Source organism: Hevea brasiliensis, chromosome 13 (assembly GCF_030052815.1).
Source record: "Hevea brasiliensis isolate MT/VB/25A 57/8 chromosome 13, ASM3005281v1, whole genome shotgun sequence".
In the NCBI taxonomy this organism is placed as follows: Eukaryota; Viridiplantae; Streptophyta; class Magnoliopsida; order Malpighiales; family Euphorbiaceae; genus Hevea; species Hevea brasiliensis.
Genome location: NC_079505.1, coordinates 49,773,169 through 49,845,257, shown reverse-complemented (window position 1 = coordinate 49,845,257; position 72,089 = coordinate 49,773,169). Strand labels below are relative to the sequence as shown.

Below are 72,089 nucleotides of genomic sequence, written 5' to 3'. Positions count from 1 at the left end.
TGTCTGATCAGTCTTTTGATGTGGTAGTTGATCGGGCCAGACGGATTGAGATTAGCTATGCTGTGGATGACAGCGGAAGAGCAAAGAAAAACAGAGCAGAGGGTTCTTCAGGTGTTCCCCATATGGGTACTATAGATAGTGGTGGCCAAACTAATTACAAAGGAAGAAGCAGGAATAAAAGGAGTGGTTTTAGACACAAATTCGAGGATTCAGACCAGGGTACAGATCCAGTAGTGGTCACAGTTCAGGGTATAGCAGTTCTGGGTCAGGGTCAGGGTTAGGATCTTCCTTGGCATCTTGTGCATAGTGTGGAAGAGGACATTCAGGACCTTGTATGATGGGTTCAGGAGTATGCTTCAGGTGTGGCCAACCAGGTCACTTTGCTAGGGAATGCCCCGTGTTCAGTGAGCCACAGATGGGGTCACAAGGTTCTGCTGCAAATGTTCCTCGACAGTTGTATCCTGGTGCTTCCAAAGATGGCAGCAATCGATGGCCAACTGGGCCGAGGACATGGGGGACGTGGATTTGGAGGCAGATCAGGAGGTAGAAGTCAGTATCAGGGTTCTGCCACTCAGGGTAGGGGTCAAGCTCGGGTTTTCACCCTGACCCACCAGGATGCTCAGGCTTCCAATGCAGTCATGGCAGGTATTCTTCTGGTCTGTTCCTATGAGGCTCGTGTTTTAATAGATCCGGGTGCTACGCACTCATTTGTCTCCCCTGTGTTTGCCATGAGATTGGGTAGAAACCCTACTACTTTAGAATGTCCTTTGTCTGTAGCTACCCCGCTTAGTGGCAACGTAGATGTAGATATGATTTTTTCGGGTAGCCCAGTAGTAGTGGATGGAAAGATCCTCCCAGCAGACTTGGTTCCTCTACCAGTGATAGATTTCGATGTAATTCTCGGAATGGATTGGTTGGCAACTCATTATGCCACTTTAGACTGCAGGAATAAAAAGGTGTATTTCCACGTACCTGGTGTGGAAGAGTTTAGCTTTGACGGGGATAGGAGCATGGCTCCATATAATTTGGTATCAGCAATTAGTGCTAGAAAAATGTTGAGGCGTGGATGTCAAGGGTATTTGGCATTGGTGAGAGATACATCTGTAGAAGGTGTCAGCATGGAAAATGTTCCTGTTGTCAGAGAATTCATGGATGTCTTCCCAGAGGAGCTTCCAGGGTTGCCACCAGGAAGGGAAATAGAGTTTTGCATTGATGTTGTGCCGGGTACGAACCCCATATCAATGCCGCCTTACAGGATGACACCAGCAGAATTGAAAGAGTTAAAGGAGCAACTACAGGAGCTTTTGGACAAGGGTTTTATACGTCCGAGCACTTCACCCTGGGGTGCTCCTGTTCTATTTGTGAGAAAGAAGGATGGGTCATTGAGGTTGTGTATTGACTATAGACAGCTAAACAAGGTGACTATGAAGAACAAGTATCCACTTCCTCGGATCGATGATCTGTTTGATCAGCTCCAAGGGGCTAGATTCTTTTCCAAGATAGACCTGCGATCAGGCTACCATCAGTTGAGAATCAGGAATGAGGACGTGTCCAAAACAGCATTCAGGACAAGATATGGTCATTATGAGTTCTTGGTGATGTCTTTTAGACTCACTAATGCACCAGCAGCCTTCATGGACTTGATGAACAGGGTGTTCAAGCCGTTTTTGGACCGTTTTGTCATCGTATTCATAGATGACATTTTGGTATACTCTCGGACCGAGGAAGAACATGTGTGGCACTTGAGAATGGTGTTGCAGACTTTGAGGGAGCACCAGCTATATGCCAAATTTTCAAAGTGTGAATTGTGGCTAGAAAGCATCTCATTCTTGGGACACGTGGTTTCTAATGAAGGTATTCAAGTGGATCCGAAGAAAATTGAAGCTGTAATGGATTGGCTTAGGCCTACAACAGTCACTGAGGTGCGAAGTTTTCTGGGCCTAGCTGGCTACTATAGGCGTTTTGTGCAGGATTTTTCCAGGATAGCAGCTCCCCTAACTAAGTTAACTCAGAAAAATGTTCCATTCATTCGGACAGATGACTGTGAGAAGAGTTTCTAGAAACTTAAGGAGTGTCTAACCACCGCCCCTGTGTTGACACTACCGATGAGTGGTGAAGGATACACCGTGTATTGTGACGCCTTCAGAGTTGGCTTAGGGTGTGTTTTGATGCAGAATGAAAAAGTAGTGGCTTATGCTTCAAGGCAGCTGAAGAGGCATGAGCAGAACTATCCCACTCATGATTTGGAAATGGCGGCTGTAGTCTTTGCACTAAAAATCTAGAGACACTACCTGTATGGTGAAGTGTGCAAGATATACATCGACCATAAGAGTTTGAAGTACATCTTCCAACAGAGGGATTTAAACTTGAGACAGAGGAGATGGATGGAGCTTCTAAAGGACTATGATTGCACCATTCAGTATCACCCTGGGAAGGCCAATGTAGTAGCAGATGCTTTGAGCAGAAAATCTTCTGGTAGCTTGGCGCACATTTCAGCAGAGAAGAGACCGTTGATTCGGGAAGTACATGAGTTGATGGATCAAGGTTTAATCCTAGATCTTTCAGATGAGGGGGTATTATTGGCTCATTTTTCAGTGAGACCAGACTTGTGAGACAGAGTTAGAGTTTCCCAGCACAGAGACCAACAATTGATGAAGATCATAGAAAGAGTACAGCAAGGTGAAGGTGGAGAGTTTGGATTTGCCAATGATGGCGCCCTTATGCAAGGTTCTAGAATATGTGTACCCGATGTAGACAACCTCAGAAATGAAATCATGCAAGAGGCACACTATACCCTGTACAGTGTCCACCCAGGTTCCACCAAGATGTACCATGATGTGAAAGATAGATATTGGTGGAATGGCATGAAGAGAGATATAGCAGACTTTGTGTCCAAGTGCTTGACTTGTCAGAAGGTGAAGTTTGAACAGCAGAGACCGTCAGGGAAGCTACAAGAGCTCCCTATCCCAGAATGGAAGTGGGAAATGATTACTATAGATTTTGTGACTGGGTTGCCTCGTACCACGTGAGGATATGATTCAATATGGGTAATTGTAGACCGCCTAACCAAATCAGCTCACTTCTTGCCTGTGAAGACTACATATTCTGTTGCACAGTACGCACAACTCTATATTCGAGAAATAGTCAAATTGCATGGAGTTCCGGCTTCCATAATATCTGACAGAGGGCCCCAGTTCACTTTTAGGTTTTGGAGAAAGTTGCAGGAGGCACTTGGCACACGCTGAATTTCAAGATGCTTTCCACCCTCATGCACGGGACAATGCGAAAGGAAAATCCAAACACTTGAAGACATGCTTCGCATGAGTTTTTTGGATTTTGGAGGTCAATGGGATGATCATCTAGCTTTGGTGGAGTTTGCCTACAATATGCTACCATTCCAAAGATAGGATGGCACCCTATGAGGCACTATATGGAAGAAAGTGTAGGTCTCCTCTGTGTTGGACGGAAATGGGAGAAGCGAAGGTGCATGATGTAGACCTAGTGCAGTACACTTCAGAGATAGTTCCTTTAATCAGGGAACAATTGAAAACAGCTTTCAGTAGGCAGAAGAGTTATGCAGACCCCAGAAGGAGGGATGTAGAGTTTGCAGTAGGCGACTATGTATTCCTGAAGATTTCTCCAATAAAGGGAGTCATGAGATTTGGAAAGAAGGTCAAGTTGGCACCTCGGTATATTGGACCTTTTGAGGTTACTGATAGTGCAACACCCCTATGTTTGCTAGTGCGTACTACTGTTCCGGTGACCAGTGTTGTCCGGATAGCTAGAATGCCTAGAACTACATTTCGATATGAGTGAGGAGACATAAAATAATGAAATACAAGAAAATAAAATATAAGAAAAATAAAGGAAAAATAATAGTAAAGAAATGCAATCAAGTTAAACGAGCCGAGAACCCTAGCGATGGGTGACCGCACCGGGAAGTCACGGCGTGGACCGTTGACTAGCCCTGGACCGCGGGAAACCCTGGAAAATATTTTTAGGACTCCAATAAATATTTATTGAAGTATAAATATCATTAGAAATATCAAAGAAAAATTAAATAATTAGTACAAAGAAAAGTGAGAAATCGAAAAACGGACAAAACCCGGTGTTACCGAAAAATCGGGAATACAACCCGAACAGGGGCATTGTGATCATTTGACACCCCGAGTTGTCTTTTGACCTAAATGTCCATTAAAAATAAATAATATTACACTTGGAAAATATAATGAAAAATTAATTTAGGGGTACCTTATGTAAATAGCCAAAAGTGGAGAGTAAATGGAGTAATTAACACATTTAACATATAAAATGATTTAATTAATGTGAGTGGACCACTAAGAATTATAAAATGTATTAAGTGGGCAGATTGCTCCACTAAAACATCATCTTCAACCTTTGAAGACCATCCATGCCGAAATGAGAAGCTTGAAATCCTCCATGGTCGTTTTGCTTTAAGCTTCATCAACCTCTTCATTTCACCTCCAAACACCTAGGTTGCTTCATTAAAATTTGTCCCCACATCACAAGGAAGAGTTTGATAACAATTTCAAGAAGTTTTGGTGAAGATTTAAGAAGTCTCATCCATAGGTAAGTTTGAGTTTTTGAATATTGCTTTGTTAAAGTTTGTAAGCATGTTATGGGTGTTTGAATTATGAAGAAATTTTTAAGGTTTGATGTTGAATGGGAATGTGTAATTTTGGCAGCCATGGAAATACCTTGAAGGCAGGCTATTTGTGCTTGTAAATGGTGAATTAAATGATTGATTAAATGTATATTGTGTACGAAATTGTTTAGGTGATGTATACTTAGTATATGTAAATGTAAAATGAAATTTAAAGCTTGGAAAGTAATGGAATGTAAGTGTACCATTGTGGCAGTTTGCTAACCCTTGAAGAATGCTGGAATTCATGCTTGGGTTATGGAATAATTATGTTAAAATGTGTTGGTTGTTATGGCAGTTTGAATGTATGTATAGTAGTGTGAAGGTTGGACATGTGAATGAGCTTGGTTATGGAGTTAAATTGTTGTAAATTTGAGTTGGGAAAATTCTGCACTTGTTGGTGCACATTGAATGTAATTGTAAGCTGCCAAAATGACCTATAATGTGTTATGAATTATGTTTAGGTCATGATACAACCAGAATTGGCTTGAAGGTTGAGTTTGGTAAGTGTTAAAAGTGATGTTTGATATGTATGCAAGAATTGCAATAAGGCAGTTTCAGTTTTATGCCTATAACTTTAAGTGTGTGGCTCCAATTGGTATGAGACCAAATGGAGGTGAAACATGGCACAAAATGTGCCAACTTTCATGAAGGAAGCTTACCAAAATTCTGTTTGCATGGTAGCTTGAAAAATGACCAAATCCGGATTAAGTGCAATTGAGGCCTGAAAATTGACCATTTGGGCAGCAGTTAGTGTTTAGGCCATAACTCACTCAAAACAGGTCCAATTGACCTGAAATTTTAACCATTAGTAGTTAAGACCCATATCTACAAGTCTTATGAAGACACCAAAGCCCAGAAATGACCATAATCAAGTCAAACAGCTTGCACAAGTTCGGGTCCAAAAACTGGCCGAACCAAAGTTGACCAAAATTGACCTAAAATGACCAAATTTGATGCCATTTGACTAGCAATAGTAAAATGACCATAACTTGGTCTACATAACTCAGAATGACCTAAAATTTTGTCCCGCATTCCATAAGACATAGATCTACAAGTTTGTAGTTTTGACTGAAACCCGAAAACCGAGGAAACTAGGTCGTCCGGCTAGGTCAAACTAGTATCCCGGAATCCAGCAAGTTGCAATAAAATGCACTAAACAAGGAAATGAAATTGGTAACATGTACCAACCCTAAAAGACTATCGAATGTGACATATTAGTAACACTAAAACCTAATTTACCTAGAACGCATCGAGGGTCGATATATTAGGTTGATTAAGCAAATAATAGCTTTCAGTGAATTACTTATCAAGCATTATCGATAGAGACAGTTTAATTTAATACTGAAACACTTCAAATTGTGTTTCTCAGCTAGTAAAGACTCAGGGAAAGGGAAGGAAACACTGAGTCCAGACCAGGAGACAATTATCAGAGGTTTGTGCACAACAACTATTTCTTTTGAATTTTTCAATTGACATGAATTATGACTATTTGTACATTATTGTTTTAAATTGTGGAAATGTGTTTGAATGGATATTTATTGCTTGAAAAGCATTGTAAATGCTTTGAAATTGTGAGAAATTGTTTGAATGATATTGATGGATACTTATTGATTGAAAAGCATTAGAAATGGTTTGAAACAACAACTATCATGTATATTGATTGTATTCCTCGCTAGTTTGTCTAGTGGGACGAATTGAATTCCCTCTCTGGCTGAAGTGTTGAGGTGTGTGCCTGTTGAGAACGAATTGGATGAGTACTCATATTTTTGCTAGCTAGCTATGTTATTCCTCATTAGTCATTGACTTTTGGGATGAATTGAATACCTCATTAGCCATCGGCTTTTGGGACGAATTGAACTTTGGAACATGATTAAGCTGTGAGTGGTTTATTGATATGTATTGTGAAATTATGAAATGGAGTTTAAATGCTTATTGACATTCACTGTCTTTTAAATTTAACTATGTTTTGATTACTGAGATTTAATGTGATATTGTGTTAAATTCCTTATGACATTTATTGTCTTGAATTTAACTATGGTTTTAAGTATCCACTATTTATATGATTTATGAATTGTGATTTAAAGTTGTATTTGGTAAATGTTGTGCACCACTGAGACATTGTCTCAGCGATAGCTTTTTATTGTTGTCGCAGGTAGACAGACGGACAGGGCAGCAGATTAGGCTGCTAGTACATCCAGCGAGGAATTATCGGGTATAACGAGTATACCTCATTTTGAATTTTGTACTGTAATGTATGACCACTGTATGTACATAATATTTTTGGTTTTGAGCAGTTGTAAATTAAAATTGTACATTGAAGTTGTAAAGTAAATTATGAGTTATTTTGACTTGTAAAAAAAAATTGTATTATATTTCTTGTATCTCAGTTTTTGAAAAATTACTGTGGATTTGAGTTGAGAAATATGTTGTGTTGAGAAATATATTGGAGTTGAGATTTGAAAATATATTGAAGTGTTTTTTACAGGTTTTCTGAAGAACTGTTTTATCCAAAATACAGATGGCACTCTGCCAAAATTTTTACAGAAAATTTCTAATGGTCCAAATGAGTTAGCCGTTTCACTTCAGTTCACAAAAGTTTTTAACACCTGTAAATAGTGCTCACCACTGTAAAAGAAGCAAGAAATGTTTTTAAAATCCCTTGTAGTGTATTTAATAGGTTATCAGTAGACCGAGTTGGTAATTCATTAGGTATACTACGGGATCATGTTATGCCTTATAGAGGGGTAGGGTGTGACATGTTTTAGTGGTATCAGAGCAAGGTTTTTAAATTCTGTTTTCATATGTTACTTGAATATTCTTTCTTCATAGTACAACTAATATCATTGTTTGATACATACAGTACATTACATTATAAATATGCACTAACGGGAGGAAATCTCCTTGTGTTATTTGTTCAGGAGATCTAAAATCCTCGCATTGACTATGGAAGAGGGTGATCGTTCAGTCGATCAATCTATCGAGGCTAAGGTGCAAGGGGATGCCCCAGGCCTACATAATATCAGTGGTTCAAGAGCACCACTTCCACAAGACCGCACTTCTCGCTCGGGCCAAAGAGATGGTCGCAATGTTCCAACAAATGGCTGGTAATATGCCTACTCAAGTCCCAATACAGACACCAGTGGTACAACCACAGTCTCCTACTAGGCAGTATGACAAATTGATGAAGTATGGGGCTACAGAGTTTAAGGGGACAGTAGATCCTCTAGAAGCTGAACAATGGTTTGAGAGGATGGATAGGGTATTCAAGAAATTGCATTGCACAGAAGAGCTCAGATTTGAATACTCAGTATCTTTGTTACAGGGGGATGCTTATGACTGGTAAAAAACCATTCCCCACAGTCTGGTAGAACCTGTAGTGTTAACATGGAATGACTTTCTCAGGGAATTCAGGCAAAAATATGTCCCTGATGCTTATGTAGACCAGAAGCTACAAGAGTTCCTAAGTCTGAAACAGGGGAGCAGATCAGTGGCTGAGTATGAAAGAGAATTTTCCCGCCTGAGCCATTATGCAGTAAGTTTACTTGCTACCAACAGGGAGAGATGCAAGAGGTTTGAAACTGGCTGAAGCCCAGTATCATATTACAAGTAGTCGGGTTCAAACATACTAACTTCTCTGAACTTGTTTCTCAAGCCCTAGAGTTGGAAAGAATTGAGTTTGAAGCTGCTCCTGAGAAAAAGAAATCAGAGAAGACAGAGAAAGAGGGAAAATTTGTAGAACGGAGTTCTAGTGGTCCTACTGGAAAGAGGAAGAACTATGGGGGACATGGCAGAGGTGGCAAGAAGTCTGGTAGGGGAAGATATTCAGGACAGAAGCCTCTTCTATCTGGTCAGCAGAGTACCAGATGTTCTTACCCTCCCCGCCAATGTGAAACTTGTGGAAGAAATCATGGTGGGATATGCTACAAGGCTATTGGAGCCTGTTATAACTGTGGAGGCACAGGACACTTTGCCAAGGACTGCACCAGTAGTCGCAGAGTTGGACTACCTCCTACTACTGCAGAAGGGTCGATTCAGCCCCGTCACCGAGTTCACAACCACCCAAAGCAGAGGTAGAGGCAGGGGTAGAGGTAGCCCAAAGAAAGTGCCAAGGCACAGTGAAACATTCAGAGCAAGATAGTGCTCTAGTCAGAATCTATGCAATGAGACAGAGGGAAGAGGCAGAGACATTTGATGTTGTGGCTGGTACCTTCTCAACTTTTAATCAAGATGTATTTGTTTGATCCGGGTTCTACCCATTCTTATGTGAGTGCTAGCATCATTGATTGCATTGCTGTTCCATGTACAAAAATGGACTTTGAGGTGCTAGTAACAAGTCCGCTAGGACAGAGGTCGTGGTTAATAGAATGTATAGAGATTGTCCTTTGGTGATCCAAGGACACACTTTTCTGTCGATTTCATTGAAATGCCCTTCGTAATTATGATATCATCTTGGGCATGGATTGGTTAGCCTGCATCATGCCATGATTGACTGTAGGTCAAGATAGTCACTTTTGGTCTCCTCGATGCTGATGTGGTAATACATGGGGAGAGGCGCTATTGCCATCAAACATCATTTCGCTACACTAGCCGTAAAAATGATCGAAAGGGGTGTGAAGCATACTTGGCACATGTGGTAGACACCCAAGTGGGAGTCCAAAGATTGAAGGACATCCCTACAGTATATGACTTTCCAGATGTGTTTCCTGATGAATTGCCAGGATTACCTCCGGAAAGAGAAGTACAGTTTGAAATTAATGTTATGCCTGGTGTGGATCCAATCTCCATAACGCCATACAGAATGGCACCAGCAGAGTTGAAGGAGTTGAAGATACAGTTGCAAGAATTACTTGAAAAGGGCTTCATCCGCCCTAGTGTGTCACCTTGGGGAGCACTAGTGTTGTTTGTTAAGAAGAATGATGGTACTCTCCGCTTATGTATAGACTACCGGCAGTTGAATAAGGTGACGATAAAGAATAGATATCCATTGCTTCGCATTGATGATCTGTTTGATCAATTGAAGGGTGCAGCTGTATTCTCCAAAATTGATTTGCGATCTGGTTATTATCAGTTGAAGGTGCAAGAGCAGAGTATTCCAAAAACTACTTTCAGAACTCGGTATGGCCACTATGAGTTTCTAGTAATGCCATTCGGGTTAACAAATGCTCCAGCTGCTTTTATGGACTGATGAACACTATCTTCAGACCATATCTCAATCAATTTGTGGTGGTGTTTATTGATGACATTTTGATATACTCGAGGAATGCAGAAGAGCATGACAGACATCTGCGGATTGTACTGCAGACTTTAAGGGAGAAATAGCTATATGCCAAATTGTCGAAATGTGAATTTTGGCTGAAAGAAATCTCCTTTTTGGGACATGTTATGTCAGCTGAAGGGATCAAGGTAGATTCCAGCAAGGTAGAAGCTATCCTTAATTGGAAGCCGCCCAGGAACATCACAGAAATTCGCAGTTTTCTGGGTTTAGCTGGATATTACCATCGGTTTGTGAAGGGGTTTTCTATGTTATCTTCTCCACTGACCAAACTGCTTCGGAAAGATGTAAAATTTCAGTGGACAGATAAATGCCAGCAAAGTTTTGATGAGTTGAAGAGGTGTTTGACTGAAGCTCCAGTCCTCACTTTACCTACTCCGGGTAAAGAATATACAGTTTATAGTGATGCTTCTCACAATGGGTTAGGCTGTGTACTTATGCAAGATCGGAATGTCATTGCTTATGCATCACGCCAGCTAAAACCGCATGAGAGGAACTACCCAACACATGATCTAGAGTTAGCAGCTATTGTTTTTGCTCTGAAGATCTGGAGACACTAATGCTACATTTACACAGATCACAAGAGCTTGAAGTATTTGGGCACCCATAAGGAATTGAATTTAAGGCATAGGAGATGGTTAGAACTCATTAAAGACTATGATTGCTTAATAGACTATCAGCCAGGGAAAGCAAATGTGGTGGCTGACGCCTTAAGTCGCAAGACTATGGAAAATCTCATAGTTTCTCCTTTATCCATGGTATATGAATTGAAAGCACAGCATGCCAGTTTAGAGATTGATGATGAGGGACAGACAGTAGTTGCATGGCATGTACAGCCAGTGTTGATTGATCGATCGTAATGGTCGCTTAGAGTGATGAAAAATATCAGAAGCTACTGAAAGAAGTCCAGCAGGGCAAGAAACCTGAATTTTCTGTGAGAGAGGATGGTTTATTGCTACATAAGGGCAGAATGTGCGTTCCTAGTGATGTGGAATTGAGACAGATCATTATGAAGGAAGCACATGAGTCTCCATTTGCTATGCACCCACGTGGAACTAAAATGTATAGAGGGCTGAAAGAGCATTACTGGTGGATGGGTATGAAGAGGGATATAGCTGAATTTGTTTCCAAATGCCTAACTTGTTAACAAGTAAAGGCAGAACATCAAGTTCCAGCTGGTTTGTTACATCCTTTGTCAGTACCAGAGTGGAAATGGGAACGCATAACTATGGATTTTGTTACAGGACTTCCAAGGACACAGAGTAGTCATGATGCAGTATGGGTTATAGTTGATAGATTGACCAAGTCTGCTCACTTTTTGCCAGTTCGGATGGACTATAGCCTGGAAAGATTGGCCAAATTATACATATATGAGATTGTAAAACTGCATGGAGTGCCAGTATCAATTGTGTTTGACAGAGATCCTATGTTCACTTCTAGATTCTGGGGTAGTCTTCAGAGAGCCCTAGGAACTAGATTGAACTTCAGCACAGCATTCCACCCACAGACAGATGGCCAGTCTGAGAGGCTTATTCAGATATTGGAGGATATGCTACGGGCTTGTGTGATTGAGTTTGAAGGTAGTTGGGATACACACTTGCCTTTGATTGAGTTTCCTTATAACAACAGCTATCAATCAAGCATTGGAATGCCTCCATATGAAGCTTTGTATGGCAAGAAGTGCAGAACTCCCTTATGTTGGGATGAAATAGGTGAAAGGAAGATGATTGGGCCAGAAATTGTTCAGCAGACAGAGGAAAAGATCAGATTAATCAGAGATAGACTCAAGGCTGCATCAGACCGTCAGAAGTCCTATGTTGATCTGAAGAGAAGGGATATTGAATATGCAGTGGGTGATAAGGTATTCCTCAAAGTTTCTCCTTGGAAGAGAACTGTGAGATTTGGCAGAAAGGGGAAATTGAGTCCTCGTTTCATCGGACCATATGAGGTTCTGGAAAGAGTGGGTCCTTTGGCATATCGGTTGGCATTACCTCCAGAGTTAGCAAGGATACACAATGTCTTCCATGTGTCCATGTTAAGGAGGTACAGATCTGACCCATCTCATGTACTATCAGTTGAAGAGATTGAGGTAAATCCAGACCTCTCATATGAGGAAGAACCCATAAAAATTCTGGCTTATGAGGTGAAGCAGCTGAGGAATAAACAGATACACCTGGTTAAATTGCTGTGGAACCATCATTCAGGTCAAGAAGCTACTTGGGAACGTGAAGAGGATATGAGGAGACAGCACCCACAGCTGTTCAAAGACTAATGCCAAGTAAAATTTCGAGACGAAATTTATTTAAGGGGGGGAGAATTGTAACACCCCTATGTTCGATAGTGCGTACTACTGTTCCGGTGACCAGTGTTGTCCGGACAGCTAGAATGCCTAGAACTACACTTCGATATGAGTGAGGAGACATAAAATAATGAAATAAAAGAAAAGAAAATACAAGAAAAACAAAGGAAAAATAATAGTAAAGAAATGCAATCAAGTTAAACGAGCCGAGAACCCTAGCGATGGGTGACCGCACCGGAAAGTCACGGCATGGACCGTTGACTAGTCCTGGACTGCGGGGAACCCTGGAAAATATTTTTAGGACTCCAATAAATATTTATTGAAGTATAAATATTATTAGAAATATCAAAGAAAAATTAAATAATTAGTACAAAGAAAAGTGAGAAATCGAAAAACGGACAAAACCTGGTGTTACCGAAAAATCGGGAATACAACCCGAACAGGGGCATTGTGGTCATTTGACACCCCGAGTTGTCTTTTGACCTAAATTTCCATTAAAAATAAATAATATTACACTTGAAAAATATAATGAAAAATTAATTTAGGGGTACCTAATGTAAATAGCCAAAAGTGGAGAGTAAATGGAGTAATTAACACATTTAACATATAAAATGGTTTAATTAATGTGAGTGGACCACTAAGAATTATAAAATGTATTAAGTGGGCAGATTGCTCCACTAAAACATCATCTTCAACCTTTGAAGACCATCCATGCCGAAATGAGAAGCTTGAAATCCTCCATGGCCGTTTTGCTTTAAGCTTCATCAACCTCTTCATTTCACCTCCAAACACCTAGGTTGCTTCATTAAAATTTGTCCCCACATCACAAGGAAGAGTTTGATAACAATTTCAAGAAGTTTTGGTGAAGATTTAAGAAGTCTCATCCATAGGTAAGTTTGAGTTTTTGAATATTGCTTTGTTAAAGTTTGTAAGCATGTTATGGGTGTTTGAATTATGAAGAAATTTTTAAGGTTTGATGTTGAATGGGAATGTGTAATTTTGGCAGCCATGGAAATACCTTGAAGGCAGGTTATTTGTGCTTGTAAATGGTGAATTAAATGATTGATTAAATGTATATTGTGTAGGAAATTGTTTAGGTGATGTATACTTAGTATATGTAAATGTAAAATGAAATTTAAAGCTTGGAAAGTAATGGAATGTAAGTGTACCATTGTGGCAGTTTTCTAACCCTTGAAGAATGTTGGAATTCATGCTTGGGTTATGGAATAATGATGTTAAAATGTGTTGGTTGTTATGGCAGTTTGAATGTATGTATAGTGGTGTGAAGATTGGACATGTGAATGAGCTTGGTTATGGAGTTAAATTGTTGTAAATTTGAGTTGGGCAAATTCTGCACTTGTTGGTGCACATTGAATGTAATTTCAAGCTGCCAAAATGACCTATAATGTGTTATGACTTATGTTTAGGTCATGATACAACCAGAATTGGCTTGAAGGTTGAGTTTGGTAAGTGTTAAAAGTGATGTTTGATATGTATGCAAGAATTGTAATAAGGTAGTTTCAGTTTTAGGCCTATAACTTTAAGTGTGTGGCTTCAATTGGTATGAGACCAATTGGAGGTGAAACTAGGCACAAAATGTGCCAACTTTCATGAAGGAAGCTTGCCAAAATTCTGTTTGCAAGGTATCTTGAAAAATGACCAAATCCGGATTAAGTGCAATTGAGGCTTGAAAATTGACCATTTGGGCAGCAGTTAGTGTTTAGGCCATAACTCACTCAAAACAGGTCCAATTGACCTGAAATTTTAACCATGAGTAGTTAAGACCCATATCTAAAAGTCTTATGAAGACACCAAAGCCCAGAAATGACCATAAGCAAGTCAAACAGCTTGCACAAGTTCGGGTCCAAAAACTGGCCGAACCAAAGTTGACCAAAATTGACCTAAAATGACCAAATTTGATGCCATTTGACCAGCAATAGTAAAATGACCATAACTTGGTCTACAAAACTCAGAATGACCTGAAATTTTGCCTCGCGTTCCATAAGACATAGATCTACAAGTTTTTAGTTTTGACCGAAACCCGAAAACCGAGGGAACTAGGTCGTCCGGCTAGGTCAAACTAGTATCCCTAATCCAAAGAAGTTGCAATAAAATGCACTAAACAAGGAAATGAAATTGGTAACATGTACCAACCCTAAAAGACTATCGAATGTGACATATTAGTAACACTGAAACCTAATTTACCTAGAACGCATCGAGGGTCGATATATTAGGTTGATTAAGCAAATAATAGCTTTTAGTGAATTACTTATCAAGCATTATCGATAGAGACAGTTTAATTTAGTACTGAAACACTTCAAATTGTGTTTCTCAGTTAGTAAAGACTCAGGGAAAGGGAAGGAAACACTGAGTCCAGACCAGGAGACAATTATCAGAGGTTTGTGCACAACAACTATTTCTTTTGAATTTTTCAATTGAAATGAATTATGACTATTTGTACATTATTGTTTTAAATTGTGGAAATGTGTTTGAATGGATATTTATTGTTTGAAAAGCATTGTAAATGGTTTGAAATTGTGAGAAATTGTTTGAATGATATTGTTGGATACTTATTGATTGAAAAGCATTAGAAATGGTTTGAAACCACAGCTATCATGTATATTGATTGTATTCCTCGCGCTTGTCTAGTGGGACGAATTGAATTCCCTCTCTGGCTGAAGTGTTGAGGTGTGTGCCTGTTGAGGACGAATTGGATGAGTACTCATATTTTTGCTAGCTAGCTATGTTATTCCTCATTAGTCATTGACTTTTGGGACGAATTGAATACCTCATTAGCCATCGGCTTTTGGGACGAATTGAACTTTAGAACATGATTAAGCTGTGAGTGGTTTATTGATATGTATTGTGAAATTGTGAAATGGAGTTTAAATGCTTATTGACATTCACTATCTTTTAAATTTAACTATGTTTTGATTACTGAGATTTAATGTGATATTGTGTTAAATTCCTGATGACAGTTATTGTCTTGAATTTAACTATAGTTTTAAGCATCCACTATTTATATGATTTATGAATTGTGATTTAAAGTTGTATTTGGTAAATGTTGTGCACCACTGAGACATTGTCTCAGCGATAGCTTTTTATTGCTGTCGTAGGTAGACAGACGGACAGGGCAGCAGATTAGGCTGCTAGTACATCCAGCGAGGGATTATCGGGTATAACGAGTATACCTCATTTTGCATTTTGTACTGTAATGTATGACCACTGTATGTACATAGTGTTTTTGGTTTTGAGCAGTTGTAAATTAAAATTGTACATTGAAGTTGTAAAGTAAATTATGAGTTATTTTGACTTGTAAAAAAAAAATTATATTATATTTCTTGTATCTCAGTCTTTGAAAAATTACTGTGGATTTGAGTTGAGAAATATGTTGTGTTGAGAAATATGTTGGAGTTGAGATTTGGAAATATATTGAAGTGCTTTCTGAGTTTTCAAGAACTGTTTTATCCAAAATACAGATAGCACTCTGCCAAAATTTTTACAGAAAATTTCTAATGGTCCAAATGAGTTAGCCGTTTAACTTCAGTTCACAAAAGTTTTTAACACCTGTAAATAGTGCTCACCACTATAAAAGAAGCAAGAAAAGTTTTTAAAATCCCTTGTAGTGTATTTAATGGGTTATCAGTAGACCGAGTTGGTAATTCATTAGGTATACTATGGGATCATGTTATGCCTTATAGAGGGGTAGGGTGTGACAGATAAAGTTGGAACAGTTGCCTACCGGTTGGAGCTACCACCCAACCTTTCTCATGTTCATCCTGTGTTTCACATCTCTATGCTCAGGAAATACATTCCAGATCCTTCTCATGTACTACAGCTGGATGTAATAGAGCTAAAAGAAAACTTAACGTTTGAGGAGCAACCTGTAGCCATAGTGGACTACCAAGTGAGACAGCTAAGATCAAAACAGATCCCTATGGTTAAGGTTTTGTGGAGGAGCCAGTCAGTGGAAGAGTGCACCTGGGAGTCAGAACGGGACATGCGTAGCAAGTACCCTTATCTGTTCAATGTGTAATCCTGTACTTTATTCTGCCTTGTGTAAAATTCGAGGACAAATTTTCTGTAAGAGGGAAAGAATGTAACACCCATAATTTTTAAATTTATTTTATTTGAATTTTAGGAAATTATTTGAAATTTTTCGGATTTTAGAAATCGGGTTCGATTTCCGAAAATATAAACTTTGATGATTTTTAAAAATTAATTTAAAGACCACGTGGCATAACTAAAAATATATTTGAAGTCTACAAATTTTTCTGAGTTTTCTGGAATTTTTTCAGAATTTTTGGACTTGGTTTTCGGTCCCAAGGCAGAGTAAAAATTTAAAATTTTGTATTTCGAATCGAACCAGTCAAATCTAACCGAACCGGATCGAACCTGTCGAATCGGACCGGCCCCTTCTTCTTCTTCTCTTTTTCTTCCGCTTGTCCCGACCTTCCTCTCCTTCTCTCCCGTTTTCTCTCTCCTCCCTCCTCCCCTTGCCGCGTCGCCGCCTCCCCTGCCACCCCAGCCTGCAAGCGCCCGTCCCCAGCCGCCCCAGCTCGCCGGCCGCCGCCCGTAGCGCCGGCAAACTTCGCACGAAGCGACGCGACGCGGGCCGTAACCCTTCGTCTTCCCGGCCAAAATTCGGCCGATCCGGCCACCAATCGGACCGGGCCTTGTGTCTAAATCCATCTACTCGTCGAGAGCTTTCTGTAGACACCAAGAACGCCGAGATCCATCGAGCGGATTGTCCAATTTTTGCCCAGGAAGTTTTAGCCCATTTTGACTTTTGGGCTAGATTTCTCGCAAACCGTGAACCCCACGAGAAAACCGAGAGTACCAGAGCGCTCCACTCGTCGAGAGCTTCGCGGCGATATAAATTTCAAATTTTTCTGATATAGTTTTTCGATGGGTCCCACGGAACTTCGTAGTATTTTTTTGAGCATTAAATGAGCTTAGAAAATTTTGTAAAATTTATGTACTAACCCCCGTGTTGTGGGCTTCGTGTAGGTATCTTCAATTCGCGAAAATTCAACAGTTGTCCGAGTCTGTGAATTTTCGGCCAGACAGACCGATTATCGGAAAAGTCTCCGAATTGGATCAAGGTTTTGGCTACCCCACCATTGTCAGACGTCCCGAGCACGTCCCCGAAGTCAGAATCGGCAAAGGTAAACCCGAACCTTGCTTTTTCGTAATTTTCTAATGCTTAAATAGGATTAAAAATCCATAAAATATTCGTGGTAGCTTAGAAAATTATGATTCTTTTTGCAATAGCCTAGTAATATTGCTAAGGACCGCGGGGCAAAGTTTTAGAATTTTTAGAGCTTATTTGGACAATTTTTGCAAAAATAATCAATTATAAGGACTAAATTGAAAGTTTACATATTGTGATGGATGACTGATTTGATGGGCCCAGGAGGGGCTGTGTGATATGATTAAGTTGTGGATATATGGGTTGTGAATATAGAAGTGTGTTTTGAGCCCTTTTGCAGGTTGGGTAGGTCTTAAGTATAGGGGAGACTCTGTCGGATTTTCGGCACGACTTAGGACGTATTTGGTCTTTTCTTAAGTTTTTATTGAGTCAATTTATTAAATGATTGTAATAAAATTGTCAGGTGAGCCGGGACAGCCTTCTTCCTCCGCCCAGCTGCCACAGTGACCGCTGTCAAGTTTGTGAGTAAAATATTAATTTTAATTGTAATTTCGATATTATTATATGTTTAAGCATGCCCATGCATCACTTATATATATGTATCTATGTAGTTAAACTCTAGGCACGTTTTATGTTGCATTCATAACTGTTGAAGTGCCATGGATATTGTTGTGGTAATTTGGAGCAGTGTGCGTGCATTGGCGTGCGTGTGATGTGGTGTGGACTATGGATAGGACGGGTAGACACGGCTTGAAATCTTCGCTGGGACCCGGTCCTTCGGGGTAGACACGGCTTGAGTTCTTCACTGGGACCCCAATTTAGTTATTAAGTGGAAGTCCGAGCTGAGTTCTTCGCTGGCATAGGTTGGATTTAAGAGAGCTGTATAGGGGATCAGCTCCCATATATTATGATTGATATTACTGGGCGTGTGAGTGCTCCAAATTACCTTTTTGATGTTATGACGTGAAATTATTGTTGTTATTGCATTTCACTCTACAGGGTGCATTAATTTTAGATAATTATAGAGATTATGGTTAAAATTGATATTTTACTCTCTAAGTCGAACGCTCACTCCTGTTCAATATTTTTTCAGGCAACAGGAGGATATTTTTGAGGTTAACCTGCTTTTCTCCTTCGCAGGTCATTTATTCATGTTTGTGTAATTTTATAAACTTCTAGAATTTTCGCATGTGTTAGAAATATTTAATTGATTTGGGTCTGTAATATAAATTGTTATTTTGGACCTGTAAAATTTTTATCACATGCATATTTGATGGACTGGATGAGGGAGCTGAGCTCCCATTTATTTTTATGCTGATATGAGTATGTGGATGGTAAGCTGAGCTCCCCAATTGATTATTTATTGTGTTTACAGGTCGGGTGAGTCAAAAACTCCCCGTTGGAAGGTCCATTTTATGGCCGAACTCTGTCCGGTTGATTTCTTGAATTAGGTCCAATGGGCCTTAGAGTTGGGTTAGTGAATAGTTAGGCTTATTATGGGTCTCGGGGGCTAATGAATAGTTAGGCTGGCCCAGGTCCTAGTGCCGGTCCGGCCCATAGGTCGGGTCGTGACAATGGAAAATACCCAAATTAATAACGAAAATTAGCAACAGATTTATTTCGTTGTTAATTAACAACTTATTTGCAATGGATTAGAAATGAAAATATATTGGCAATGGATATTAGACTAATTTCAGTGCCAAAAATTGGCGCGAAATTTAACAATAGATTATTCCAACAAATATTGATTCTAATACTAAATTTAGCAGCGAATTTTTATTTTCGTTGCTAAATCATAAAAGATTTTTAATTCTATCACACATAAAAGATTTTTAATTCTATCACATATAACTAAATGTATTAAAGGAATGGCATTATTCTGGTTATTAGTAGGACCCAATATTGCATTTTACGTGCTTTTTGATATTCTGAGCAATTCAAAACTCATTTTGTGTACTTTTCACGTTGAATTGGAAACAAGTATTCTTTTTTTTTTTTTTTCTTTAATCTTAATATTACATTGTTCATGTATACTTGTTTATGTTTTGAACTTTGACTTTAGAAAAGCAATTGTGTGAAATTAAGAATAACAAAAGAAAAAAAAATCTAATTAGGAATATCAGAGACTAACCATTTTGGGTGAAATTGAAATTTTCATTTATTGAGATTAATTTTGCAAATAATTGGCATACAAAGCATGCAAAAGCCATTACTGCATTGGAAAAATCTAATCTCAACTAAAACCTACGGCAGAAACATCTTGCCATTTGCACTTTATTTCGCCATGCATGTCCAATCCAGAGCAATTACAATAATAACCCCACAAGCTATTGTGTCCATTGCTACTTGCCAACAATTGAGATTGCATATGCATCTTCAACTTCAAATTCAGAGAAAGACCAACACCTTCAAATGGGAAAAATTGAAATGGAAAAGCGATAGTTGTACGTTTAGAATTAAGGATTGCATGCTCATCTTTATTGCTCCTATTTTCCTTTATTTTTAATTTTTTCTTTGGCCAAATGGGTTTCATCTTGCCACATGTATTTGTAGTCAATGCATTTTATTATAGATAACAAAATGAATTCTAAAATTTGAGATTTAGATGTAAATACTTTCAATTTTAAAGATTAGGATATATAATACAAAATTAATATAATTGACAATTAACCAAAACATTTATCGTTTTCTATTCAGTTCGCCAATTAATAAATTATTACAATAGAATGAATATGCTAAAATATAAAATACTCAAAATATATGACACTCATTAATTAATTTGCTATAGATTGTTCCCTCAAATTTCGTTTACTCCAATATTTCATATTTAGGCAAATTCAAGTAATCTTGTTGTTAAATAATATTTTTATTTATATTTATTTGGTTTTTACGATTTTAGTTTATATTAATTTTATGTTCAATTTCACTAATTTATCTTTACATGATTCTAAAATTGCAGCCCACATTTAATCTATACATTCAAGAATTACATCTTAAATGATAATCAAGAAAATCAAATTCAAAATAATATATTAATTAACAAAGATCTAATTAACCCACATGATTTGTTAAATGGATTCAAATACTAGGAGGAATTTTTACTCTTTTTTTTTTTTTTTGTCAATTCTCTAATGTTATTATATTTATAATTGTTTAGGACATTATATTTATAGTGTTAGTAGCAATAAAGAAAATACTAGTAAGTACATATCAATGAGCTGCTCAGTGATTCTAAAATCGTTTTTAAGATTATAAAATTTTGAGTTTAATTTTTAAATTAATTTAATTTATTAAAAAAATAAACTGGCAAATGGGTAATGCAAATGGCTGAAAATAATTAATAGGGGTAGACCGCCGGCCCAATAAATGGTGAGTGGAAGAACATTAGACTCTTTGCATTAATGGTCTAAAACTTCTGAGATGGGGACTTAGAAATTAATTTGAACAAAAAGATTTACTATATCACATAAAAGAAATGAAAAAAGAGAATGGAAAATTTTCTTGAACAACAAACTCCTTGCTTTTGTCTTAGGCATACCCACATCTTAAGCATGATGCCATAATAATACCTTCCACTTTAGGAAGACTTCATATGACCTCAATCCTTTTTTTTTTTTTTTTTTAAAAAATTCCCGTGGATCTCTTCTCATCATTTCTCACTTGCTCTTTTAGTGTTTGAATTGAAAATTCACACAATCACTCAAAAAGATTATTTATTTAACCTTTAGCATCATTATCAAAAGGTAGTGTTGCTTTGTAGTTGGTTCCTTAATCAGAGAAAAAGCTATTCCCACTCTACCAAATATGCCTTTTCACAATTCCCTCTCCAGCCCCACCAATAATAGAGGAACTATAATTCAATTTAATTCAAAAAATAAATAAATTAAAAAAAAAGGACCCACATGGCCCCCTCTCCTTTTATATTCCTCTAAGTAAGGATTGCTAATATCAACCAATAAGACCATAGGCAAGGATCCCACAAATGTTTTGCTTCATGCAAAGCATCATTGCCAAAGTGGCATTATATTTGACCCATTAGAAGCTCAAAAAGAAGCCTACTTTTTTTACCTCACGAGTTGAAATGGTCATTGATCAATAGATGAAATCATGGATGGATTAAATATAGCTTCTCTATCTCTAACAAAGACTAGATGATGGAATATCATGAGACAAAAGGGCCCATATCTCTTTTCACTAGTGCAAGCCAAACCCCACCTAGCCTTTTACACATGTATATGTATATATATGATAATCATGTCATCAAAGGTCAAACTTTAAGCAAACACATAGCAACAAATCACTCACAGCTGGGGAGAATTGAGAACCACCCACTTTATAAAGCTTTTGGTAGCTTCTTGCACTCAAAGCAATTAGACTTTCAAGCCCCTACCACCCCCCACCACCTCCCCTCCCCCCCTAATATCATCATCTCTTTTACTTTCCCTCTCTATAGTTTTAGAATATAAAGGAAAGTTATCTTTTTTTTATGAGATGAAATGCAGGAGAAAGCACCAATCAAGCAAAAGGTGACCATGTTTTTGGTTCCCCTTTTTACAATTAGAAGAATTGTACTATCACTTAGAGAGAGAGAGAGAGAACTACATGAAAAGTTTGAATGTGATGTCAATTGATGCAACAAAAAGAGAAAAATATATTCATTAAGTGCTATTCTCATAGGGAAAAACCTATTGCTTTTATTTTAATTGGTTTATCAATTAACGTAAAATGACAAGGGCTTCAATTGATAAAAGATCTATATTTTATTGAATTTAAGAAGTAAATTTAATATAACATATAAAAAATGACTTATTATGATACCATTTTATTATAATATTTTTAAAACTTATCATTATATATATATTAGTAATAAATTAATTAAAGTTTAAATTTTGATAACTTAATTATTGTTAGTGATTTTACTTGGTTCAATTTTATATTCAATTAACTTCTGAAGAAAGAAAAGTAACAAAAACTTCGCACTATTGAATTTACAATAGTTTCATGCATAATCCTTCTGGAATAATATATATATATATATATATATATATATATATATATATATATATATATATATATATATATATATATTGTGCTCATTCATTGGAATGCCAATGAATAGTGAAGGCTACTGAATAATGAAAAGGAAGCACCGCCCCATCAAAGAAACTCTTTGTTTTATTTTGGCCATTTTATTGTTATTGAAAGGAACAATTGCAAAGTGCCAAATTCCCACCTAAAAGGATTGGTTTGAAACAGCAAAGCATCTTCTTCTTTCCTTTTTATTTTTTCAACTTTTATATTTATTTTTTGGGATTCCTTAAGAAGTACTTAAAAAAAATTTACATAGAAGAGGCATAGATATAATAATAATAATAATAATAATAATAATAATAATAATAATAATAATAATAATAATAATAATAATAATAATAATAATAATAATTAACTTTTTGAGATATGATAAAAATTATATTTTTTTTATTTTTTATGAAAAATAAATTAATCACTTAAATATGTTTATGTTAATAAAATAGTTTTTTTATTAAAATTTACAGTGGGTGATTTAAAAATTATAACAATTTAGTCTATTAAAATTTAATTTTATAACAATTTAGCTTTTATAATTTTAATATTTATAATAATTTAATCTTTTAAATTTGAATTGACTATTTTGATAATTATGATTGATTAACAATAAATTTTAATAGAAAATTTATTTTATTAATAAAAAAATATTTCAAAGACTAATTTTTCTCATGAAAAATTAAAAAAAATAAAAATATAATTTTTATCGTATTTCAAAAACTATATTAAAAAAAAAAAAAACCTTATAGAAAAGCCACTTTTTTCTCCTCTAATGGTGGAAATTGCTTTGATAAGCACTAATCCCATACACACTTTACACATAAGCATTCAATTTCTAAAGAAAAAGAAAATAAAAGAAAAGGAATTTAAAAAAAAAATGTTTCTAAGAATGACTTAACCTTTGGGATACACATGTGAAAGGAAGATTTGTCTACGTGAGACACATAGAACCTTTCATCAACAGAAGCATGTTCAATTAACCCATAAAAGTTTGTTTTTAAAAGCTATGACAAATCTTTAAGATTACCCAACTTTCAAAGGGGGCCAACCTCACTTAATTAACTTAATTACATTATAATTATATATAGTAGAATATACTAAAATCCTAGTTAATTAATTAAAATTCTATTTATTTCATAGAAAATATTTTTCCTTCACATCTTCTAGCATTTGAGTATTCAGAAAAAAGAAAAAAAAATATTTTTCTAATAAAAAAAAACTAAGTCATTTTTTATTTTATAGAATTTGATAATCTCATTAAAATGTAAAAACATTTATATGTATAAGACATAAATATATATATCATTATTTTAACATTACAAATAAATAATAAAAAATATTTTCTATAAAATTTTTTTTTTTAATATATAAATTATTTTTTCCAAACAAACCAAGCCTACATCAATAAAAGTTTTTCTGATTTTTATTTTCAATTTGCCTAATTCAAAGTTCTTTGTCCAACTTCTCTCCTAGAATTATACACAAAAAATCAACTTTGCAATGATTTTTGTCTCCAATGGGACTACCCAACTATAAAGACTTTTAGATCTCTATTAACAACCTATTAGGCAGTGTGAAAGATTGTAAGCAATGAAGAATACTCTTGATATTCTTAAAGCTAATCTGATAATTTTGTTTGAATTATTATTTGTAGTACAGTGACATTTCAAATAAGTCAATTATAGTCTATTTATAAAATTTATTAATTATTGAGTAAAATAATAAATTTTAAAACAATTAAATAATACTTTAAAATTCAAGCTTTGTTTTTCAAATACATCTAAAAGGATAATTTTTTTTTCTATTTTTTTCTAAAAATTAATACCAAATTAAACACTAATTAGTAGAGGCTAAAGAGTATAATTCTAGATTCTCTTTAATGTAAATAAATATATAAATAAAGTTTAAAAAATTAAATACCATTCTCAAAAAAAAAATTAAATACCATTTTTATCATATTAAATTATTTACATTAAAAGTATTGAGTTGGGTTTAAATTTGATATTATCTCAATCTATTTTTATTTGCTGAATTTAGATTTTGCATGATAATTAAGGAAATTATTAGATAATCTCATTTTTATAAAAATATATTAATAATTTTAAAAAATTAAATATGATAAATAAAAATAAATGAAAAATAATTTTTAATTTAATATTTGAACTCATGCTCTAAAAATAAATGAAAAAATTTTAATACTTGCCTTGCTTGACTCCAATTATCAAGTGAAGCAAGTAATGCTAATTATATGGACAATTTCTTTTTTTTTTTTCATAAGAAGATGAGAACTCTTCCACGATTATAATTCTCTTAGATCTAAAATTTAGGATCACTAATTGATGTTCTTTATTTAACTCAACCCTATAAAAAGGACATACCCCTAAGTTCGAGACTACACTCAATAAACTAAACTATGAGACATTGTGCTCCACTTTCAACTATAACTATAAATGCACTATGCAATTATTTATTTATTTATTTTTTATTTTTATAATAAAACTACTTATCCATCACACATTCAAGAAATCAAACAATTTGGTGGCAGATTCAATGCCCGGGGACCTCGAGAAAGACAAATAAGGAACTTTTTTTGGTAGTGGTCATCATCTAACTTAATAAATTATGAGAGTGCTAAAGCTTTCAAATAATAATATAATTCTATTTTTATTTTTACTCATTAATTAAGTCCATTACTACCAACTCTCCATTCTTTAAAGAAGAGAACATTGTTTTTAGTGTCTTTCCACTTCCAAATAAGTAGGGACGACCTGCCTTCCATGCTAGATAGCTACAAAGATTTTCCCAAAATATATATCAAGTCGAAAAAACAAAAATCATCTTATTAGTTAAGATTTTACACTATAAAAAATTGTTTGATTTAACAGTAACAAAGTCTAAAATATATGTATTGCTGTAATAAAATTATAACAGTAGGTATTTTATAATAAAATTATAGTTATTACAAAAAAAATTAATAATAATAATAATTATTATTGTAAAAAATTTTCAGTGATAACAATTATTGTTATCATATCTTTTTTATGTATCACATCAGAAATTAATCATTTTACTGCCATATATTAATTTTATATGCAACAAAATTATTATTGTTATAAAATTTTTGCTGATTATTCTAACATTTGTTTAGTGTTTATCTTAAAAATAAATTTCTTGATTATATCATAAATAATCTGCATTTAAAAAATAAAAATAATATTTGGTCAATTATATAGAAATTAATTTATAATAGTAAATTGAAAAAATTGTGGAAAGAAATAACATTTTATGAAGATTTTATTAATCTTGAAATTAAATAATATATATATATATATATATATATATATATATATATATATATATATATATATATATATATAAAGATTTTTATTTTTGTGAATTTCTTAATTATATTGTGAATTATTACCTGTTTTTGCTAACCAAAAAAGTTGAATTTAGTACATAGCTGCAAAATCAAATGGGAAAAATAAAAGTTGGCCGTATGAACTTAGAATTATTATAAAATCAAATGCCTTATTTGATTAATTACATGTTTCAATCAAAAAGTTTCACTCCATGATGAAAGAAAAAGTTTGAATTTAAAATGCTTGAAAGACTTTTAATTAAGAAATTAAAGCAAAAAAAAAAAAGATTTTTGTTATATATATTATGTAACATGTGAAAGAAGGAAGGTGTGATGCAGTATTAAAAGTAGAAATATATGGATGCATGGGAGACAAAGCTTGTTTTTGTTGTGATGGATATGAATAAAGAAGGCTCAGAAAGGTTCAGAGTTTGCTTGTGTTGGTTTATGCCAAACAGAATATAATGTAAAGTGATCTGCTCTTGTTTGGACTGTCACCTTTCTTTCTCTGTGGTCCTAATTAAAGAGAATCCAATCTTTCTTGTGATTTCAATTTCCATGTGATTACCTTACCTTTGACCAATTAATTATATCAATATAAATATCAATATTATTAATCTTTTAACTTGTTATCTTCCCCATATTAATAACATAATTAAGAGAGTGCTTAAAGATTTTGGATTAGATGCATCAAATGAAAGGCATGTTAGCTAAACACCAACACCATATATATATATATATATATATATATATATATATATATATATATATATATATATATATATATATATATATATATATATATATTCTCAATGACTAGTTTACAATAGAGAGATATAGAATTATTTTTAAAACCCATTTGTAAGCTTGAACTTTCAGGTCAAGTGGTTTCTTGACATAATATGAAATCCTCTCAAACCAAAAGTTTAGGAGTTCCAATCTTGACCACTCTTATTTATTAGTTGAATATTTCACCATAAAATAAAGTGTATCTGTACTTATTCTAGCTTCAAACTTAATGAACTTTCTCGTATTGGGATATAGAATGTTCTTGAAACCCTCATTTATAAGTTTAAACTTTTAAGTTGAGTGATTTATTGACAGTTTGAAAATTAAAAATTTGTAAGAATTCAATTCAATTAATTTTTTTTTCGTCAGTTCTCATATTGGGAATATAATCCCTTTGTTTAGAAATAAGAATTTTGTAAGAATTTAATTCATTTGATTTTTTTATCAATTTTTTATGTTTGGAATGAAAATTTTAATTTATTTTAACTTAAAAAAATATCATTTTAGAAGAAATAGAAATCAAACATAATTATTTGAGAATTTAATTATTTTTTTTTACAAATGGTTTAATAGATGAAAGAATTTAATTTTTTTAATTTAAAAAAGAATTTATTTTTAAAAAATAAAAATAAAATTAAAAAATGTGTGATTATATGTAAATTTAATTTAATTTTTTCCTTGCCTATAATCCAATTAGAATTATAATTTAAGATATCTCTATGAATGAAAACTATCTAAAAAAAATATACAGTCTTGAGTTTAAATATTCAAATCATAAAAAATATAATATGAATATTAAAGAAAGTTGTCATCTTAATAATCCAAGTGGAATACAATTCATTAAGACTATTTATGATTTTACAAGGTACAGTCTAATAAGCCTCTAATGATAAAAGAATAAAATAACATGACTAAATAATATCAAATTTAGGCAGACAAATGCATTATTATAACATTATAAGCTTTCCTTAATTTTACAAGCACTTCTATTTTCTTCTCTAATTTGTGACATTACTATTTATATGCGTAATTTTGATTCTTTAATTAGTAATAATCTTAGTACATTATAAAATAATTTCTGAAATATTTCAAGAATTAAGAAAGACATAATTTTTCCAATTATTATAATTATTGTATGCTTAATGACTCTCTAGGGCATGTTCTTGATCATGTCGTGTCTGTATCACCGACATTTTTCTTGAGAAAATGATAAATAAACATTTAAATATGTGAGTGCATGTGGGCTGCAAAATATTATCCACGGTTGAATGATTTCATCAAGCACTCACTATTACCCATTGAGTAATTTTATCTTAGCAAGATTTTATTTAATGAATACACCAAGTAAAATAGAAAATGTATATTGTTAAAATTATTTAAAAAATTTGTAAATTAAATATAAAAGATTATTATTATTTTATCCTTTTTAGTTTAAATAAAAATAAATTATTAATTTTAAAATTATGCATTTATAAGTAAAAAAAATATATTTTTATTTTTTTATTATTAAAAATAAAATTCTAATAAATAATATCTATGCAATCTCTTCAAATTATATTCTAAAATTATAAAATTTTAATTAATTATATAAAAAATCTTTTCAAAACTAATTTTATTGAATCCATTTTTTCTAATTTTTTTTTATTCTTTTAACATTGAAAGGTTTGATTATAACTACTGATTGCCTCTCAACCTAATGGAAACAAAAATTAAGCCTATCACAAGGATTCAAGCAACATGATTATAGCAACTTATGTCATGAAAATAATATTAATATTATTAAATTTTATTCCTGTGGAACTTAATAGAATAAAAACAGCAGATTCTCTTCAAGTATAAAGAGAAAAAGACAAACATCATATAAAATTACTTAGATATAATAATAATAATAATAATAATAATAATAATAATAATAATAATAATAATAATAATAATAATAATAATAATAATAATAAAAGGCTGACTGCGAGCAGAACTAAAGGGAACCATACCTTACAGTGAAATTTGACAACTAAGAAGCCATAGCAACCAAAAATCCAGTCCTTAGAATTTATTTTATTATTTTTTAATGAAATTCCAGGTTTTAATTTAAAAAAAAAATTAGGATGACAATTTTTTATGTTCCCCAATCATCAATTTAATATGAATTCATCATATTTGAAGTGATTGGTAAATTATTTTAATTTATAAAATTAACTTAATAATAATTTATTTATTAATTTATTTAGGTTAAATAATTAACTCAAATTTAAATGAAAAATAAAAAAATAAAATTATTTTTCTAAAAATACTTGTATATTTTGATTAAAAATATAATATTATCTCTGTTATTTTTATTTACGACATTTAAATTTTTCTCGGTAATTAAGGAAATGAATAATCTCATTTTTATAAAAATATATTAATAATTAACTAAATTATTATTTTATTTCATTTAATTACTTTTTATATAAATATTTATTATATTTAATAGATATAAAGGGTAAACTTAAAAAAAATATATAATTAATATTCCTTGATTTTTTTACATGTAACAAATTATTTGGAAAAAAAAAATTCAAATAAGATAGATAAAAATGGACTGAGATAGTATAATTTATAAATTGACTTGAAATCATTTTGTAAAAGATAATTATAATTAACTTATAAACTTAGTTTGATATATTTATTGGAGTTTTTTTTAGAGCAATACATCTTTAAAAATGCTAATTAAAAGTAATAAATTAATTTTAATAAATTTTAATTATGAGAAATAGAAAATAATAAATCTTATTTTAAAATTTTTAATATTCAGAATAATATTTTCTCAAAATTTAAATTTAAATCATAACCCAACTATTTATCACCTCTAAAAGCACTTTTAAAGCATTTTACTATTATGAATACCTTATATAGGATATATTATATAATTTAGAGGTGATTTCATGTAAATCATCTAAATAAAATGATGAAATAATGAAAATTATATATATAAATATAAGTAAATTTTATAAAATTTAATTTTTTTTTATTTTTTCAAGACAATTTTTTTTAAATTATAATTATCTATCATGATTAAGTGTCATTTTATAATTAATTTATCATTTTGTATATTAATTTTGCATGGAATGGTAGTATTATATAATTACTAGTTATATAATCCAAGTTTGGTTGAATTATTGTTAATTGTATGGCTATCCGAAAAATGATCATGTCGAAAACAAAAAAAAAAAAAGAGATATTTGATATGCCAAACACTGAGAAATAAAATAAAAGAAAAAATGTCAAACCAGAGAAATTAGTAATAATTCTCTGAGCAGCTTTTTGAACAAAATAAGAGCTCAGAAATTCCACCTTCTGTAGTAAATAGAGAGAGAGAGAGGGGGGGGGGAACAGGCCAAATGTAAAGACAGAGCATTTTTGGGCATATGGTACCGATGCAATGCTCTTGACTTTTTGCATTTCACTGTACACTGTTTGTGTCATTTGGAAATCAGCTTTTTCTTTCCTGTCTTTGCGTTTTTTTTTTTTATTGATAAATAGCAGCGGAAAGAAACTCCAAGGGAAGGAAGGAAAATAAAGGAAAGAAAAAGATGAGAAAGCCAAACCCATTTAATGCTAAAAGTTTAGGCTGTTTTGCTTGTCCAACAACTTGCAACTCCCGAGATTGGCGCCGAATTTTATAGTTAAGAACTTTTTAATATTTCTTTGGTTTTTAATTATTAAGGGTATAGTTGGAAGAGCATTTACATTTTTTAGATTTAATTATAAATTTTTCATTTCTAAAAATAAAAACCAATCGAATATTTTCGAATTTCTAATCTTATTGTACTTATAAAGTGAGTTTAAATAATGCATAATTAAATTTAAAATAGATTTAATTAAAAAAATAATATTTATATTTAATTTAATTTAAATTCAAGTTTTATATATTTAGTATTTATTATTTGAGCTCATTAATTAAATATTTTATTAAATATAAAACTTTTATTTTTTATAATAATATTTATAATTTGTTCATATTATATTTTAAATAAAAAATAAATATTTTATTGAATTATTTAATTTTAAAATATAAATTAATAATAAAGATATATTTTATTTAAATTTTTAATTAAAATTTATAAAATTAAATAAATTCAAACACTATTCAAGAAATAATAATTAAATTTAAAATAAATTTAAATATTAAAAATATTAATCAAAATTAAATTTAAATAAAATAATTTTCACAAGTATTCATCCCTACACTTCCTATGCATAGAATTGGAGTATTGTTTTGAGACAAAAACTATAAATTTTTGCCATCTTATTAAGATGGTCCATATATATAATTTTACTAGTAATTAAATAACGGATATTTGCCTAGAATATTTATTTATTATATTTTATTTGTGTTAATTTACTTTTCTTATTATTAGAGAGAAAAATTACATTAATGCATTAAGTTAATAGGTTGATTTGATACACCAAGTCAATAATAAAAGTCTCTTTTCCACAAAGGTGTCCTCATGAACAGCTGCCTGATGATTTAGATTCCCAAATTTCAATTCACATTTTGGAATTCAATGGAGCTACAATGAACTGCTTAACGATTAGTGGACTATACAGTAATTCTGTTTTTTCTTATTATAAAAGTGAATACATGAACTTTATATATTTATATTTTATATTTATAATAAATTAAATCTATACAATAATTTTTCAACAATTTACCATAGATCCAATACGCAATATATATATAGTAAAACCCACATATTTGTGTCTCAGATTTATAATAGATCGGGTCTCGACAAGAATTTTTCAACGATCTACCATAGATCCAAGACGTAATATATGTGGTGAGATTCACCTAATGAATAATAAGATCTCGTATGTTTGTGTCCTAAGTTTATGATAGATTGGATCTGAATAAGAATTTTTCAAATTAAAACTATGTAGATAGAGAAATTCAAGTTTGAGATCTTCTCACTCTCTATATCTTAAAAGTGAATCGATTAATCAGGCTATCCGGCATTTGCGTTTGAATTCACAATGACTCTTCATTGCCATAGTTGATGTATTCAACTATATGATTTCCAGCAGCCCTATGGGCTAGCAGCAATTGGGCATATCTTTCTTTGGGCCAGTTTGGAATTGAGTGAGTTTCTAAGTATAAAAAACCGATTGTCATTTAAAAAAAAAATCAATTTAAATGTTAAAAAATAATTTAAAAAAATATTTTATTATTTTGATTTTCTTATTATTAAAAGATATTAAATTCAATTTTAAATCAATTATTGAGATGAATTAAAGATGGAAAATGAATCATTTCATGTTGAGTGTAATTAAAATGGATTGTAAATTTGTCATATTAAAAGAAGAAATGGAGGTGAGAAAATTACATGAAGGAAATTCAATATGAGAATTTGAAAAAGTTGAAGTAAAAAACAAAAATGTGGCTGTCAACTTTTAATCTCATCATATAAAAACATTATCTTATAGATCTCATTTAGAATAAATCATTTATAAAAAAAAAATTCAATTAAATTCTTATGAAATTACACTTAATTTTTACATGTAAATTTTTTTAAGTTAAAAAAATAAAATTCTTTCATTTCAAATATGAAAATTGACAAAAAAAATATTAATTGAATTCAACTCTTATAAGATTCTCCATTTCAATAGAGGGTTAAGAAAATGAAAATTAGAAAAGAAAAGAAAATAGGATAATGTTAACGCCAACTAGATTTTCAGCCCAAATAAATGAGATAAAACGACAGGAAAACAATGTATTGTTGATTCATTGAATGTCTCAAGAGGTAACAACAAACTACGTCAAGCTTTCAAGTTGGGTTTTTTTTTTTTTTTTTTTTTTTCTATAAAAGAAAATTTTTTTAAAAAAAGTAGTGGCTGAGATTTGAAATAAAAATCAAAACATAATTTTTTCTTTTTAACAGAGAACACATAGAGGATAAGGATAGAACACGCCCTTTAATAAAATTATGGTGATTCTATTGAAAATCAAAACATGATTATTTAATCAGTGGAAGAAATTTTTTTTTATTATTATTTTTTATTTTTTTTCTTTCAACATTCGAAAAGCAATGAAGCCCTTTGATAAGGTGATGAACTCAGCACAAGCAGTTAGGACCATGGAAATAATTACAGTTAAAGAAATTTAGTAGACAAGAAATCGAAAGCTAACAACATTACAGTACACCAATATCCTCCCGTTCAAGATTCATGTGTACATCAATCATTTTCACCAATAAAATTGCAATGAAAAATCCAGCAGAAATACAGAAGTGCTATATCATGTATATTCAATTGAAAATTTTAACACAAAATATGCAGATAATTGTTGGCTTTCTACTAATATATGACCAGGCATCAGCTGTTTTAATAATCAGTTAGCTTAAGAGAGTAATTAAATGATTTTATTTCTGATTAAAGCATATGAATATGTTATAAACAAGCAAAACACAAATCTGATCATGGTTTATTTTATCAGAACAAAATAATTTATCTACAACACAGACAACACAATAAGATTATAGAAAGCAACTCTCCCATTTCCAGAGGGTCATCTTGTCTTCAAATGATACCAAAACCAACTGATCCAAACCTGGGTTGCAGAAATTTCTCTTTAAAATTTCATCCTTGGAGCAAATCAGTTCAGTTCTGGCATTCTATGGTTTCGTTATGACACAAGCTTTATTGCCACAGAGACTGTAAACTCTGTCCTTTACACTGGCGTCAAGTCATCATCACAATAATCTGTGTTAATTCAGGATGGATGCTCTAGTAAATATTTCTCAATCACATCATAACAAAGGTGAGTTCTGCTATCCATTGCCATTAAGCAGAAGAAATTAAGTATTGTTTCAATGAGTGGGTGAGAAGTAACAAAAAATAAACAAATTACCAGAGCATGCAATGGTAACTATATCATAGATGCATAAACAGTTTCATTTCTATATTACCGGTGTGCATGTACACACTTGTGTGCAAATAGCACACAGGTTACTAAAATTCAAGCTCATAGTACTGAATAACTGAAGCCGTGATATATCTCTATTCATTAAATTGATAGACTTGAAACACTCTACTCACTGAAACTTGCAACACCAAATTATGGAAATTATTCCATCACTCAATCCAACATGAACCAAGCACCTGGATATAAGATGGACCAATGACATTCAAAAGATCCCATTACGTCTTCTTCTAATGCCAAAGAAACTCAAGAATCCAGGAGCAACTTCTTAATTAGATTCTCTCAATAATACTCTGCGTAGATATGCTAACATTCTCCTGCCACGAATCTGAATTTACAAAGAAGCTTGTTTCCACAGCATGCCACTAAAGAAAAAAATAAATCCAAGCAGGAAAAATGAAAAGCAATAGAAACGACAATTCAGAAATTGAAGACATTTCTATATAATGAACTGGAGCCTTCCAATTCCATAGAAAATTTGTGAATTTGATCATCAAATGTCTCCTGGAAGGGAGATATGAATTTCTCATTTATAGCTATCTTCATCCTTTTTTCATTATTTCTTCACAGCAGTCCCCCACAGAAGATGTCAAAGATATGGTAGCTTCAAGTTATAACCCATTCAGAATCTCAGTCACAGCAATTTCATATCACTAGGCATAATCCTTTAATTATGTCAAATGTAGATGGATATTGATAAATGTATGCATATTTTGAGAACACCAAAGAACATTGCCCAACAAAATAACCAAACATTAAAAGAATGGAGCAATGAGTAAAAAGTCGAACCAAATCAAAATGAACTTAAGAATATTGTCAAACACTAGAACTTATTGTCAAATACTAGAAGTCATGTTTTCATCCTGCACAAGTACGGATGCAAGCTGATCACAAGTGTTCTGATAACAGTAACGCTAACAAATTGCATGGTTAAATAGGCACATATTAGAGAAAAAGACTCAGAGAAAACAATAATACTAAGACTCGATTTTATTTGCCGAAAATAACTTGTATATGGAAAAAAAAATATTTTCTGTTGTTTGGTTGCAACTTGCAATGCTGAAAAATAACGTAAAATTATTCTCTAATTCTTGGAGTATGGCAGAAAATATTAATTTTTTTTCAATTTATAATACTATAAATATAGTTGGACTATAAAAATTTGGCTTTTTTACTATTTGTTGTTGACTATAAAAAACACAAAATGAAAAATCGTGGCAACAGATGGTGACCCGCAGACTAATGTGTATGTGTTTATATCAAACATTTATAAGTTCCTTTGCATTTTAATGAGTTTGCCAAAATCTGGACAATGAATTAATTTTCTCTGACTGGGAAAGTGTTTTCTTCTAACCAATTTTCCTTAACACCAAATGCCAAAAAATATGAAAAAGTATTTTCTGTAAAACAAATAGAGCAACAAATATAGAAAACCAGAAACTGTGTGAAGAAGAAGAAGAAGAAGAAGAAGACAGACTAAAAGAAAATTCATATTTCTTCACAAACGCAGCACAGTTTTTTATGCTTTGAGCAAATATTGAATGTGTAATAAATTAAAAAAAAAGACTAAAAAACATAACATGTTTATTCATTGGGCCACAGAATGGTGAGAAGAAAATACCATCTGAATTCTTCAATAATGCTTCTTTCATCAATTTGGCTGAAGAACAACATGCTGCACCCAAAAAAAAAAAAGTCAGGAGAAGGTTTGATCTCCTATTTTGGGATCTCACAATAAGTGCAAGAACAAATAAACATTACAAGGCTTGTAACTAATAAAATTTATTTCCTATTTAACAAAGTACCTTAATCTGTGTTCTATTGTACGTGTAAGATATGTGAATAAATCCGTCACTACCCTGAATAACTGCTGGGTAGGAGAATTCCATTTCTGGATTTTCCTCCAATGTAATAACATCATACCATGAGTCACCATCATCTTCAGACACAGCGACTTTAAGCACACCCCTTGAGATTGTGTTATAAGCAAGTAAGAGACGGCCATCCCTTAGTTTAACTCCATCAATACCTAGAAACATAAAACCATATAGTCATCCAATTGCAATAGGAGGAAACATAAATAGCATACTTTCACAAACAATGGCACTTTTTTTTGGTATATTTCATTTCTTTTCAATATTCTAGTCAAAATAGCATTTTCAAATTCTGGAAAATAAATGGCAGCATATCAACAGATGACCATAAAAAACATTGACATGTGCTAGAGTAAACTACAAAAAGCAAGACAGACTAAGTATAATTTTCAAAATGCAACCAAAAGGCAGTTAATTCACTTAGAAATCAGTATATCCCTTTACATATTGCAGTGTGCAGAATATGATCATTAGCCAGAGTTTGGATTATTAACCTGAGTTTGGGTTGGGGAGCTCAGTTGGCTTTGCATAACCCCAATTCAAGCCATTATCATAGGATTCTGACATACAAATTCTACCAATGTCAGTAAAGGATCGGAGTAGAACACGCAATGTCCCATTTGCAGTTTGGAATGGGACTGGTTGAATCACACTGAGAGGTGTATTTTCAATGTAGATTGGGCCATACTTTCTCCATGACCTTCCAACATCTGCTGTTACCTGTTCCATGTAAGCCATCAAATTACATGTACTGCTCTATTCAAACAATACTAGATTCCAAGTGCTCATGCAGGTGGAGTTGTTACAACCTCCATCCATGCACCCCAAGAATTCCAACTTTCTACTGATGATCCACAAAGCAAGAGTCCATTTTCTAGCAAGATAGGCTGCAAAAAGAGTCCGCATATTTCAGGGGTATCCCATCAGTAACAATAAAGCTGCATCCTTCCTGATATAAACATCCATTATGATGGCTTTCATTTTCAAATTATACCTTGTTCTTTATTGGTCCTAATATACCAGGAGGAAGTTGTTCTCTCTTTGTCCAAGTAACACCTTTATCATACGATCGCTTCATGCATCCACTCCATCTGAAATTCAGTAAGCGAATTGTGAGTAGGAGTAGAGAAGATACACCAGTACCTAGTAGCCAAACCCAAGGTCTTATTTCCACATAGTGGACTGTAAAGTAGAATATAATATAACAACATTTCAAACTCTAAAGCAAAATTGTTGTAATTACATAAAATATTGCAACATCTTAAAAACTATGAAGCCACAAATATATTTCATCCCAAACAGCAAGTAATTACAAAAAATAATTTCAACATGACACAGAAAATAATAGAAGATCAGCCAATATGCACAAATATAATTGGCTCAATGAATTGTACTCTTATCATTTTTCCTCAAACAAAACGAATATCTCCAATTTCTTATGCGTAGCACATAACAAAAGATAAGGAACAAAAAATGTACTTGATGCCACAGTCCCACGTTGACTACTAATCAAGAAAGCATAGGCCTTGTAAGCCCAAGCATTCCTCTCCCTCTCAAGGACCATATTCTCAAAGGGAAACCTGGAGACCCGTGAAATAGAACATAGGAATAAACACTACTTGGTTTAATTCCATCACCAAGAAAACTACAAAACGCTAACAATATACTTGATTGAGAATGGCAATAACCTCATAAACTCTAACCCAGCTTACTTTAGCTATTCAACTGATACATATGCGTGAAAGATCCTTCAATGTATCGATAGTCCTGAAAATATATAACCATTGCCTCTAGATATTGAAAATCAAGTTTCTGAATGATCAAATTTTCTTCTTCTAGTTCAATTTCAGTAGGATTACGAACTGGAACATTTAACTTTGCAATCATTCCATGTGGCCTGAATTTTTATCTTGTGGTAGGATTTGCAAAAACTTCAATAATGTATGAATCCTGAATTCCATGGTATGTATGGAAATTATATTACGCTTCATTTGGGTGGGCGTACATTTTAAATGAATGAGAACTTGAATTTGTGTCTCAAGTTAAAAGCCATAAAAATTCAACAAAATGTCAAATTCAAATACCTCATCATTTGAAATTCACACAAATCCAAATGGAGCCTTAGTACACTTAGATCCTGATATTAGATGGAAACACATGAAATTCGTAAAAATATTAAAAAAAAAAAAACAGATTTGGAAAAGCATGACTTGGAAACTGCAAAGTTCAACAGAAATACATGGAAATTGGAAAGTTTACTTCTGAACTTCTTGACCAATTTTGTAGAACAGTAGCAACTCCTCTGATGGTAGTTTGAATAATACAGGGTTCCACAAAGGAACTTCAGATTGTTCATCAACAATGATGGGTGATTGCCAACTACCGTCCTGTCCAACAAATACCAACTCATATGAAATAACAATTCATCTTCAAATCAAGGAGGACAACATGATATGAAGGAAAGACCTGCTACTTTTTTGCAGTGAAATGGAAGCCAATTAACCTAAGTGACATGTGACTTTTATTTAAATGAAAAAGAAGAAATATAGTTAAAATATCAAAGCATAATTGCAGGATTTACATGGATATTCCCAGCTTACATTAATTTTAAAAGCCACATAAAAGTTGATTTGATGTCACTTCTACATTGGAAATGCATTGCACTTTACCATTTGAAGGAATAGCTATTTGCAGATCACTTGCTACAAGTTAGTAAGAATCATAAAAGTGAAAAATATAACTTTTTTTTTTCTTGTAAGAATCAGATGCATCAGAACAAGTTTAATCATCCATCCACCTATTAATTAAGAAATTAATTCCAACATAATGGAAGATTACTTTGTATGTCTGTAACCAAATTTTCACATCAGGCGCCCCCTCCATGGTACCCCCAAAATAGGCAACTAAAAAGTGATCTTTGCCCACCTGCAAAAGCACATGCATCAGCCAGCCACATCTGTTAAAACTTTTGTTGGTGAAAAAACTGTAAGGAACTTAAAACAAAATTTTGACTGAATTGCATAACCTCAACAATGGTAGAGGCATGACAACTATTGAAGGGAGCAGAACTTGCAGGAAATGTGAACTCCTCCTTTAACGGACCCCTAATGTAACAGCCCTTCCTCATATTTGAACATGTAGGTATCAAAGTTGTAGTATTGTCATGTATTCCAGCTAGCTTCCTGTAGAGATCTCAACACATTTTTAGGTCTTCTTGGTGGTTGCAACGCACAGAGATGCAAGAACACACACATAAAGAAAATAACAAGAACCAGAAAAAGAACAGACAGAGAGAACAACAGCAACAGATACCTGAACACACACAAAGAAGTGAATATTTGGCACTTGGGTAGCATTATAAGGTTTTTTTGCTGTCATTCAAAGGTAAAAATACAATAAAGGTGCCTTGCTAATTCAAAGTGGACTACTATATTGATGTCCTATATTCACAGTACAATCCATAGTCTTAAAATTTATGGCAAAACATATGTACACTATGTATGGATACATGTGAGCACGTAAAATTTTGAACAGACAAATGAGTTGCTGGTTACATCACACTGTGTACCGAACAAGGAATACATATGTAGCATTGCAGTTACAACTCGGTCTATAGGCACATCACAAATGATTGGTGGAACTACATGAATCAGTCAAACAACTCAACAAAGGGGGAAGAACTCAAAAACAGAAAAGGGGGTAGTGGGGGCAAAAAAAAAAAAAAACACTTAGACAGCAGAAAACCTGCTCCTGCTGGTGAGATGAAGATGAAAATGATGTACCAACTGGCGATGGTAGTGCAATTTAACATTGGAATTCAAGAAATAATGGTTGAATATGATTTTGTTTCCAAATCCATTAAATGGGTGATGAAGATGAGAAAAGTTGGAAACTAGAAACAAGAAGAAGATGAACAGAAACACCAACAACCAAATAACCAACACAAAGCTCCTCACTGGCTTCCACATCTCTATAAAATCTATTAAACTACTGCTTCATGAATTAGGATTCCTCAGGACAATTTATGGGTGCGTAAAGGGATCAATATATAATCATATGCAGCTATTTATGCAGTGACAGAAAGTCAAGAGAACAGAAATAGACGAATACCTAATATGTACTAATTAATTTCATTAAAATGAGTAGCAGCAGTACCTCTTTTAGTGATACCACGGAAGAAAGCAGCTTGCACACAGAGACAGAGAGAGAGAGAGAGAGAAAGAGAGAGAGAGAATGCAAAGTTGTATTTAAATAAAGGGGGAGCTGGTTTTCAACCATGCAAGACAAACGTGATGCAGGAGCAGGGGCCCCTCTGCAAACTGGCAATAAAATAATGAAGTGTAACCTGGGGCCGGCCTGGCTGGGCCGATGAGGTCCACTCGCCGTACTTCCCGCTGCTGCGCTGCCATTTCTACTGCTCCGTTTCGAGAAGACTAAAAAGATAATTCTGAATAATCATTATTTTAAATGCAATTGAAAAAATAATTTTAAAAAATATTTATAATTAAAATATGTTAAATTTAATTTTTAATTAATTTTTAATATGATCTAAAAAGATTTTTTTTTTACACCAACTCTCATAATAATACTAAACAAATCATATAATACTAATTCTAAAAGTGAGATTTTTGAGATAATTATATTGTCACGAACTAAATTTGTGATTAGTACTAAAACTTAGACTGATTTAAGATATTTCAAACTTATAATAAACCTAATTTGATGAACATATCAACCATATTCATAATATGTGTAAACTCGAGGGGTAAAGAGATGAGAGACATTAGGAGCTTTAGCCACTCTAAAATTCTATAAAAATTTTAGATAGTTATAGGAAATTTTATATTTTGCTAATCGTTCTATTATTCCATTAAATTTTTTATTGACCAAAAAAATTAGAATAAAGTTTAATCTGCCCTATACTTATTGAGAAGGTCCAATTTAGTTTATTTTTAACTTTTGTTCTAATTTAGTCTAGAATTTTTTATTTATGTCTAACTTAACCCAAAATTAAAGAATGTGCAACTCACTCACCACTTGATCTGTGAGTTGCTTTTTTTTATTAATTTTTTAATATTTTTAATGTTTATTACTTTGTTACGACTCGACTTTTGGACCGAATTGACACTATAATTTGGGTTGGAATAAGTCTCACGAAACTCATAATAAATCTATGAAATTACAACCCAAAAATCAAACTCAAAATGAAAGGTCCAATTCAAAAAATAAACGGATAGAATCCAGCAATAAAATGTATAATCCAATGAAGAGAAAACTCACCAAACCTGCATCATAAATGTTGGACCTAAGGGTCCTAATTCATGTTTTGAAAATAATAAATAATAACTGTGCTACTAATCTACCTTGAAAGTGTATTTGTCTTAACATTGTAGGTTCTAAGTTCAAAATTTTAAATTGCTTCAAATCAAGTTTGAAAAAGAGCAAAAATTAAAGCAAAAATCAACGAGACACTACAATGTAAATTTTTAATTTTTAATCTTGTGAATCTCAATTGGTTAGTTATATTGGCTCAATTCTAGGATTTTTTGAAATTTCTTAGTATTTCTATTTTTCTCTATTTCTTAACCAATGGGGACTAAAATGAAATTTTCACATTTCAGAAATACAAATTTGCTTTTGAAAGGGTTTTCATTGAAAAGTTTATCAAATTAGCTTTCTAACGGTTTAAACGGATCGAAAATTCAAATTTGGGTAAAAAAGTTATGAGTTTTTAAAGCTTCAATGCATTTTTGTCCAGAGTGCACTTTGGCAGCCAAAGTTGGGAACTTCGGCAGCCGAAGTTCAGTTTTTGAAAGTAAGTTTTTAGCGCCCCATCTTTTGGTAGTCGAAGTATGGGACTTCGGCAAATGAACCTGAGTTTCTGTAACTCGATAAAACGAGATTTTAGGTGGTTGAACAACTATATTTACATTTAATATACTCCTAACGGTCATTTTCTTTTCAAAACTATAAATAGAGACCATTTATGACTGGAGAAAAGTTACAATAACTATTTTTGATAATTTATTGTATTTTAAAGATTTTCACTATTTTTCTCTCTCTAGAATTTGAACTACCATATGATTTCTTAGTTCAAAGAGTTAGTTCAAAGTTGTTGGGAGCATTTATTATAACTTGAGTGTAAGTAGTATGCCCTAGAGCATATCATTGTATTGTATCTTGTAAACATTAATTTCCCATTTAATGACAAATATTCCTTTCTCTTAAATTTGAATTGTTTGAATTTAATTGAAAAAGTCCTTTAATATCTTATTAGATGTTCTATTCTTAAGTTAATAAGAATATGAGTGACAAAATATTCTAGTACAAGTATTATAAATTCAGTTCACAATCTAGGATACATTATTAGGAATGACTTATCTGGAAAGATTATCACTTATGTTTGTTTTCTTGGATTAGTATGAGATACTAATGAGATGGAATGGTGAGTCTCATGCCATATGACAAACATGGTGGGCATTTATAAGATAAGTAGGCAGAACCAGTAATGCAAGATGACTTGTACATAGAGTTTACTCTTGTTAATATAAAGTCATTTATATCATAATAGTGCATATAATTCCTTGACCTGAGATAACATAGTTATCTTGTATATAGGTAGTTTGAGTTTAATAATGCCTTCATACTTGTACTATGTATGAGTATATGGGCATGTGTTGGCTTCAACTAGTTATATATGGAGATAGGTGTTAGTCAAGATGGAATCCATTACCCTAAGTAAATAGAGATAAAATCCTACGTCCATTTAATTGTTCTTAATGAATTCAAGTTCCTGGCTAGGACAGATAGACTTAGTCAAAAAAGAGTTTCTGACTGGAAAGTCTTATTATGTCACACCTTACCCCTTTGTAAGGCATAACATGATCCCGTAGAATACCTAATGAACTACCGAACTTCACCTACCGATAACTCATTAAGTACCCTATAAGGGATTTTAAAATAATTTTCTTATTTTTTATAAGTGGTGAGTATTTTCTAATAGGTATTTAAAACATTTAATTAAATTTAAAACTAGTTAATATTTTTTGCCCATTTTATTTTTAATCAAATTTTATAAAAATTTTGACAGAGCTCCATATGTATTTTGAGAAAACAGTTCTTCAAATACCTGAAAAAAAGGCACTTCCAATAATTTTTCAACCACTGCTTCAAATTCATACTCAATCTCAATCAATTTCTCAACACATTTATCAACTTTCAAATTTCAAATCCACTATCCAATGATCATCAAAATACTAACAATCCATTTCATTCAAATTAAATAAAATAGTTCCATTCATATTTCATTAAGGATAAAACAATTTATATACATCATTATAAAATTTACATTAAGAGAAATTCAAACTAAAATTTATTACAACTTTATACAAATTTTATATAAGCTGCTCAAGACCGAATTTACATGTCCATACATTTAGGACTTTTGACGGTCTGATGCAGTCTTAAGTCGATCTCTGATCACCCTGATTTTTTCTTCAGTCTATTGAATAATTTTGGGTCCAATTATCTTTCTTTCACCCACGTCATCCCAACACAACGGGGTTCTATATTTTCTGCCATACAAAACTTCATATGGAGGCATCCCAATGCTTGATTGGTAGCTATTATTGTAAGCAAACTCAATCAAAGGCAAGTGTGTATCCCAACTGCCCTCAAACTCAATCACACAAGCCCGTAGCATGTCCTCCAAGATCTGAATTACCCTCTCAAACTGGCCATCTGTCTGTGGGTGGAATGCAGTACTGAAGTTCAATCTAGTTCCTAGGGCTCTCTGAAGACTACCCCAGAATCTAGAAGTGAACCTAGAATCTCTGTCTGATACGATGGATACTGGCACTCTATGCAGTCTTACAATCTCATCAATGTACAACTTGGCCAATCTTTCTAAACTGTAGTCCATCCGGACTGGCAGAAAATGAGCAGACTTGGTTAGTCTATCAACAATGACCCATACTGCATCATGACTCTTCTGTGTCCTCGGAAGTTCCATCACAAAATCCATTGTTATTCTCTCCCATTTCCACTCAGGTACTGGTAGTGGATGTAACAACCCAGCGGGTACTTGATGCTCTGCCTTTACTTGCTGACAAGTTAGGCATTTGGAAACAAACTCTGCCACATCTCTTTTCATACCCATTCACCAGTAATGCTCCTTTAGCCCTCTATACATTTTTGTGCCACCAGAGTGTATGGCAAAAGGAGACTCATGTGCTTCCTTCAAAATGATCTGCCTCAAATCAACATCATTAGGAACACACATTCTGCCCTGATGTAGCAGTAGACCATCATCTCTGATTGCGAATTCTGGTTTCTTGCCCTGTCGGACTTCTTCCATCAGCTTTTGATACCTTTCATCATTCTGAGCAGCCATTCTGATCTGATCAATAAAAACTGGCTGTACATGCCATGCAACTGCTGTTTGCCCCTCGTCATTAATCTCTAAGCTGGCATGTAATGATCTCAATTCATGTACCATAGACAAAGGAGTAACTCGTAGACTTGCCATAGTCTTGCGACTTAAGGCGTCAGCCACAACATTAGCTTTCCCTGGCTGATAGTCTATCAGACAATCATAGTCTTTTATTAACTCTAACCATCTCCTCTGCCTCAAATTCAACTCTTTCTGGGTGCCCAAATACTTCAAACTCTTATGATCTGTGTAGATGTAACACTTTTCCCCATACAAATAGTGTCTCCAGATCTTAAGAGCAAATACAATAGCTGCAAGCTCCAAGTCATGTGTTGGATAATTCCTCTCATGCGGTTTTAGCTGGCGTGATGCATAGGCAATGAAATTTCGATCTTGCATCAATACACAGCCTAACCCATTGTGAGAAGCATCACTATAAACTGTATATTCTTTACCCGGGATAGGTAAAGTTAGGACTGGAGCTTCAGTCAAACATTTCTTCAATTCATCAAAACTCTGTTGGCATTTATTCGTCCACTGAAATTTCACATCTTTTCTAAGTAGCTTGGTTAATGGAGATGCCAACATGGAGAATCCCTTTACAAATCTACGGTAGTATCGGCTAAACCTAAAATCTGCGAATCTGTGACATTTTAGGTGGCCTCCAGTGGGGCGACTTCAATCTTACTTGGATCTACCTTGATGCCCTCTTCTAATACTACATGCCCCAAGAAAGATATTTCTTTCAGCCAAACTTCACATTTTGATAATTTGGCATATAGCTGTTTCTCCCTCAAAGTCTGCAGTATAATCCGCAGATGTCTATCATGCTCTTTTGCATTTCTCGAATAGACCAATATATCATCTCTGAATACCACAATAAACTGGTCGAGGTATGGTCTGAAGATAGTGTTCATTAGATCCATAAAAGCAGTCGGAGCATTAGTTAACCCGAATGGCATGACCAAGAACTCATAATGGCCATAGCGGGTTCTGAAGGCAGTTTTAGCAATACTCTGCTCTTGTACTTTCAACTGATAATAACCTGATCTCAGGTCAATTTTGGAGAACACAGCTACACTCCTCAACTGATCAAACAAGTCATCAATGCGGTGCAATGAATATCTATTCTTTATTGTCACCTTATTCAACTGTCGATAATCAATACACAAGCGGAGAGTGCCATCTTTCTTCTTTACAAACAACACTGGTGCTTCCCAAGGTGACACACTCGGGCGGATAAAGCCCTTATCAAGCAGCTCTTGCAACTGCACTTTCAACTCTTTCAATTCTGCAGGTGCCATTCTATATGGTGTTATAGAGATTGGGTCCACACCAGGCATAACATCAATTTCAAACTGCACCTCTCTTTCTGGAGCTAATCCTGGCAATTCATCAGGAAACACATCCGGAAAGTCACATACAGTAGGGATGTCCCTCAATGCTGGACTCCCCACTTGGGTGTCTATCACATGTGCCAAGTATGCTTCACACCCCTTTCTGATCATTCTTCTGGCAAGTGCAGCCGAAATGATGTTCGATGGCAGTAAATGCCTCTCCCCATGTATTACCACATCACCGTACAGAGGGAGACCAAAAGTGACTGTCTTCAGTCTACAGTTAATCATGGCGTAATGCCTGACTAACCAATCCATGCCCAAGATAATATCATAATCTCTGAAGGGCATTTCAATCAAATCTGATAGAAAAACATGTCATTGGATCACCAAAGGATAGTCCCTATAAATTCTGTTGACCCGGACCTCTTGTCATAACGGACTAGTTACTAGCACTTCAAAACCCATTTGAACACATGAAACAGCAAGTGAACTGACTATGCTAGCACTAACATATGAATGGGTTGAACCTGGATCAAACAACATGAATACTTCTTGATCAGAGATAGAAAATGTACTAGCTATAACATCAAAAGTCTCAGCCTCTTCTCGCTGTCTCATTGTGTAGACTCTGGCTGACACACTTCCTTGTGCTGACTGACCAACTATGCCCTGACTGCCAGAAGCAGTGCCTCTACCTCTGCCTCTTCCTCTGTCAACTGATTGTGAACCTCTGGGAGCAGAACTCTGAATAGATCCCTTAGCAGTAATAGGAGCTGGACCAAATTAAGGAGCACTAGTGCAGTCTTTTGCTAAATGGCCAGTTAAAACAGGCTCCAGTGGCCCAATAGCATTCCCCCATATGAATCTTGCCACAAGTCTCACAGGGCGGGCAGAATATGAACCCCTGCTCGACTGCTGACCAGACCTAGGGGGTCTCTGTCCAGAAAATCTACCCCTACCAAATCTTCCACCTCGACCCCTGCTGGGTCCACTAAATTTCTTCTTCTTTCTAGAGGTACCACTAGAACTCGGCTCTAATAACTTTTCCCCCTTGTCTTTCTTTGATTTCTCAGCTTTCTCTGATTTTTCTTTTATTGGGATTGCTTCTGATTCAATTCTCTCCAGCTCAAGTGCTTGAGACATAAGTTCTGAAAAATTGCTGTGCCTGAATCCCACAATTTGCATCCTCAAACTGGGCTTCAAACCCATCTCAAATCTCTTGCACCTTGCCTTGCTGGTGGAAAGGAGACTCCCAGCATAGTGACTTAAGCAGGAGAACTCCCTCTCATACTCTGCCACTAATCGGTTCCCTTGTTTCAAATTCAAAAATTCTTGCAATTTCTGATCAACATATGCATCTGGGATGTATTTACATGCAATTCTCGATGAAGTCATCTCAGTCAAGATCGTGGTTCAACCAGCCGTGGGGATGGTCTTCCACCAATCATACGCATCCCCTTGCAGTAGAGGCACAGAGTATTCAAACTTCAATTCATCTTGGCAGTGCAGCTTCTTGAACACTCTGTCCATTCTTTCAAGCCATTGCTCTGCCTCTAAAGGGTCCACTGTACCCTTAAATTCAGTAGCCCCATACTTCAATAACTTATCATACTGTCTGGCTGGAGGTAGTGGTTGTGCCACAGGTGTCTGGGGTGGAGCTTGAGCAGGCATACCCCCAGCCATTTGTTGAAACATCACAGCCATCTGCTGTGCAAATTGTGCAGGAAACTGTGGTATTTGTGGGGCTGGTGCTATAGATCCACTAACATTCTGTAGAGCTGGGGCTTCCCCTTGTGCCTCAGCTTCAACAGATTGCTCGACTGAGTGATCCCCTTCTTCCATTTCAGTCTGAAGTTAGGGTATCTCCTGAACAAGTAACGCATGGAGATTTCCCTCTGTTAGTTCATATTTATGATGTAATGCACTGTATGTAACAAATATGGACATTGAGCAGTTGTACTTAACAAGGAAAGACACAAATTCTCAAGTTAAAACATACTTCAAAAATTTTGCTCTGATACCACTAAAACATGTCACATCTTACCCCTTTGTAAGGCATAACATGATCCCGTAGAATACCTAATGAACTACCGAACTTCACTTATCGATAACTCATTAAGTACCCTATAAGGGATTTTAAAATAATTTTCTTATTTTTGATAAGTGGTGAGCATTTTCTAATAGGTATTTAAAACATTTAATTAAATTTAAAAATAGTTAATATTTTTGGCCCATTTTATTTTTAAGCAAATTTTATAAAAATTTTGACAGAGTTCCATCTGTATTTTGAGAAAACAGTTATTCAAATACCTAAAAAAAAGGCACTTCCAATAATTTTTCAACCACTGCTTCAAATTCATACTCAATATCAATCAATTTCTCAACACATTTATCAACTTTCAAATTTCAAATCCACTATCCAATGATCATCAAAATACTAGCAATTCATTTCATTCAAATTAAATAAAATAGTTCCATTCATATTTCATTAATGACAAAACAATTTATATATGTCATTACAAAATTTACATTAAGAGAAATTCAAACTAAAATTTATTACAACTTTATACAAATTTTATACAAGGTGCTTAAGACCGAATTTACGTGTCCATACATTTATGTGCAATACATACATCAAAAGAAATATTTACAGTCAGGGTATAAATTATACCCGATAACTTCAAGCTGATAGCTCCTCACACCTCAGCAGCTCAGTCTGCTGCTCCTCTAGTCTCTAAATCTGTTATAGCAATAAAAGCTATCGCTGAGTACTAGGACTCAGTGGTGCACAACATACTAAAAGAATCTTTATGCAGAATTTAAATCACATTTATTAAAAAATTGAACTGAGCATGCGAGTTAAACACAAAACATGAATTATGAGATTTTATTCCAAACAATTTCATTTCGAAGTATCAAACACATTTCATAAAACTCACAGTCAGATCATGCCATTCAAAACAAATATAATCTCAATAGCCAGAGGCTAAGGAGAAGTCACATCACAAGGCTAGCTAGCTCAAATATATGGATATCCATTCAAATCCTCTTCTACTGGCACACCTCAACACTTTTCCAGAGAAGGAATCAAAATTCGAAACTAATTACCCCCACTAGTCATGCTAGTGAGGTGTTCAAATATATGGTCATGACACTGTGGTTTCAAAACTTATCTTAACAATTTGCTAAACATTGCTATTTCAAATATACACAATAACTTTCACAGTTTAAATCAAAACATCATAAATAATGTCACAAATAAACTTTTAACAATTCAAAGCAAAAGTAAAATACATATTTCATTCACTTTATCAATGAATTTTAAAGCATAGTGATGTTGTGCACAAACCTCAAGCGAGTTGCCTCTTAGCCTTAACTCGATTCCTCGGGTTCTTTCCCTGTGTTCTTTTCAACTGAAACACACAATTTCATAGTGTTTTAGTACCATAACTTAGCATAAATCCAAAAATAAATTTAACTTCATTTTTACCTAGCTCTAATGTGCTAAACTTGGCGTTCTTTAAATTTTGTATTTCAGGGTTACTATTTACTACACTATTCAAGTCAAATTATTGACTTGTTAAAGCTTAATAGGTATGAGAATTCCAACTTTACCCACATACCACATTTTGGTCACTAAATTTGTTGGTTTTGGTTGTTTACTCAAATTCTAAGTCTTTTAGGCAAATTTGTAAATTTTCAGTTTTGGTGTCTAAGGTTGCACTGTTCCATTGGTCATTTTACTGTTGGAATTTGGCAAAACTTTCTTCATAGAAAATGTTCCCTATTGTCTTAAGTTTATTCTTCTTTTTGAATCACTCCAATTGGAGTTTTGTAGCTCAAGTTATAGCCATTTGAACTATGGCTGCCGAATTGGACTCAACTCAGTTTTCTGGGCAAATTTTGGTTCTGGTAGTTTTAGGTCACCAATTTTAGGTGGCCAAATGACTTGGTTAATGGCATAATTTGGGTTGGTATTCTTCATGAAAGTTTTAGGTATATACCTCAGCTGTCCACTGGTAAAATTTCAGATCATTTAGACTTGCCTAGCTCAAGTTATGGCCAAATGAACAAATTATTCATTTGGTCAGTTTGTACAGGGCAGACTGAGATTTTTCAAGTTTGGTCAATTTGTTCACTAGGTTTTGGTCACTTTTTGGGCATGCTTTCTAAATGAAAATTGTGTCATTTAGTGTCTATTTTCATTCTCAAGTTGTCTCACACCAATTGGACTTGTAAATTTTCATTTTTGGTCCCTTAAAGGTAACTTGGTCATGCTGCCAGCAGCATGACCATACTCAATCCGAATTTGCTTTTGATTCAAACATCCTAACACACCTCATTAGGTCACAATTGACCATTTCTTTCCTTAAACTAGGTCCAAGACATCATTTACCAATTTTTCACTTTTTTTGTCTCTAAACCCTAAGTATCCAACCTAGTTCACAATTTTCTTGTATTTAGCTAATTCAATGCCTTTAATTATAATCATTCAACTAATTAAGGTTCATATACCCATTCAAACCAATCAAACCATGCCATAAAACTCCCATACACATGCTGGCTGAATTTCAGTCATGGTCCCTTAACAAATTTTTCTTTTCATTTTAAGTTTATTTACAAGTTAATCAAGCTAAAAATGTAAAAATCAAACTAAATTTATCAAGTTTGCTTACTATCCTTTCTTAGAACTTCAATTCCTTCAAATCTCTATCTTTTGTATTTCTTTCCTCTTTCAATCTTTTTCTCAAGTGACTAAAACAAGCTCTAATGAGGTTTTTATGGAAGTTATTAAGGTTTAGTGAAGAATTTCAAGCTTGAGTACAAGCTTTAATGGAGGTGTATCAATGGAGAGGGAGAGAGAGATGGGAGACGCCAACATGTGAGGAAGATGACTTTTTGTCTTTTTTTTTCTTTCTTCTTTTATGTATTTTGTCTTATGGAAGACCCAAAAATCCATTTAATTAAATTTATTAATTATAGGATTTATGGCATCATGCATGATATCATGCATGATGTCATCTCCCCTTCACTTTTTCATTTTCCTTCTTTTTTTTTTCTATTAGTTCTTTAATTTAATTCTCGATTCCAAAATTTTCTTTTCTCTGATTTTATTTGACAGTTAGGTCAGAGTCAGCTCTCGAGGTCAATTGACCAAATTACCCCTCGCCGGTTTAACTCGGTTTGCAAATAATTCAATATTTCTTCCAGCTCCCTGACCTAATTATTTGACTGACTTAACAATTCTTTTTCATGATTTTCTCTTTTCCACTGTGTTCGTAAGGGTCCTAAGGACCGCGGCGTCACATTTTATGGTTCGAAATTTGAGTTTAAAATGACTTCGCAGTCCTTCCCGAGAAGGTCACCCATCGCTGTGACTCTCGGCTCGTTTAACTTCTTATGTTCTGTTCTTCTTATTTATACTTAACTAATTGGCAATTACTAATTATTTGTGTTTATGGCTTATCTAGTTGTCTTAAGTGTGATTCTAATCCTCTTAATTGTCCGGACCGACTCCGGTCATCGAAACAGTGAAATATACCAGGCTATGCAAATAGGGGTGTTACATATTAATCAAGAATTAGAATTAAAAGAGGATATATGATTCTAATATGTAACACCCCTATTTGTATAGCCTGATACATTTTGCTGTTCCGGTGATCGGTGTCGATCTGGACAATTAAGTATCAGAACCACATTTAAGACACCTAGATAAGCCCTGAACACAAATAATTAGTAATTGCCAAATAGTTAAGTATAAAGAAGAAAAACAAAGTATAGAAAGTTAAATGAGCCGGGAGTCACAGCGATGGGTGACCTTATCGAAAATGATTGCGAGGTCAGTCTAAACTTAAATTTTGAATCGTAAAATGTGACGCTGTGGTCCTTGGGACTATTGCGAACACAGTGGAAAAAAGAAAATTACGAAAAAGAATTGTTAAGTAGGTCAAATAATTAGGTCAGGGATTCGGAAGAAATATGAAATAACTTGCAAACCAGATTGAACCAGCGAGGGGCAATTTGGTCAATTCATCCCTAGAGCTGACTCTTGACCTAACTGTCCAATAAAATTGGAGAAACGAAAATTTCGGGATCAATAATTAAACTAAAGAACTAATGAAAAAATAAAAGAAAAGAAAAATAAGAAATGACATCATCAAAATGACATAAGCTATGACATTACAAATAAATTATATTTAATTAAAATTTGACTAAGTCAAATAAAAAGGATAAAACCAAAAATTAAAAAATAAAAATCACTCTCTTCTTCTTCTTAAACCAGCTGGCTACCTCACACTCTCTCTCCCTCCTCCATTGCAAACCTCCATTAAAGCTTGGACAAAGCTTGATTTCACCCATTAAACCTTACCTTGCCCCAAAATTCTCCATTAGAACTTGTTAGACCAACTTGAGAAGGTGATTGAAGAAGAAAAAAAAAGAGGAAAAGGGAAGAAATTGAAAAGTTGAGATTTAAGTGGAGGTAAGTGATTGAATTTGAAAATCTTAGTTTATATGTTGTGTTTGTAGCTCAATTAAACTATAAATCAACTTAAAATCAAACAAAAACAATTGTTGAGGGACCAAATATGAAATTCGGCCAGCTAGGGTTAGGGTTTGAAATGAATGAGTTTGAAGTGTTTGAATGGTTATTTGAGGTGCATTAGGTGTAGAGATTATGAATGTGCACTTTGAATGCATCAAATTGAATTTTATGTGTAATTAGGGTTTGAGCATTTTGAAGAAATTAGATAAAAATTTGAGAATTTGGCCAAATGATGTAGTTAACCTTATTTGAGTTGAGTAATTATCAATTGTGACCATTTGTGGTATGTATGAATTGTTGGAACCAAGTTCCAATTCGGATTGGTGAAGGTCAATTTGCAGGCAGCTTGACCTAGGTTCCTTTCAGGGACCAAAACTAAAAATTTACCAACCCAATTGGTGTGAGGCCAATTGGGAATGAAAATAAACACAAAATGGAACATTTTTCATTTAGGAATCATGCCTAGAAAGTAACCATAACTTAGTAAACAATTAGGCCAAATCTGGAATTAGGCAAACTGATCTGTACAAAAATGACCAAATGAATAGTAGTTACATAAATGACCATAACTTGGTCTAGGAAGATCAAATGACCTAAATTTTATACCGAAAGAAAGCTGAGACATAGCCCTACAACTTTCATGAAGAAAACAAACCCAAATTTTGACCATAACCTGTTTGAAAAACCAACTGCAATTAACCCACAAAAATTGCCAATAACCAGAAATTTGCCCAGAATTATGGGTAACACCCAATCCGGCCAGCCATGTTCAAATAGTCATAACTAGGGTTACGAAACTCCAAATGGAGTGATTCAAAAAGGAAAATAAAGTTAAAACAATAAGGAATAACTTCTATGAAGAAAACTTAGTCAAATTACCACAGTAACTTGACCAATGGAACAGTGCAAAATAGGGCACCAAATCTGAAATTTTGGAAGTTTCACCTAAGAAACTTAAAGTTTGAGAAAACAACCAAAACCAACAAATTAGGTAACCAAAATGTGGTATGTGGGTGAAATTGAAATTCCCGTACCTATTAGAAAGTTAACAAATTGACTTGAATAGTGTCATGAATAGTAACAAAAAAATACAAATTTTAAAGAACGTTAAGTTAAGCATATTAAAGTTAGCTATAAATAGATTTGAATTTATTTTTGGATTTATGATAAATTATGATACTAAAACACTGTGAAATTATGTGTTTTAGTCGAAAAGAGTACCAAGAAAGAACCCAAAGCATCGAGTCAAGGCCAAGAGGCGACTCGTATAAGGTTTGTGCACAACATAAAAATTGTCTTTAAATTTTCTTTTACAATTTGTGTGAAATGAATTATGACTTAATTGTATTGAAAATTATGATTGAAAGGAACAATATGCTTTTGATCTAAATTGTTGGAAATTTGATGATATGTGATTTAATTGTTGATTAATGTTTGATAAATTGATAAGATAGTTTTGAAACCACAGTGTCATGACCATATATTTGAATGTCTCACTAGCATAACTAGTGGGAGAAATTAGTTTTGAATTTTGATTCCTTCTCTAGCTAAAGTGTTGAGGTGTGTGCCAGTAGAAGAAGAAATTTGAATGGGTACCCATATATTTGAGCTAGCTAGCCTTGTGATTTCTCATAAGCCTCTGGCTATTGAGATGAATATTATTTCGAATGGCATGATTTATGTAACACCCTAGGCAAATCCCACATCGACAAAACACGGGAGAGATGCTGGGTTCATAAGATGGAGGTTCCTAACCCCTATTGACGCGTTTTAAAACCGTGAGGGCTTCAGTCCAAAGCGGACAATTTCTCTAGTGGTTGGTTCCCGATTGTTACAATTGGTATCAGACCGCTCGCGTGTCCTCTTGGGCGATGGTGGGGCAAACCTCGGGAGAAAGGTCCCTTAGGCAAATCCCACATCGGCAAAGCATGGAGATGGTCTTGGGCTCAAAAGTAATGATATATAAGATGGGGAACTAATCACTGTGGAATGGCAGAGTTGGAAGAACTAGAGAAATCCTAGGATGGGTGACCTCCTGGAAAGTTCTCCATTCCACCTATGGGACAAAACCGTGAGGCTTATGGCCAAAGCGGACAAATCCTCTAGTGGTTGGTTCCCGATCATTACAATTTAACTGTGTGTTTTTATGAAATTCGTTTTGAGGCTTCCTAAATGAAATTGTTTGAACTAAAAGTTTATAAATCATGTTTTGTATCTAACTTTCATTTTCAGTATTATATTTAAATAAATGTGATTTGAAATATGCATAAATGTTATTTTAGTATATTGTGCACCACTGAGTCATAGTACTCAGCGATGGCTATTATTGCTATCGCAAATATAGAGACTAGAGGAGCAGCGGAGTGAGCTGCTGAGGATCTTGGAGCCACATCCCTGAAGTTTGTTGGGTATATTTTACACTCTGATTATAATATTTAGTTTGATGTATGTAAATGTATGTATATGTAATAACTGGTCATGAGCAATTGTATAGAGTTTGTAATAATATTATTTTGGTTTTGCTAATGTAAAGTTTGGTTGATGAATGTAAATAGTTTTTACTTTAATGAAAAATGAATGGAATTATTAAGTATTATTTTGATGACAATTGAATTGAGAAATGATGTTGAATTATGTTGAGGTAGTAGTGAGTTTGATGAAAACGAATTATTGGAAGTGTTTTTACAAGTTTTTAAAGAACTGATTTCTTAAAATACAGACGGCACTCCACCAAAATTTTTCCAAAAATTTGCGTAAAAATAAAATGGACAAAAAGTTGAACTAGTTTTTAAACTTCTATTAAATGTAAGAAAATGCTTACCACTTCTAAAAAGTAAGAAAATAGTTTTAAAATCTCTTGTAGGGTACTTAATGAGTTATCGGTGGGTGAAGTTCGATAGTTCATTAGGTATTCTACAGGATCATGCTATGCCTTACAGAGGGGTAGGGTGTGACATAATCAATAAGAGTTTGTCATAAATTATGACTTTTGCTAGAACTGGGATTTTGTAACTAAGAGATTTTAGTGCATGGTATTTATGATCAATGTTCATAAAATTGGGAATTAATTCATAAATAATTGGGTAGTCATGGTACATTATACTAGACGTCAACCATGATTTATGAGAACTTAAATGAAAAAGGGAATTTCATTTTAAGTTTGAAATGGTTCCAATAATATTGGGGAGTTAATATTAGTCACACACATAAGAGCACCATGATCAAAGTAAAATTACTTTGATTAATTAATTAAATGATTTAATTAATTAATTGAATTAATAAATTTTGTTTGTAATTAGATTACAAAGTCCCTAGCATGACTTAAAACTAAATTTATCAATGGAAGTGTTCAAGTTAATATTTGAAGTGTTTAAATATAAGCTTGAATAATGAAACATATGGAAGATTATGGACTTGATCAAAATTATAAGTTTAACTTGTCAAATTTTGATAATTTTGACTATGTTGACTTGGTAAAAAATGGAAGGAAAATAGCTAATTAATTAATGGTTAATTAATTAATTAATTAGTATAGAGAATACTAATTAATCTTAATTAATTTCTTAATTAACATTATGGCTTGACAAGTGTTCCAATCAAACTTTGAAAACTCATTTAAGAGTTATATGAGAGATTGACACTTGTTAATTGAATTTTAATTAAGAAAATTAATTATATATGAGATCAAGATGAAAGAAAGATTATCTTCTTCTTTCTTATCTCTTTCTTGCTCCATACCTCTCTCTCTCAGGCAAGAATTGTTTCATCTTCCTAGCTTGAAATTCAAGATATTCAAGTGTTGCACTCTTAAATTAATCTTTGAGAAATAGTTTCTCACTACTTCCAAATACTTGGAACAAAGAAAAATCAAGGTTCTAAGTCTTCCAAAGTTGGCCGAACCATAAGGAGAGCTAAGGAGGGTTTTCATTCATCCAAAGGTGCTGTGATTAAGAGGCTTATGTGGTTAAGCTAGAGAGCCAATACTTGGTGGCTTCACTCCCCAGATTAGGTGGTTATAACTTGATTCTACGCCTTATTGGTTGAGTTTCTTCAAAAACCCTAACTTGTAAATTTTATGGGTTTTATTTCCTAATGGCTAATTAGGCTTGTTAGCAATTGATACATGGTTTGTTATGAACAAATTATGTGTTTTTCAATATCTAAAGTGAATTGCATGATACATGAAAACCTAAGCATTAAAAAATTTTAATTTGCTAAACTTTGCACCCTAAGGCTTATTAAGGTGCATTATTCTTTCAATTGATATCAGAGCCACCGTAATTTACTATTAGAAAACATTTAATCATGTTATATGATGTTTGGGATAATCATAAGTTGCATGAGATGCAATTGAAAATAAGAAATATTCAAAAGAAATTAATGGAAAATGGTTTGGCCATGATGAGATTATGGAGGGATACCATTCGGCCAAAATTTGAATATGGCTAAACAATTTGCTTTTGTGTATTTTCTTGTTTCAATGGTGTTTAAATTGTATGAGATGCAGTGTGGAATCATTAGAAACCAAGAAAAATCATTAATTTTGAGTGAAGCACCATTTGGCCAAGTTCGTGTGACCATTTAACCTAGATGCAATCTTGGTGTTTGATTAAGTTTTAGGCTTCTCTTGACGATTAAAATGTTTAATCTAAATCCCAACATAAGTGTAACATGATTGTAAATATGATTTATAGTTGGTTTTAATTTTGAATATAAGATATTTAGAATTAAAATGCATGTTCAAGTGTTGAATATGGAAATTAGCATGAAGGATGATCATGAACTTTAGGAGACCACTGTAATTGATTTCTTATTCGTTTATATGGGATTGTAATAATTATTTTAATTTTACAAGGATTGTATCATAAAGTTATTGTGATAGTCTTAGGTTATAATTTATTTATTTAAGCTTGCATGCTTAATTCTTTTATAATTTTTACCATGGTATGCTAAGGATATATGTAACATTCTCACTGCAGCAATTCCGTACATTCTACTGTTCCGGTGATCGATGTCGGTCTAGATAGCTAGAACGTTTGGAAAAATATTTAGACTAGAGTGAGGAGTCATAAATAACTCAAATAATGGTAAGAAAAATTTAGGAAAAATTTTAGAAATAAAATACAACTAAGTTAAATGAGCCGGTGCCCTAGTGATAGGTAACCCAGTGGGAAGTTGCGGTCCTCACAGCTAGGAGCCCTAAATGTCACACCTTACCCCTCTATAAGGCATAACATGATCCCGTAGAATACCTAATGAACTACTGAACTTCACCTACCGATAACTCATTACGTACCCTACAAGGGATTTTAAAACAATTTTCTTACTTTTATAAGTGGTGAGCATTTTCTAATAGGTATTAAAATCATTTATTCAAAGTTTTAAAACTAGTAAAATTTTTTCAGCTCATTTCATTTTTTCGCAAATTTTATAAAAATTTCGGCAGAGTGCCATCTTTATTTTGAAAAAACAGTTCTTCAAATACCTATAAAAAGCACTTCCAATAATTTGTCTCAACAACTTCTTCAAATTCACAATCATCCCAATCAATTTCAACATCATTTATCAACTTCCCAAAATTCAAATCCACAATATCTAATTCAAATACCATCCAAAATATTACTAATTATTTTCATTCAAATTAAAATAAAATACTTCTATTCATATGTAATTAAATGTAAAACAATTTATATACATCATACTAAAAATTTATATTAGGAAAAATCCAACTAAAATTTATTACAAACTTTGTACAAACTGCTCAAGACCAATTTTACATGTCCATACCTTTACATACATTACATACATCAAAGTAAATTTTTACAGTCAGGGTATAAATTATACCTGATAGCTTCAAGGAAAGTAGCTCTTCAATCCTTAGCAGCTAAATCTGCTGCTCCTCTAGTCTCTATATCTGCGACTGCAATAACAGTCATCGCTGAGTACTAGGACTTAGTGGTGCACAACATACTAAAATAATCTTTATGCAGAATTTAAATCGTATTTATTCAAAAATTAAACTGAACATGAGAATTAAAGACAAAACATGAATTATGAGATTTTAATCCAAAAAATTTCATTTCGAAGTATCAAAACACATTTCATAAAACCCACAGTTATATCATGCCATTCGAAACAAATATAATCTCAATAGCCAAAGGCTAAGGAGAAGTCACATCACAAGGCTAGCTAATATATGGATATCCATTCAATTTCTTCTTCTACTGGCACACACCTCAACACTTCAGCCAGAGAAGGAATCAAAATTCAAAACTGATTACCCCCACTAGTCATGCTAGTGAGGTGTTCAAATTTATGGTCATGAAACTGTGGTTTCAAAACTTATCTTAACAATTTACTAAACATTTATGCCATCTCAAATATACACAAGTAACTTCCAATAATTTAAATCAAAAGCATCATAAATACTTCATCATAATAATGTCACAATTCAATATTTCAAATTATTCAAAATAATATGTAGAAGATAATTTACAGAAATTATACGTTGTGCACAAACCTTATATGAGTCGCCTTTTGGCCTTGACTCGACACCTCGGGTTCTTTCCTGGTATTCTTTTCCACTGAAACACACAGTTTCATAATGTTTCAGTATCATAACTTAGCATAAATCCAAAAATAAATTTAATTTCACTTTTTACCTAGCTATAACGTGCTAAACTTGATGTTCTTTAAAATTTGTGTTTTGGGGTTACTATTCACTACACTATTCAAGTTAATTTGTTGACTTTCTAAGGCTTAATAGGTATGGGAATTCCAACTTCACCCACATACCACATTTTGGTAGCTAAATTTGTTGGTTTTGGTTGTTTACTCAAATTCTAAGTCTTTTAGGCAAATTTGCAAATTTTCAGTTTTGGTGTCTTATATTGCACTGTTCCATTGGTCATTTTTCTGTTAGAATTTGGCAAAACTTTCTTCATACAAAATGTTCCCTCTTTTCTTAACTTTATTCTCCTTTTTGAATCACTCCATTTGGAGTTTTTTAGCTCAAGTTATAGCTATTTGAATCATGGCTGCAAGATTGGACTTAACCCAGATTTCAGGGCACCAAACTGGTTCTGGCAGTTTTAGGTCACCAATTTTAGGTGGCCAAATAACTTGGTTAAGGGCATAATTTGAGTTTGTGTTCTTCATGAATGTTTTAGGTCTATATCTCAGCTGTCCACTGGTAAAATATCAGGTCATTTAGACCTGCCTAGCCCATGTTATGGCCAAATGAACAAACACTGTTTATTTGGTCATTTTTGTACAGGTTAGACTACAGAAATCCGGATTTGGTCAATTTGTTCACTAGGTTTTGGTCACTTTTTGGGCATGATTCCTAAATGAAAAATGTGTCATTTTGTGTCTATTTTCATTCCCAATTGGTCTCATACCAATTGGACTTGTAAATTTTCAGTTTTGGTCCCTCAAAGGGACCTTGGTCCTGCTGCCTGTAGCATGACCCTAAGCAATCCGAATTTGCATTTGGTTCCAACACTTCTAACATACTCCATTTGGTCACAAATGACCATTTCTCATCTCAAACCAGGTCAAACACACCATTTGACCAATTCTCACATATTTGTCTCTTAAACCCTAGGTGCCAAACCCTAACTTTCATACAATTCAACTTATATACATTCCAAACACCAATCCATAGTTTATATTCAATATTCAACCTAAACAACCATTTAAATACATCAAATTTACACATTCTAAACCTAAACCCTAGCTGACCACAATTCATGTTTAACAAGACATGCATAATTTTTGAGATTTCTAAATTTAAATCCTCATCTTCAAGTCCACTTCCATGCATACATAACTAATTTAACTTAAAAGAAAGCTTACCTCAATGAAGCTTTTCTATCTTCTCCAATTCTTAAATTTTCCCCTTTCTTTTTCCCTTCCAATCTTCAAATCAAGACTCAAGGATAATTTTTTGTTAAGGAAAGTCTACAATTGATGGTTACTTTTAGGGTTTTGGAAAGCTTGGGTAAGCTTCCATGGAGGATTTTGAGAGAGAGAGCTTGGGAGAGAGAGGGACGGCAATTGAAAGAAGATGAGTGTTGTCTTATTTTTTTTTCTTTTTCTTTTATTAATTTATCTTCTTCGACTCGAGAGGTAGCACCAAACGATATGCCAAAGGACCCACTCTTTCCAGAACCTCATATGGCCCAATGAAACGAGGACTCAGTTTTCCCTTTCTGCTAAATCTCATAATTCTCTTCCAAGGAGAAACCTTGAGGAATACTTTCTCACCCACTGCATACTCAATATCCCTTCTCTTTAAATCAATGTAGGACTTCTGACAGTCTGATGCAGTCTTAAGTCGATCTCTGATCAATCTGATTTTCTCTTCAGTTTGCTGAACAATTTTGGGTCCAATCATCTTTCTTTCACCCACGTCATTGCAACACAATGGGGTTCTACATTTTCTGCCATACAAAGCTTCATATGGAGGTATCCTAATGCTTGATTGGTAGCTATTGTTGTAAGCAAACTCAATCAAAGGCAAGTGTGTATCCCAACTGCCCTCAAACTCAATTACACAAGCCCGTAGCATGTCCTCCAAAATCTGAATTACCCTCTCAGACTGGCCGTCTGTGGGTGGAATGCCGTACTGAAGTTCAATCTAGTTCCTAGGGCTCTCTGAAGACTACCCCAGAATCTAGAAGTGAATTTAGGATCTCTGTCTGATATGATGGATACTGGCACTCCATGTAGTCTCACAATCACATCAATGTATAACTTCGCCAATCTTTCTAAACTATACTCCATCCGAACTGGCAGAAAATGAGCAGACTTGGTTAGTTTGTTAACAATTACCCAAACTGCATCATGACTCTTGTGTGTCCTCGGAAGTCCCATAACAAAATCCATTGTTATTCTTTCTCATTTCCATTCTGGTACTGGTAGTGGATGTAACAACCCAGCGGGTACTTGATGTTCTGCCTTCACTTGCTGACAAGTTAGGCATTTAGAAACAAACTCTGCCACATGTCTTTTCATACCCATCCACCAGTAATGCTCCTTTAGCCCTCTATACATTTTTGTGCCACCAGGGTGCATGGCAAAAGGAGATTCATGTGCTTCCTTGAAAATGATCAGCCTCAAATCAACATCATTAGGAACACATATTCTGCCCTGGTGTAGCAGCAGACCGTCATCTCTTACTAAGAATTCTGGTTTCTTGCCCTATCGGACTTCTTCCAATAGCTTCTGATACCTTTCATCATTCTGAGTAGCCATTTTGATCTGATCAATCAACACTGGCTGTACATGCCATGCAACTGTTGTTTGCCTCTCATCATTAATCTCTAAGCTGGCATGTAATGTTCTCAACTCATGTACCATAGACAAAAGAGTAACCTATAGACTTGCCATAGTCTTGCGACTTAAGGCGTCAGCCACCACATTAGCTTTTCCTGGTTGATAGTTTATCAGACAATCATAGTCTTTTATCAACTCTAACCATCTCCTTTATCTCAATTTCAACTCCTTCTGAGTGCCCAAATACTTCAAACTCCTATGATCTGTGTAAATATAGCACTTCTCTCCATACAAATAATGTCTCCAGATTTTAAGAGCAAACACAATAGTTGCAAGCTCCAAGTCATGTGTTGGATAATTCCTCTCATGCAGTTTTAGCTGGCGTGATGCATAGGCAATGACATTTCGATCTTGCATCAATACACAGCTTAACCCATTGTGAGAAGCATCACTATAAACTGTATATTCTTTACCCGGGATAGGTAAAGTCAGGACTGGAGCCTCAGTCAAACATCTCTTTAATTCATCAAAATTCTGCTGGCATTTATCCATCCACTGAAATTTCACATCTTTTCTAAGCAGCTTAGTCAATGGAGATGCCAACATAGAAAATCCCTTCACAAATCGATGTAGTATCCACCTAAACCCAGAAAACTGCGAATCTCCGTGATATTTCTGGGTGGCCACCAATTACGGATAGCTTCAATCTTACTTGGATCTACCTTGATGCTCTCTACTGATACTACATGCCCCAAGAAAGATATTTCTTTCAGCCAAAATTCACATTTCGATAATTTGGCATATAGCTGTTTCTCCCTCAAAGTCTGCAGTACAATCCGCAGATGTCTATCATGCTCTTCTGCACTCCTCGAATAGACCAATATATCATCTATGAATACCACAACAAATTGGTCGAGGTATGGTCTGAAGATAGTGTTCACCAGATCCATAAAAGCAGCCGGAGCATTAGTTAACCCGAATGGCATGACCAAGAACTCATAATGGCCATAGCGGGTTCTGAAGGCAGTTTTAGGAATACTCTGCTCTTGTACTTTCAGCTGATAATAACTTGATCTCATGTTAATTTTGGAGAACACAGCTGCACCCCTCAATTGATCAAACAAGTCATCAATGCGGGGCAATAGATATCTATTCTTTATTGTCACCTTATTCAACTGGCGATAGTTAATGCATAACCGGAGAGTGCTATCTTTCTTCTTTACAAACAACACTGGCGCTCCCCAAGGTGACACACTAAGGCGGATAAAGCCCTTGTCAAGTAGCTCTTGCAGTTGCACTTTCAATTCTTTCAATTTTGTAGGTGCCATTCTATATGGTGTTATGGAAATTGGGTCCACACCAGGCATAACATCAATCTCAAACTGCACCTCTCTTTCTGGAGGTAATCTTGGCAATTTATCAGGAAATACATCCGAAAAGTCACATACTGTAGGGATGTCCCTCAATGCTAGACTCCCCACTTGGGTGTCTATCACATGTACCAAGCATGCTTCACACCCCTTTCTGATAATTTTTCTGGCTAGTGCAGCCAAAATAATGTTTGATGGCAGTAAATGCCTCTCCCCATGTATTATCACATCACCGTACAGAGGGAGACCAAAAGTGACTGTCTTCAATCTACAGTCAATCATGGCGTGATGCCTGGCTAACCAATCCATGCCCAAGATAATATCATAATCCCTGAAGGGCATTTCAATCAAATCTGATAGAAAAACATGTCCTTGGATCACTAAAAGACAGTCTCTATAGATTCTGTTGACCAGAACCTCTTGTCCTAATGGACTAGTTACTAGCACTTCAAAACCCATTTGGACACATGGAACAGCAAATGAACTGACTATGCTAGCACTAACATATGAGTGGGTTGAACCAGGATCAAACAACACAAATACATCTTGCTTAGAGATAGAGAATGTACCAGCTACAACATCAGAAGTCTCAGCCTCTTCTCGCTGTCTCATTGTATAAACCCTGGCTAAAGCACTTCCTTGTCGATCGACCAACGATGCCTTGGCGCGAAGCAGTGCCTCTACCTCTGCCTCTTCCTCTGCCAACTGATTGTGAACCATTGGGAGCAGGACTCTGAATAGATACTTCTGCAGTCGTAGGAGCTGGACCATATTTAGGAGCACTAGTACAGTCTTTAGCTCAATGACCCTTGCCTCCACAGTTAAAGCAGGCTCCCATAGCCCAATAGCATTCTCCCCCATGAATCTTCCACAAACGTCACAGATACAAATAGGGTAGGAACTTTTGGTTCTTTGATGAATGGTTCTTGATTGCTTCTGCCCTAAAGATCCGCCTCTGTCATATTTAGGAGCCCGGGGTCCCTCAAAATCTTTTCTCTTTCCCAAATTACTACTCGAACTTTGACCGATGGGTTTCCCACTTTTCTCTTTTTCATGCTGCTCTTGAGGGAGTTGGGATTGTACTTAGGCCTGGGCTGACAGATTATCAGCCATTTGCTGAAAGAACATCGCCATCTGCTGGGCCGTTTGTGCAGTAATTTGTATAGGAGGGACTGGTGCAGTTGGACCTCCAACTGGGGCCTCTCCTTGTACATTAGTTGTATCAGAATGCTCTACCGTTTTATCCCTTTTGTCCATATCTATTCACAGGATTTTTTTTTCTATTTCATGTACAACCAACACAAGGAGATTTCTCCCCGTTAGTTCATATTTAGGACGTAAATGTACTATATGTATCAAACATTCGAGCAGTTTTACTTATCGAAAAATATTTCAAATTCACAGTTCAAAATTTACTTTAAAAACTAGCTCTGATACCACTAAAACATGTCACACCTTACCCTTTTGTAAGGCATAACATGATCCCGTAGAATACCTAATGAACTATCGAACTTCACCTACCGATAACTCATTAAGTACCCTACAAGAGATTTTAAAATAATTTTCTTACTTTTATAAGTGGTGAGCATTTTCTAATAGGTATTAAAATTATTTATTCAAAGTTTTAAAACTAGTAAAATTTTTTTGGCTCATTTTGTTTTTCCACAAATTTTATAAAAATTTCGGCAGAGTGCCGTCTGTATTTTGAGAAAACAGTTCTTTAAATACCTATAAAAATCACTTCCAATAATTTTTCTCAACAACTTCTTCAAATTCACAATTATCCCAATTAATTTCAACATCATTTATCAACTTCCAAAAATTCAAATCCACAATATCTAATTCAAATACCATCCAAAATATTACTAATTACTTTCATTCAAATTAAAATAAAATACTTCCATTCATATGTAATTAAATGTAAAATAAATTATATACATCATACTAAAAATTTATATTAGGAAAAATCCAACTAAAATTTATTACAAACTTTGTACAAACTGCTCAAGACCAATTTTACATGTCCATACCTTTACATACATTACATACATCAAAATAAATTTTTACAGTCAGGGTATAAATTAAACCTAATAGCTTCAAGGCAAGTAGCTCCTCAATCCTTAGCAGCTCAATCTGCTGCTCCTCTAGTCTCTATATCTGCGACAGTAATAACAACCATTGTAACATCCTCCCGGTAGCAATTCCAAGACTAGAACTTCTGGAAAAAAAAATATTTAAACTAAAGTGAAGAACCATAATTAACTCAAATATTAATAAGAAAAATTTAGTAAAAATTTTAGAAATAAAATACAACCAAGTTAAATGAGCCGGTGCCCTAGCGAAGGGTAACCAGAGGGAAGTTGCGGTTCTCGCAACGAGGAGCCTTAGACCCGGGGGAAAAATTTTAAAATAATTTTTGAGACTCCAGAGAAGGGTTATTGATGTTCCTATGGCATTAGAATGCCAAGAAAATACCTAGAAAAATTTTTCAATCGGTACAGACAATTTTGACCCGTTAAGCCAAACGGAGGGCATTTTGGTCATTTCGCCTTCAGAGGTGATTTTTGGCCGACTTGTCCAGTTAAGTAAATAATTAATATGACATAAAATATGAATAAACATTACTAAAAATGAAATTGGAAATGAGTAGTGGATAAAAGAAAAGGAAAATGAAATAAAAAGCAATTTATGACATCTTGATGATGTCATTTAAAAGCCATAACCAATCACAATTAAGTAACCATTTGACTAATTAATAAAAGAGATAAATAAAGACCAAGGAAGACCAAAAACAAGCAGCCATCTTCTTCTTCAAAACGTGATCCTCTCCTCCATAAACCTCCATGGAAGTTTTCTTTAATTACTTCCATTTTCCCATGAATTTGCACTATAAAACCCTAAGTCCCTTCACTAAAAGCTTGTCTCTACCTCTTGGGAAGTGTTTGGCAGCCTAGAAAGTGAAGGAAAGTGAAGTTTTAGCTTGGAAAATTCTGCCCTACAAGAGGTTAGTGCACATATATACTTAAAACTCTTTAATCCCATGCTAGAGACTTGAAACAAGTATGAATTTGTAACTTAAATGAATAAAAGTTATGTGTATGTCCACCATGATTTTTGGCAGCCCTAAAGAAGGAACATGAATGAGTTTCTTGATGGACTTAGAGTGAACTAGAGAGTATGTTTAAAAAAAATATATATATATGTAAGGAATGAAAGTGATTAATTAAGGTAGTTGTGAAAATTTATAATGGAAATTAGGGTTTTGAGGTGTGAAACTTGGATTTAGCTTATGAAATTGTGAAAGAACATTATAAGGGTCAATTAGTAACCATTTTAGGTAAGTTGACCATAATTTGGACTGAAATGTAGCATGGCAAAGGGAATGAGTAGGCTGCCTTGTAAGTGCAGCAGGGTGACTGAAATTTCAGTCCACTTGGACTACCATATCTTGGGCTGTGTTGGTCCAATTGGTGTTTGGCCAATTGGACATGAAACTAGGCTTATAATGGCACATTTTTGCTGAAGAAACCATGCCCAAAAGACCAAAGCAAGTGGACCAAAAGTTGGCCCCAATCTGGATACCCTGCAACAGCACCTGCAGAAATGACCAAATGAACAGTTTCATTTGGCCATAACTCACTGTAGAGTTGGTCAATTGACCTGAAATTTCTATAGCAAAAAGATATGATATAGACAAACAACTTTCATGAAGAACATCACCCCAAATTATGCCATTAACCCATTCAAATTATTGAACAAAGTTGAGTTATCAAACCTGCAACTCTGCAGATTTACATTTGAACAGTAATGTTTGGATGGCTATAACTCTCTCTAGAAAACTCGGATTTAGGCGATTCTTGAACCGATGGAAACCTAAGGCATGGTAGAACATTTCATATGAAGAAAGTTAGACCAAATTATGAACTTAACTTTGTCAAATTACTGACCAAAGTTGGACCAAAATCTGCCAAAACCCAAAATTTCAGCAGGAACAGTACCCGTGAACAATAAACTTATTTTGGCCATAACTTGAGCTACAAAACTCCAAATGAAGTGATTCAAAAAAAGAAATTCAACTAGACAAAATAAGAAACAACTTTCATGTTTACCATTTCCTCAAATTCCCACTGTAATAGTGCTTAATGGAATAGTAAAGTTAAGCTTCAAAAACTGAAAATTTTGTTTCCCTTGGTTTAAGCCTAGAAATGGTAATGGTGATCACTTCCAACAAGTTTTAAATGAAAATGTGGTATGTTTGAAGTGCCAAAGCCAATGTACCTACTTTCTATGCAAAATTCAACTTTTTGTTTGACTAATGAAGTGAATAGTGACACCAAAACTTGAAATTCAAAAATGTGAAACTTAAAAATGCAAAATGCCCTAGTAGGCCTAATGTGATTGGTTTGGATAGTTTGGCATGCCAATAGGGTATTGTTTTAGCAGTACTGCGAAAGGCTTTATGCCTGTGTTCATGGCTTTATGCCCGTATTCATCGATTTTATGCCCGATTATGTGATATCATGGCTTTTTAGCCATCTTCGCATACATGGTTGGCGTTCTGCGTCCCATGGTATGACGCCGAGGCACGCGGTGTCGGTGCCAATGACCCTTTATCCGATCGTCGGATAGGTTACTTGGGCATGGAAAAGTATAACTGTGATTGAACTGATTATTAAAGAAAATACGAAAATTAAGTATCAGGAATGATTACAAAAATACAAAGAAGCTCAAGATCATGAAGAAAATAATTAACGAAATGCATGAAGAAGTTAATATCATAAAACATGATTAGCCCTTGACTAAACAATAAGTTAGTAATTATTCATTTCTTATGAACACAATAGCAAGGAAATTATTATTTTTATTTGCATATTATATTTTCTTGTATTATTTGCACCACTAAGCTTTATGCTTAGCGCGTCGCTTTCGCAATGCGTAGGTACTGAAGATTTGGACAGAGGGCCCAGTAGACCACAGATTCGGTAAGGCAGTTCACAGTTCTGCATAGTGTCCGTGTCACCTCACCTTCCACAGTGCATTGGTAGGACACTAGATTTCATTTTGATATTTTGTAACTAATTTCTATTTTCTCATATGTATTTGAACTTATGTAATGTATTTTGATATTCATGTAAATAATGAAAATTGTATTTGTGAATGGAAGAGTGAGTGTCTATTTATGACCTATACATGATTAATAAATGAGATGAATGATTGAGAAACGAATGGTTGAAAAATATTGAGATTTTGATATGGGAGTTTGTGAATGGATGAATATGATTATTAGAAGTGTTTTTCACAGGTTCCGAAGAACTGTTTTCTCCATTTTTAGTCGGTACTCCGCCGGATTTTCTTTAAAATTTTCGGAACCTCAAATAAATTACAATTTCAATAAATGAATTATATTTCACAAGTTATATTCAAAACTACGATAAAAATGAATTAAGATAAAATAGAGTGCTCCGGCACACTGAGTGGCATAACTTGCTCGGCTACACTGTAGTCGGGTAAGGGGTGTCACAACCATCGTTGAGTACTAGGACTCAGTGGTGCACAATATACTAAAATAATCTTTATGCAGAATTTAAATTGTATTTATTCAAAAATTGGACTGAACATGAAAATTAAATACAAAACATGAATTATGAGATTTTAATCCAAACAATTTCATTTCAAAGTATCAAAAAACATTTCATAAAACCCACAGTTATATCATGCCATTCGAAACAAATATAATCTCAATAGCCAGAGGCTAAGGAGAAGTCACATCACAAGGCTAGCTAGCTCAAATATATGGATATCCATTCAATTTCTTCTTCTACTAGCACACACCTCAATACTTCAGCCAGAGAAGGAATCAAAATTTGAAACTGATTACCCCCCACTAGTCATGCTAGTGAGGTATTCAAATATATAGTCATGACACTGTGATTTCAAAACTTATCTTAACAATTTACTAAACATTTATGCCATCTCAAATATACACAAATAACTTCCAACAATTTAAATCAAAAGCATCATAAATACTTCATCATAATAATGTCACAATTCAATATTTCAAATTATTCAAAACAATATGCAAAAGATAATTTACAGAAATTATACATTGTGCACAAACCTTATATGAGTCACCTTTTGGCCTTAACTCGACACCTCGGGTTCCTTCCCGGTATTCTTTTCCACTGAAACACACAGTTTCACAATGTTTCAGTATCATAACTTAGCATAAATCCAAAAATAAATTTAATTTCACTTTTAACTAGCTCTAATGTGCTAAACTTGACGTTCTTTAAAATTTGTGTTTTGGGGTTACTATTCACTACACTATTCAAGTCAATTTGTTGACTTTCTAAGGCTTAATAGGTATGGAAATTCCAACTTCACCTACATACCACATTGGTTTTGGTTATTTACTCAAATTCTAAGTCTTTTAGGCAAATTTGCAAATTTTCAGTTTTAGTGTCTTATGTTACACTATTCCATTGGTCATTTTTTTGTTAGAATTTGGAAAAACTTTCTTCATAGAAAATGTTCCCTATTGTCTTAACTTTATTCTCCTTTTTGAATCACTCCATTTGGAGTTTTGTAGCTTAAGTTATGGCCATTTGAATCATGGCTACCGAATTAGACTTAACTCAGATTTCTGGGCACCAAACTGGTTCTGGCAGTTTTAGGTCACCAAATTTGGGTGGCCAAATGACTTGGTTAAGGGCATAATTTGAGTTTGTGTTCTTCATGAAAGTTTTAGGTCTATATCTCAGCTATCCACTGATAAACTTTCAGGTCATTTAGACCTACCTAGCCCATGTTATGGCCAAATGAACAAACACTGTTTATTTGGTCATTTTTGTACAGGTTAGACTACAGAAATCCGGATTTGGTCAATTTGTTCACTAGGTTTTGGTCACTTTTTGGGCATGATTCCTAAATGAAAAATGTGTCATTTTGTGTCTATTTTCATTCCCAATTGGTCTCATACCAATTGGACTTGTAAATTTTCAGTTTTGGTCCCTCAAAGGGACCTTAGTCCTGTTGCCTGTAGCATGACCCTAAGCAATCCGAATTTGCATTTGGTTCCAATACTTCTAACATACTCCATTTGGTCACAAATGACCATTTCTCACCTCAAACCAGGTCAAACACACCATTTGACCAATTCTCACATTTTTATCTCTTAAACCCTAGGTGCCAAACCCTAACTTTCATACAATTCAACTTATATATATTCCAAACACTAATCCATAGTTTATATTCAATATTCAACCTAAACAACCATTTAAATACATCAAATTTACTCATTCTAAACCTAAACCCTAGCTGACCAAAATTCATGTTTAATAAGACATGCATAATTTTTGAGATTTCTAAATTTAAATCCTCATCTTCAAGTCCACTTCCATGCATACATAACTAATTTAACTTAAAAGAAAGCTTACCTCAATGAAGCTTTTCTATCTTCTCCAATTCTTAAATTTTCCCCTTTCTTTTTCCCTTCTAATCTTCAAATCAAGACTCAAGGATAATTTTTTGTTAAGGAAAGTCTACAATTGATGGTTACTTTTAGGGTTTTGGAAAGCTTGGGTAAGCTTCCATGGGGGATTTTGAGAGAGAGAGCTTGAGAGAGAGAGGGACGGCAATTGAAAGAAGATGAGTGTTTTCTTATTTTTTTTTCTTTTTCTTTTATTAATTTATCCCTTAGGAAGACCAAAATTTATCCAATAATTAATTTTTGATTATATTATTTATTGCATCATGCATGATGTCATGCATGATGTCACCAATTTCTACTTTTCCATTTTCTTTTTTTTTTAATTTATTTTTTTATTAGTTCTTTAATTTAATTTCCGATTCCGAAATTTTCTTTTCTCAGATTTTATTTGACAGTTAGGTCAGGAGTAAGCTCTCAGGGTCAATTGACCAAACCGCCCGTCGCCGGTTCAACCCGGTTTGCAAATATTTCAATATTTCTTCCAGATCCCTGAGCTAATTATTTGACTGACTTAACAATTCTTTTTCGTGATTTTCTCTTTTCCACTGTGTTCGCAATAGTCTTAAGGATCGCGGCGTCATATTTTGCAGTTCGAAATTTGAGTTTAAATCAACTTCGCAGTTCTTCCCGAGAAGGTCACCCATCGCTGTGACTTTCGGCTCGTTTAACTTCTTATGTTTTGTTTTTCTTATTTATACTTAACTAATTGATAATTACTAATTATTTGGGTTTATGGCTTATTTAGTTATCTTAGATGTGGTTCTAATCCCCTTAATTGTCCGGATTGACTCCGGTCACCGGAACAGTGAAATATACCAGGCTATGCAAATAGGGGTGTTAGCCTACTGGTAACCCATTAAATATACTACAAGGGATCATGTTACATCTTACGAGGAGTAGGGTGTGACACTAAACTTGGGAGAAACTAGACTCAAAATGCCCCATTTTCATGAAGAAAACCTGCCCAAATTCTATCCATAAGTTGACCAATTTGCTGGTCCAATCCGGATATCTAAACACTGAACCCAGAAAAATGACTACATGTTCATTTAGCCATAACTCTCTTTAGACAGGTCCAAATGACCTGAATTTTATACCATAGGAAAGCTTAGACATAGTACTACAACTTTCATTGAGAACACCAAGCCCAGAAAATACCTCTAACCTAATGAAATTGTTGACTCAAATTAGGACACCAAACTGACTTGAACCATTCTGCCCAGAATTTTTTGGACATTGACTACCTGACCAGTTTTGGCAAAATGGCCATAACTTAGTCTATAAACATTTAAATGAAATGAAACCAATGGCAAAAATTTTATAAGACATAGGTCTACAATATTGGTCTTTTGACCAAAACCCAGAACCCAAAGGAACTAGGTCAAATGGTTAGAAGAAATTAACACACTAAAACTTGGAGTTTGACCAAATCACAATTGACCCCAGAATAGTGTTTATAGCATATCTCCCGCTAGGAAACTGTAATTAGGTTGAGCCATACTGATATGGAACCCTAAGAAATATGGTTCCAACTTTTTTTTAGACATTGTTCTCAAATTATGAACATAAGAACCCTAAAATGGGGGTCAAATTTACTGACTTGAACCTGGACCCTGAAGACACAGGGTACTGGATTCTAGGCCAATTAAATTGGTATAATTAATTCTACAAAAGTTGAAAAATTATAATTAAAATTTTTGAGTGACCATAAGACATAGGGCAACAAATTATATGAAGAACGCTAAGCCTAAAAGTAACTACAACATGTCCAATTAAATTGGAAAAAAGTTAATGCCAAAATCTGCCTAATTAAAGAGACAAAATTAGGAAATGAACTAGTTATGGTTATTTGACCATAACTTGAGCTACAAAAATCCAAATGGAGTGATTCAAAAAGAGAATTAAACTAGATACATAAAGGAACAACTTTCATGAAGAAAGTTTAGCCAAATTCTCAATTTAGCATAGACCAATGAAACAGTAAACCTAGGACATAAAAACTGAATTTTTGAAAATGTTTTTAGGAGGCTTTGAATTGTAATTGACAATTAATGCCAACAAATGTAGAACCCAAAATGTAGGATCTTAGTGCAATTGGAATTAACATACCTATTATATAGAAAAAAGTCAATATTTTGAGTAATAATAATGTGAATAGTGACCCCAATGATTTAGGAAAT

The 72,089-nt window shown here is 33.9% G+C and overlaps 1 protein-coding gene across 11 annotated transcripts; it reads right to left on the bottom strand.

Annotated features, from left to right (window-relative positions):
- Positions 1–33,050: 33,050 nt before the first annotated feature.
- On the bottom strand, positions 33,051–39,762 carry LOC110668290 (uncharacterized). 11 transcript variants are annotated; one of them, XM_021829722.2, is made up of 10 exons: positions 39,201–39,547; positions 38,482–38,638; positions 38,295–38,381; positions 37,716–37,843; positions 36,451–36,547; positions 36,266–36,343; positions 35,951–36,176; positions 35,388–35,611; positions 35,204–35,257; positions 33,051–33,362 (listed from the first exon to the last, which is right to left on the bottom strand). In XM_021829722.2, the coding sequence occupies exons 1-9, from the start codon at positions 39,422–39,424 to the stop codon at positions 35,234–35,236; spliced, it is 1,245 nt and encodes a 414-aa protein (XP_021685414.1). In that variant the 5' UTR covers positions 39,425–39,547; the 3' UTR covers positions 33,051–33,362; positions 35,204–35,233. The 11 variants fall into 11 exon arrangements, with proteins under 11 accessions (XP_021685414.1, XP_021685633.1, XP_021685205.1 ...); XM_021829941.2 differs by having other exon boundaries at positions 33,051–33,335; XM_021829513.2 differs by lacking the exon at positions 33,051–33,362 and adding an exon at positions 33,534–34,186.
- Between the last annotated feature and the right edge of the window lie 32,327 nt (positions 39,763–72,089).

Bases quoted from the DNA above. Each gene is read 5' to 3' on its own strand.
- LOC110668290 (XM_021829722.2), bottom strand. From the start codon at position 39,424: ATGTGGAAGCCAGTGAGGAGCTTTGTGTTGGTTATTTGGTTGTTGGTG. The intron at 36,177-36,265 runs GTTGTAACAACT...TACATGGAACAG, and splicing joins CTTGGGGTGCATGGATGGAG to GTAACAGCAGATGTTGGAAG. The intron at 35,258-35,387 runs GTACTTTGTTAA...TTTTGGGTGCAG, and splicing joins ACAATAGAACACAGATTAAG to CATGTTGTTCTTCAGCCAAA.